This window comes from Eubalaena glacialis, chromosome 12 (assembly GCF_028564815.1).
Source record: "Eubalaena glacialis isolate mEubGla1 chromosome 12, mEubGla1.1.hap2.+ XY, whole genome shotgun sequence".
NCBI classification, from domain to species: domain Eukaryota; kingdom Metazoa; phylum Chordata; class Mammalia; order Artiodactyla; family Balaenidae; genus Eubalaena; species Eubalaena glacialis.
Genome location: NC_083727.1, coordinates 63,051,167 through 63,123,255, shown reverse-complemented (window position 1 = coordinate 63,123,255; position 72,089 = coordinate 63,051,167).

The window sequence follows — 72,089 nt, the reverse complement described above, 5'->3', positions numbered from 1 at the left end:
TAAGTAAGGGGAAGATGCTAGAAGAATCCATGGAGTAATGGATTCAAGTTTGCTACATCTGTGTTAATTTATATGCAGCTTAATATAGATATAGGTGATGACATACAGAAGTATAGATATATGTACATACACAGGCTTAGTATACACATCCATGTATTTTCTTGGTCTGTCAGCTGAGAGGGCTTAGAATCAACAACATGCTAGTAGCTATAATCACATCGCCCAGACCTTGGTGTTACCATTGTCCTATACAAAGAACCAGTTGCTCCTTAACAGAATGTCTGATTCTGGGCTGAGGGCAGAAAATAGATAAGATTAACCTGGGGCATTTTGTAGTGCCAGAAAGGAAGGAAATGCTTACCAAAACAAACAAGCAAATGAACAAATGCAGCAAAAACAAAACAAAAAGACACAGAAACCAACTAAAATGGCTCACAAAGGCCGAAGTTGGAACAATTTGAGCAACATAATACATAAAGTAATATTATATTTAATTCAAAGTATAATATATTTATGAGTTCTTGTTGATATAACTAAATGATAGAATAAACAGAGGAACATGGACAAATCTCCTGTGCAGAAGAATTCTAAATAATTTATGTAGGTATTTCAACCTCAGATAGGTAGTGAATAACTTCCCACTTATTAAGTGTGGGCTGCACACAGCGACTTCCTTTCATAGAGCACAGTATAGAAAGGGAGAGAAAAAAAGGAACTTTTCAGAGGAGAAATCTGACAATCACTATCTTAGGCAGGTGATGAAGGTCAACATCTAGTGACATGTCATGTTGATGGTATGTACTCTTGATATGATGTGATACTGGCACTTCCTCCCTATAATCCATGACCCAGTCTAATCATGAGAAAAATATTAGACAAATCCTAGTTGATGGACATCCTGCAAAATACCTGACCAGTATTCTTCAAAACTGTCAAGGTTATCAAAACTAAGGAAACTCTGAGAAACGGTCACAGCTAAGGAAACATGACATCTAAATGCAATGTGGAATCCTAGATGGAGTCCTGGAACAGAAAAAGGGCAATAAGTTAAAACTAAGGAAATGTGAGTAAACTGTGGCAAATGTAAGATCTTAATAATAGGGGAAACTGGATGTGAAGTATGGGGGAAATCTCTGTATGACCTCCAGTCTTTCTGTAATTCTAAAACTATTCTAAAATTTAAAAAAAATATTTTAGAAAGTACATGTCCTAAGTATATAGCTCAGTGAATTTAAACTTTTGTACATCCAGCTCCCCGATCACTATCAGTGCCACCAAAGCCCCTCATCCTCCCCAGACCCCCATCCTCAGGCACTACTACCCCTCCGCCAAGGGCGAGGACAATCCTGAGCTCTAAAACATAGATTTGTTGTGCTCGGCACTGAACTTAACATATAGATGGAATCACACAATGGGAAGAAGATTCTTTTTTAAAAGTCAAATTGGCTCAAGCCACTTGAGGCTCCTATAGGAATGTATTTCCCTTGATTATGTGCATTTATCGGTATAAAATTAAGGTGTTTGTCAGCAGTTGGGACAGCCTGGTATTTGACTTCAGATATAATTTAAGCTATTTGGAAATGAATTAATTAGGGAGAATGGAAGAATAAAATATATGAAATGTTGTCTTCTTTTCTTTGTAAGATTCCTTTTCCCTAAACTTTTTGATTATACAGAGCTTGCATTCTCTAAAATGTTTCAACTTTTTCTGGTTAACAGTTAATACAACAAATGTTGCTTACCAGGTTTTCAGATCATAACTAATGGCATTTGTATTTTCAATGATTCACTCCGTTCTTTCCATACAGTCTAAAATCTAGGAGTCTTACTCTCCTGTGGAATGACCCTATGAAGGTTCCTTCTTGATTTGTCGTAACTACTGGTTTGACAAATCTTTAGGACAGAGTGTTATTTAAATTTAGTCTTCATACAGCTTGTCATATAATTAATCATCGAACAAGATTTTAAAATGCAGATTCTAGGCCCACTCAACCCTACTGAATCAGACTCTTTGGCTTTAAAGACTCCAGGTCTGTAATTGTGTAATATCACCATGTGATTTTTTTGTCCACACAAGTTTGAGGACCACTTCCTTGGTGTCAGACATGGCATAACTTGGTGAATTTCTTCACAGTATTTTTTTTTGATGCTATTCACAACCATTTTAAATGAGTATGTATGTGTGTGCCTGGAATTTCAAAATGTATACACTGTAACTCAGATTCATAGACTCTGTCATTTTCTAGTACTCATTTCATCTTGCTGTTCAACACCTGCTGTTTAGCTTATCCATTGCTTCTGGTTTAAAATTGTGTTTTTCATCTGTACAAAGCCTCTTTTGGAAAACTACCCAATCTTTCCATGAGTTAATGTTAGGAAATTCTAGCATTTATCCACCTTGCCCTTTCTTTCGGAGAATCTTTCACGTCATTATGGTGCCATATTCCATGAAGGTCAATCACTGCCTCCTAGACATTTTTCTTAGCCATTTCTAAGTCACCACATGATCATGGCCAGTTTTTTCAGGGACCAAAATGAAGGAGAAGTTTTAAAATTTCTCTTTCTACATAAGAGAGCAAAGAATATCTACTGTGACTCTCTTCTCTTCCTCTCTCCCCTCCAAATACTAGAGTCCCTCACTTTAAAAATGAGTGGTAGAGATTCAGGCAGCTTTCATCTCATTAAATAAGACTATGTTGCTCTTTTTCCATTTTTGAAAAATCGTCCTGCCTGATAATAACTAATGCTTATTGAGTGCTTATTATGCTGAACTGTGTTCTAAGCATTTAATCTTTTTTCTTTTTTAGCATTTAACATTTACAACAATTTTAGGAGACTGGTCCTTGTATCATTTGCATTTTACTGAGGCACAGCGAGGTCAAGTAAGTTGCCCATGGTAGATAGCTAGTGGGCAGTCAGGCTGATATTCAAAGTGAGTCAGTCTGTCTCCAAAGCCCCATGCTTTTCCTACCATGCTAGACTTCTTCTCATTCATTCATTCAACAGAGATTTATTGAATACCACCTACTATGGTCAGGTCACTAGGGATATAGTAATGCATGCAGAAGACAAGATCCTAGCTCACGTGGACCTGGTCGGGGCAGAGAGAGACAAGGAAACCTGATAATAAACAAATGAACATATAATTTAATGTCAGCATGTAAAAGGTGCTATGAAAAAAGTGGTCAAGTCTGGTTTCTTTAGACGTGGTTGTCAGGGAAGAATTATCCTAAGGAGGTAACACTGAGTTGAAACTGAAGATGATAAGGACTCAGACATACAACAAGATAGAAGAGCACTCCAGATAGAGGGAAGTAGGGTGGAGACCCTTAAATGAGAAAGAGGTGGAATGTTAGAGAACAAAGGACTTGTGGCTAGCACAGTAAGCAAGACTGAGTATGGTATGAAAGTGGGATAGGCAAGTAAGGGTCAGAACACGCAGGGTTGTTTAGGTCAAGGTAAGGAGGTGGGTTTGTTCTAACATGCCCTGCTTTAAGCAGGGTGATGATATGATTTGATGTACATTTAGAAATATTTTGGTTGTTATGCATGGGAAATTAATTTTAAAAAAGTCAGGTGGGAACAGGGAGAACAACTATACCTTATAATCCTTTAAAATGAAAACTGCTAACTTTGTGGAAATTTAGGAAATGATCAACCAATAGATAAATAGGATGTTTTACGAGGAAGTGTCCCTCATTTCCGCAGAACATTATAAAATAAAGACAAAGGGAAATGATGGGACTGCTTTCTATTTTAACATAATATTTTTCATTTTATATTAATCTGATTATTTGCTAAGTTATTATTTTCCTGATGTCATATAGATACAGCCTCAGGTGATCCTCCCAAGATGCTTTGGGCTTCATAAGTCCATAAAATTCCTGAAAGTTACCCATAAATCTATGGCTATAATCTTCCAGAAGAGAGGCCTCCAAAAACTCAGATTGGCACAGTTTGCATCTCCTTCAAGAATTTAATTTTAAATAATCTGAATTTGATTTGTATCATTGACCAAATGTTTATGGGGCACATTTCACAAGGAAGATACTTATCTGGTTTTGCAGACAACATGCATATGTATTCCACTATGTCATCTACTTTTAAGGAATTTAAAAGTTATGTCTTCATTCAAGAAATGATTTAAAGCCTGTGATGTGGAAAACCCTGGGGTAGGCATCACGGCTATGAAGATGAATTGCACATAGTTTCCACTTTAAAGAATCTTACAGACAAGTACAGGGAGACATAATAAGAGCAACATAAAAGGTCTACTCTGATAGAGAAGAAAGAAGTGATTGTTTTCTATCGATTGTCAGGGAGAATGTCATACTCAAGGTATCCACCTGGAAACAGAGGCTGCAAGTAGGCAGAAATAATCCCAGGGAAGAGGAGTGGCAGATGAGGCAGAGTGAAATAGTTAAGGAGGAAAAGCTAAATCCAGACTACATTCTTGAATTGGTCACCACTGGTAAAAACTTGGCTTGATTCTACCTGGACCTTTTGTGGAGCCATGAAGGTTGTGCCCCAGAACTGCCTGCTTGAGGGACAAAAAAGATCAGAACTTAATAACAGCTATTCTCTCTCCACTGATCAATAGTTGTCTATTGGGACATTAACTCCCTAATGCTTCCAGATTACACATGAGTAAGCGGTCAGATTGGTTCCCATAGATGTCCTGTGTCAGAGAAGCTTGGGACAGAAAGTAAAAGATAACTGTTACAGCTAAGGGAAGGTACTATCAGGTCATACCTGTGTGAAGCTGGTTGCTAAGGCAATGACTGAAGTAAAAGGTAGGCTAAGAGAATGTAAGAGTATGGGAAAATGGAGCGAGATATTCTTAATACAGAAAACTTTAACATGAGGTAGCCTTTGAGCTAGAACTCAAAGATGTATCAGGATTTTATATACAAAGATTAAGAAGATGTAGTAAGATGAGGAAATTATTTAGAAATGTATTTCAGGCAGAGATAATCTGGTGAACAAATATACAGATTCGGAAGAGCAGAGAGTGTACTTATAAAGGGATTATGACAGATAAGAGTGGGTGTATCTCTTGGGTTGAAGAGCGAAAGATCTTCAGTAGTCGACCCTGGAATGGACCACCATTGTCCAGTGCATGAAGGTCATCGGCTTAGTCCAATCACATGTTAACCCCTGGGTCCAGGACAGGACTATGAAAGTCAGATGCATTATTATGGCAGAAGAGTAGTTCCCTGTAGGAAGGTGTTGTGGTTTACAATATAACCACAAATTATGTGATTCTCTTCCCTTCAAGAGGTAGAGCTTAATCCTGCCTTCCCTCTTAAGTGTGGGCTGGACTTAATAATCTGCTCCTGACAAATAGCATGTGGTGAAAGTGACAGAGCTATTGATAACTAATACAGAAATCATACTGAACAGACTGAAAAACATGTATGACCAGTATAGGTTATAAGGGCCAAATTTAGGGTGAAGGTGATGGATAAAGAAAATATAGACATATGAGAAACTAAGGAGACTAGATTTCTATAAGAACAGTATCAAAGAAATGTAGACAATTAATAGATGGACTTTAATAGAATCCTTCCGCACATCAAAAAACTGAGTGCTAAAATTTGTTTTTTTTTTTTTCATTGTATCATTAGTGTATCATCCCAGTCACATGTTCTCAAGAATAACTCATGTTACATAGAGACTCATTTCCAGATTTGGCCTGAGAAATGCATAGATAATAGGGAAGTGATAAGATGTGAGCCCTGCTTGCTTGGTTTTCTTAATTCAAAAGAAGTTAGTGGAAAGTCCAGAAGAAATTGGTAGATAGTAGATTCCAAGTTCAAATAAATTCCACCCTAATCCTACAATTTCCTTTTCCAATGTAATGAATCTAATATTGTGACATATTTTAAGGCATTTTTTTTTTCTTTTTCTGTAATGTGTTCAGGATTGTCTCGCTAGTCTGTCAGAAGCAAGGCATCTCTTTGGGTTTGTATGTGGAGACTAACAGTTGACATAGCAGGAATGCAAAGAGAATAAAAGAGTTAATGGCTGTACTCAGTTTATGATGTTTAAAATAGTATTTTGATGAAAAACAATTATCTAGATATCTAAGCTTTTTTTAAGAGAGATATGAATCTTCTAAATTCTTTTAGTACATGAAGAAATAAACATTATAGACTCCAGCCATAGATTTCCTTTCATATTGCAGAGAAGACATTCCATCTGCCTATGAGGATTAGGTCATAAGTCTTATTCTCCTAAGGTAGATAAGATAAAGTAGTTTCAGGGTCAAAACTTCTTTCTTCTATTCCCACTCAGTACCAAAACTTTAAGTTGAGGGTTTTCAGAAACATCCATACTTGTAGGTTAGAGCTGGGAAACACTGTGGCAAGTGGCATAATTCCATGGGAACTGTGTCATTGAGGCTGCAAACCCCTGGGAAAATTCTCTGGATCCAATGTGGTGTAAACGTGGGTCCGAGGTGGTATGGCCAGAGGCAGGTAGATACTCATGTTCATTCCTCTAGGCCTTTACTTGTCCGAGGCTCTGGGAGTCCCTGCATCCCCTGTGAGGGAGGCAGATGTGATAAGAGGGACAGTAGGTAGTTTGTAAAACCTGCAGGTCCATGATGGAGCTACTGCAGATAGGAACGTGAAGACCCAGGACAAATATCTGCAGCAGTGGCTGCCAGCACATGACACACAGGGAGCGTAATACTGTCAGTCATACCTCACCAGACCAGAGAGCTGACAAGTCCAAGGCCCTCCACAGCCAAGATCCTGGAGGACACAAAGGACTCCATGTGGGTCTCAGCCTGAATCTCTTTTGCTGACAAGAGATTGCCTAAGTCATTGCCCCCTCTCGAAAAGGAAGAGATAGAAATCTGAAAGAAAATACTTGTATTGCGAAGAGATGAATTACTTAAAGAGTGGTTTAACATTATTAACTCAAGTTAAGATGACTGAATTGGGTAAATTTAGTTTTCTTTCTTTCAGCTGCCTCTTGGGAGTAGAGGCCTCTGAGGGAAAACAGATCACAGAGAGAGAAATCAGGGTTGACATGGTCTTTATGCCTCTGAACTGCAATGGAAGTGAATATGTGTTTCTGCTGAATTTATCTACTTGTGAGTGTGATTAGGTACCAAACTCTTCTAATTCCAGGAACCCACAGATAAAAATCTGTTTATCTGTTTCAGTTACATTATTTTGTAATAGAGTGAGAATAGGCAACATGGGCACAATATAATTTTTGAACCTAGATCCTACTACTATCATTATGTAGACGTGACCTTGTGAGTTTTCAGACTTGCTGACTGTATTGTGATTTTCTATCATTTAGTGTGTCTATATTGCAGGAACAAAGAGGCTATCTCTCTTAATGGGAGATGTCTGTAATTTTTTTTTTCCAGCTTAAAGTATATTCTTATGAGTGAATAGCATTATTTACCACTCTCTGAATGCATATCCCTTAAGATAATTTATTTTTATGACAACAATTTCCATGCATTGAGGCATTTTGTATTTTCAGTTAGCTTGCATTTTCTGAGACATAGATAAATCAGCTTGAATCTTTTCCTTTAGGTCCGTTTTTTCTTAGTTTTTGTAATAGCTATTAAAGGATTCCTTAGAAACAAATTAACTTTCCTGAGGCTGTGTATGTTCAGCCTATTAAAATTTACATCAAAAGTTTATAATGAAAACCACTCAGATCATTCAAAGATGAGGCATTGTTATAGAATTAAAATAACCCCTTAGCTCCTACTATTGTTTATTATGTGAGCAGGGGCACTAGAGAGACAGGAAAAAAATAGGTGATTACGTCTATTAATGTCAGCTGCTTGATATTAGTTCCTCTCTCACTCATTTTTCAGTGAAATTAATCTACTTTCTTTTATTTACCAAATCTTTGAGGGAGCTTCCCTGGTGGCACGGTGGTTAAGAATCTGCCTGCCAATGTAGGGGACACAGGTTCGAGCCATGGTCCGGGAAGATCCCACATGCCGCGGAGCAACTAAGCCCGTGCGCCACAACTACTGAGCCTGCGCTCTAGAGCCCGCAAGCCACAACTACTGAGCCTGCGTGCTGCAACTACTGAAGCCTGCATGCCTAGAGCCTGTGCTCTGCAACAAGAGAAACCACCACAATGAGAATCCCTCGCACAGAAATGAAGAGTAGCCCCCACTCGCCGCAACTAGAGAAAGCCCGTGCGCAGCAACAAAGACCCGACACAGCCAAAAATAAATAAATAAATAAAATTTATAAAAAAAGAAAATCTTTGAAATTCGTAATGTTATTAGCATTGTTTCTTCTGAAGCACAAGAACATTCTATCCCTATTATTTTTCCAGCATTCCACCAAACACTGCTCTGAATACAATTTTCCTGTTTTCAACCTCCCATTCATGTCTTCCTATTTAACCTTCTCCACATCAGCATTACTTTCACCTCTTTTTTGTTCCCCGCATCACTCCTCTTCTCATTCATTTGCTTTACCACTAAGCTGGAGCTGCACTGCTTATTTTTTTGTAGTAAGAACACTTACCACCAGATCTACCCTCTTAACAAAATTTTAAGTGTACAATACACTGTTGTAACCATAGGCACAGTGTTGTACATCAGGTCTCTAGAGTAATCACCTTACAAAACTGAAACTCTGTACCCACTGAAAACAACTCCCAGTTTCCATCTCTCTCCAGCCACTGACACCACCATTCTACTCTCATCTACGTGTTTGACCATTTTAGATACCTCCTACAAGTTGCTAAGCGAAATAAGCCAGCCACAGAAGGACAAACTCTTTTCATTTTTTGAAAATGGCCTAGCAACCTACTGTACAATAAATGCTGAGACCAACTGGCATGAACTTACTCAATTTCTCCTTCCCACAACTTAAAAAAAACCAAAACAAAACCCTGCAAACTAAGTCTCCTTATCCCCTTTTCTTCCTAAGCCTTTTCCTTAAAATGCCCTTCACAGATTTTTCCATCAGCCATATCTATTTTGTCTTTGCATTAGCACCTTCTCCCACTCAACTTAGAATACTCTGACCACTGCACTCAAAAAGAAAAAAATAATCCTTTCAGTCTTGTAATACTCTCAAATGACTTCATACATGTCTTCTTCTCCCATTCAACCACTCAATCTAAACCCTTCACATTCAGTCTGCTATCTCTGTCACACTAATAAACAATTTTGTTTATGAATTCCATCGTTTATGTTTTAAAACCCCTTTCTTCTTGATTGCTCTAAAATTAATTGTAGATATGTTTCATTATGCTTTGCTTTAAATGTTTTTCTTTCTCCCCTGTTATGTCAAATTGTGTCCCCTCAAAATTCATATATTGAGCCCTAAACCCCAAGTACCTCAATATGTGGCTATATTTGGAGATAGGTACCATTAAAGAGGTGATTAAGTTAAAATGAGGCTATTAGGGTAGTCCTAATCCAATCCAACCAATGTCCTTATAAGAAGAAGATATGAGGATACACAAAGAGACCCTAGAGATTCTTGTGCACAGAGAAAAGACCCCGAGGGACACAGTGAAAAGGCAAACCAAGGCAAAGGCAAACCTGCAAACCAAGAGAGAAGCCTCAGAAGAATCCAAATCTGCTGACGTCATGATCTTGGACCTCCAGCCTCCAGAACAGTGAGAAAATAAGTTTCTGTTGTTTAAGCCACTCAGCCTATGTATTTTGTCATGGCATTCTAAGAATGCTGCATCCAATTGCAATGTGGAGGGGTTTCCCCACACCACCACCAACTGTCTGACACCAGCAGGGTGTACGACTCAACTCAATTCTGACACTCTCTACCCAGAGATAGCACCATATTCTACAGGTTAAGGGCTCAGGCCTACAAGATTGCCTTCCTCCTCACTTCAGATGCCAAAGGCAAACCCAGCTTGTTACTTCTGATGCACTTAGAGACTGGAGATTTCCGGGACCTCCTCCTGGTGTTTGATTAATCTGCTGGAGTGGCTCACAGAACTCAGAGAAACATTTTACTTACTAGGTCATCAGTTTATTATGAAGGGATATAACTCACGAACAGCCAGATGGAAGAGATGCAGAGGGCAACGTATGGGAAGAGGGCCTGAAGTTTCATACCCTCTCTGAGGGCGCCACTCTCTGAAGCTCCATGTGTTCACCAAGCAGGTAGCTCTCCAAAATCTCTCCTTTGGGATTTTATGAAGGTTCATTACATAGGCAATAGTCATGAAATCATTGGCCACTGATGATTAAACTCAATCTCCAGCAGCACCCCGCACCCCACCCCATCCCCAGGTCAGGGGGTGGAGCTGAAAGTTCCAAAGTTCCAATCCTGTAATCACTTGGTTGGTTCTCCTGGCAACCAACCCCCTTCCTTAGGTGTAGTCCAATAGTCACCTCATTAACATACCAAAAGACACCTTTATCTCTATCACCACTTAGGAAATTACAAGGGTTTTGGGGGCTCTGTGCCAGGAATGGGTCAAAGACCAAATACACATTTCTTACTATAAATCACAGTATCACATAGCCCTAGCAAGCTAATATACCCACTGAACCCTGGGAATCTCACTGCTCTCTTACCATTCTTGTTTTTTTTGCTGGCTCTTCATCCATTTCACTCAAATGAGATGTTAGATTTGCCTCACAATTTTATCCTAAACTTTGTATTTCCTTCAATGTTGACTTCTTCATTAATTACTTCCTAAGGTGTCTACAGGCACCTCCAAGCAGATATCTATATATTTAAATTATATATATAGATATAAAATCATGTTTCAGCTCACATGAAACATGTCTCTTTTTTCTGTGATCATCTGCACAGCTCCACCTCAGTGCTATACCAGCACTTCTGATTCGGCAAATACAAAATTAGACTTGTCTCCACATGTTCAAATTATTGCCTACTTTTTGCATCCCTGCATATTATATCCATGTCCCATGTCCTATTAATGATGTCACCATTTTCTTTCTTTTTAATCCTCGCCTCTCCAGTCTTTATTTATTCCTCTGTGGTATCTCTCAGTTCATTTCCTTCCTTTTCCATGTGCCATCACTGGAGTTTAGGTCATGGTTATTAATGGAAAACTTTGATCTCTCACTGAATTCAAGTCCTCTGTATTCTACTTCCAAGGAAAAGAAGCACTGATGGGGGTCCCAGTTGAGAACATTAATAGACCATGGTGCTAAAGGGTAGGAGCTTTTGTAGTGAGTATGAAAGTGATTCAGAGCTCTTGCTTTTATAAAATGTGTTTCTTCCCCTTTGTCTATGTGTGTGTGCATGTAAGGGTGTATCTTTTTTGTGTTTATTCTCTCTCCCCTCTTTTTCCTTATGTAAGAGGAGGGTCACATCCCCATTTTATTTTTGCAAAAGTTTATCCTTATCCCACATCCAACTTTAGAAAACAAAAAGGGAACAAGAAGGAAGAAGGAAGAAGGGAGAAGGGAGAAGGGAGAAGGGAGGGATGTGGGCTAGATTGCTTAGAGACTATCTACTATATAGTAAATTCTCTTCTGAATATTGAGGATGTTCAACAAAATACCTCTATATATTTCACCCTTGAAAAATTTCATCTGGTAATTTCTCAGTGAATAGTTCCTGGAAGCTGTCCTGTCCCAGTAATGGTCCTTTGCATATCCTCACGGAGTCTTATCACATGTGACAGTTTCATAAAGACTCAGTGGAACTCCCTCTGTAAATTCTGGCACTCCGTGTTGCTCCCTCTCCTACAGTTCTACACTGCAAATTCCAGCTACCTTAGCTTCCTCGATCTCTGCTTGCAAACTCATCAACTGAGCAAAAATGCCATCCTTACATAGATTCCCTCCCCCTGTTCCACAGTCTGGAACATGCATCCAGGCAGAAAACTGAGACAATTATAGGGCTCAGTAGGGTTTTCCCCTTCTTTAAGGGCAAACCATTCCACTCCGGCTATTGCCTAATATCTGAAAACAGTTGTCTCATGGAGGTTGTTCATACACATTTATCTAGTTCTTGACATCGGAAGGAAAGTCTGGTACCAGTTACTCCATCATGACCAGAAGTGGAATTTACTCAGATAAAATTGTTATTCCCATTTCACAGATGAAGAACCTGAGGCAAAGACAATTAAAATAATTTGCCCTAAATTACACAGATATTGAATGTAGAGCCAGAATTCAGTATTAATCTCTGTAACACAAGGCCGATTTACTAACCCTCCTGTCATGGACAAAAGAACGTTTAAGGCTTTACAAACTCCAAATATTAACTGTGGTGGTAGGAGTAGTAGTAGTACTAGGAGGAGGAGGAGTAGTAGCAGCAGCAGCAGCAGCAATAATAAGAAAAAGAAGAAGAATGGCAACATTTGGGGCTTCCCTGGTGGCACAGTGGTTGAGAATCTGCCTGCCAATGCAGGGGACACGGGTTCGAGCCCTGGTCTGGGAAGATCCCACATGCCGCGGAGCAGCTGGGCCCGTGAGCCACAACTACTGAGCCTGCGCGTCTGGAGCCTGTGCTCTGCAACAAGAGAGGCCGCGACAGTGAGAGGCCCGCACACTGCGATGAAGAGTGGCCCCCGCTTGCCGCAACTAGAGAAAGCCCTCACACAGAGGCAAAGACCCAACACAGCCAAACATAAATAATAAATAAATAATAAATAAATTTAAAAAAAAAGAATGGCAACATTTATATGTAAATAGTAATTTGTAACTTAAAAAGTAATTTCATATTCATTTCTCATTGACCCTTACAAGGTTTCCAAATTTCCGCACTTCTCCTTCATTATCACCTCCAGTGTTCTACCTGTGCTGGGGGAAAAAGCTGTAACTTTTGCTATGTTTCCAAGAGAAGGTGTGCATGCTGTCACTGATGTGACACTTAGTTCAAAGATTGTAGGATGGGAAGGGGATGATCTATCTTTGAAAAGGGAATTTTTACATTTTTAAAAACTACTCATGGCAGAAGAAAAGACTCCCATATTCCTCTGAGGAAGAAATAAACTAGATCAAAATGAACTGTCTAAGTTTATTTGATAGCTTCTGAAATTTGGTCAATGGCACAGTGGATTTTATAGACTCTTAGAATTTTATGTGTTTTTTTTTTAACATCTTTACTGGACTAAAATTGCTTTACATTGTTGTGTTAGTTGCTGCTGTATAACAAAGTGAATCAGCTATACATATACATATATCCCCATATCCCCTTCCTCTTGAGTCTCCTTCCCACCATCCCTATCCCAACCTACTAAGTGGTCACAAAGCACTGTGACTGGCTGCTTCCCACTAGCTATCTATTTTACATTTGGTAGTGTATATATATCAATGCCACTCTCTCACTTTGTCTCAGCTTACCCTTCCACCTCCCTGTGTCCTCAAGTCCATTCTGTACGACTGCGTCTTTATTCCTGTCCTGCCCCTAGGTTCTTCAGAACCATTTTTTTTTATTCCATATATATGTGTTAGCATATGGTATTTGTTTTTCTCTTTCTGACTTACTTCACTCTGTATGACAGACTCTAGGTCCATCCACCTGACTACAAATAACTCAATTTCGTTTCTTTCTTTGGCTGAGTAATATTCCATTGTATATATGTGCCACATCTTCTTTATCCATTCATTTGTCAATGGACACTTAGGTTGCTTCCATGTCCTGGCTATTGTAAATAGTGCTGCAATAAACACTGTGATACATGACTGTTTTTGAATTATGGTTTTCTCAGGGAATATGCTCAGTAGTGGGATTGCTGGGTTGTATGGTAATTCTATTTTTAGTTTTTTAAGAAACCTCCATACTGTTCTCCATAGTGGCTGTATCAATTTACATTCCCACCAACAGTGAGAGAGGATTCCCTTTTCTCCACACCCTCTCCAGCATTTATTGTTTGTAGAAATTTTGATGATGGCCATTCTGACTGGTGTGAGGTGATACCTCATTGTAGTTTTGATTTGAATTTCTCTAATGATTAGTGATGTTGAGCATCCTTTCATGTGTTTGTTGGCAATCTGTATATCTTCTTTGAAGAAATGTCTATTTAGGTCTTCTGTCCATTTTTGGATTGGGTTGTTTGTTATTTTGATATCGAGCTGCATGAGTTGCTTGTAAACTTTGGAGATTAATCCTTTGTCAGTTGCTTCGTTTGCAAATATTTTTTCCCATTCTGAGGGTTGTCTTTTCGTCTTGTTTATGGTTTCCTTTGTTGTGCAAAAGCTTTTGAGTTTCATTAGGTCTCATTTCTTTATTTTTATTTTTATTTCTATTTCTCTAGGAGGTGGGTCTAAAAGGATCTTGTTGTGATTTATGTCATAGAGTATTCTGCCTATGTTTCCCTCTAAGAGTTTTATAGTGTCTGGCCTTACATTAAGGTCTTTAATCCATTTTGAGTTTATTTTTGTGTATGGTGTTAGGGAGTGTTCTAATTTCATTCTTTTACATGTAGTTGTCCAGTATCCCAGCACCATTTATTGAAGAGGCTGTCTTTTCTCCATTGTATATTCTTGCCTTCTTTAACAAAGATAGGGTGACCATATGTGTGTGGTTTTATCTCTGGGCTTTCTATCCTGTTCCATTGATCTATATTTCTGTTTTTATGCCAGTACCATACTGTCTTGATTACTGTAGCTCTGTAGTATAGTCTGAAGTCATGGAGCCTGATTCCTCCAGTTCCATTTTTCTTTCTCAAGATTGCTTTGGCTATTAGGGGTCTTTTGTGTCTCCAGACAAATTGTGAAATTTTTTGTTCTAGTTCTGTGAAAATTGTCATTGGTAGCTTGATAGGGACTGCACTGAATCTGTAGATTGCTTTGGGTAGTATAGTCATTTTCACAATGTTGATTCTTCCAATCCAAGAACATGGTATATCTCTCCATCTCTCTGTATCACCTTTAATTTCTTTCACCAGTGTCTTATAGTTTTCTGCATACAGGTCTTTTGTCTCCTTAGGTAGGTTTATTCTTAGGTATTTTATTCTTTTTGTTGTAATGGTAAATGGGAGTGTTTCCTTAAATTCACTTTCAGATTTTTCATCATTAGTGTATAGGAATGCAAGAGATTTCTATGCATTAATTTTGTATCCTACTACTTTACCAAATTCATTGATTAGCTCTAGTAGTTTTCTGGTCGCATCTTTAGGATTCTCTATGTATAGTATCATGTCATCTGTAAACAGTGACAGTTTTACTTCTTCTTTTCCTATTTGGATTCCTTTTATTTCTTTTTCTTCTCTGATTGCTGTGACTAAAACTTCCAAAACTATGTTGAATAATAGTGGTGAGAGTGGACAACCTTGTCTTGTTCCTGATCTTAGTGGAAATGGTTTCAGTTTTTCACCTTTGAGAACGATGCTGGCTGTGGGTTTGTCATATATGGCCTTTATTATGTTGAAGTAAGTTCCCTCTATGCCTATTTTCTGGAGGGTTTTTATCATAAATGGGTGTTGAATTTTGTCAAAGGTTTTTCTGCATCTATTGAGATGATCATATGGCTTTTATCCTTCGGTTTGTTAATATGGTGTATCACATTGATTGATGTGCATATATTGAAGAATACTTGCATTCCTGGGATAAACCTCACTTGATCATGGTGTATGATCCCTTTAATGTGCTGTTGGATTCTGTTTGCTAGTATTTTGTTGAGGATCTTTGCATCTATGTTCATCAGTGATATTGGCCTATAGTTTTCTTTTTTTATGACATATTTGTCTGGTTTTGGTATCAGGGTGATGGTGGCCTCGTAGAATGAGTTTGGGAGTGTTCCTCCCTCTGCTGTATTTTGGAAGAGTTTGAGAAGGATAGGTGTTAGCTCTTCTCTAGATGTTTGGTAGAATTCACCTGTGAAGCCATCTGGTCCTGGACTTTTGTTTGTTGGAAGATTTTCAATCACAGTTTGAATTTCAGTGCTTGTGATTGGTCTTTTTATATTTTCTATTTCTTCCTGATTCAGTCTCAGAAGGTTGTGCTCTTCTAAGAATTTGTCCATTTCTTCCAGGTTGCCTATTTTATTGGCATATAGTTGCTTGTAGTAATCACTCATGATCCTTTGTATTTCTGCAGTGGCAGTTGTTACTTCTCCTATTTCATTTCTAATTCTATTGATTTGAGTCTTCTCCCTTTTTTTTCTTGATGAGTCTGGCTAATGGTTTATCAATTGTGTTTATCTTCTCAAAGAACCAGATTTTAGTTTTACTGCTCTTTGGTATCGTTTCGTTCATTTCCTTTTCATTTATTTCTGATCTGATCTTTATGATTTCTTTCCTTCTGCTAACTTTGGGGGTTTTTTATTCTTCTTTCTCTAATTGCTTTAGGTGTAAGTTTAGGTTGTTTATTTGAGATGTTTCTTGTTTCTTAAGGTAGGATTGTATTGCTATAAACTTCCCTCCTAGAACTGCTTTTGCTGCATCCCATAGGTTTTGGGTCGTCGTATTTTCATTGTCATTTGTTTCTAGGTATTTTTGACTTCCTCTTTGATTTCTTCAGTGATCTCTTGGTTATTAAGTAGTGTACTGTTTAGCCTCCATGTGTTTGTATTTTTTACAGGTTTTTTCCTGTAACTGATATCTAGTCTCATAGCATTATGGTCAGAAAAGATACTTGATACGATTTCAATTTTCTTAAATTTACCAAGAGTTGATTTATGACCCAAGATATGATCTATCCTGGAGAATGTTCCATGAGCACTTGAGAAGAAAGTGTATTCTGTTGTTTTTGGATGGAATGTCCTATAAATATCATTTAAGCCCATCTTGTTTAATGCATCATTTAAAGCTTGTGCTTCCTTATTTATTTTCATTTTGGATGATCTGTCCATTGGTGAAAGTGGGGTGTTAAAGTCCCCCAGTATGATTGTGTTGCTGTCAATTTCCCCTTTTATGGCTGTTAGTATTTGCCTTATATATTGAGGTGCTCCTATGTTGGGTGCATAAATATTTACAATTGTTATATCTTCTTCTTGGAATGATCCCTTGGTCATTATGTAGTGACCTTCTTTCTCTTGCAATAGTCTTTGTTTAAAGTCTATTTTGTCTGATATGAGAACTGCTACTCCAGCTTTGATTTCCATTTGCATGGAATATCTTTTTCCATCCTCTCACTTTCAGTCTCTATGTGTCCCTAGGTCTGAAGTGGGTCTCTTGTAGACAGCATATATACAGGTCTTGTCTTTGTATCCACTCGGCCAGTCTATGTCTTTTTGTTGGAACTTTTAATCCATTAATTTTTGGGGGGGGCCCTTCCTCTGCATGTAGGTCACCCTCTCGCATCTGTTCTTCACCCAGACAGGAGGGGGTTAAAAGAGTGGCTGATTAGGGGGCTCTGGCTCACTCAGGCTGGGGGGGAAGGAGGGGTAAGGAATGTGGGGCAAGCCTGCGGCGGCAGAGGCCAGCATGACGTTGCAACAGCCTGAGATGTGCTGTGTGTTCTCCTGGGGAAGTTGTCCCTGGATGACGGAACCCTGGCAGTGGCGGGCTGTACAGGCTCCTGGGAGGGGAGGTGTGGATACTGACCTGTGCTTGCACACAGGCTTCTTGGTGGCTGCAGTAGCAGCCTTAGCATTTCATGCTGGTCTCTGGTGTCTGCGTTGATAGCAGCGGCTGGCGCCTATCTCTGAAGCTTGTTTAGGCGGTGCTCTGAATCCCCTCTCCTCATGCACCCCAAAACAGTGGTCTTTTACCTCTTATGCAGTTCCAGACTCTTTCCTGGACTCCCTCCCGGCTAGCTGTGGCGCACTAGCCCCCTTCAGGCTGTGTTCACGCAGTCAACCCCAGTCCTCTCCCTGGGGTCTGACCTCCGAAGCCTGAGCCTCAGCTTCCAGCCCCCACCCGCCCCAGCAGGTGAGCAGACAAGCCTCTTGGGCTGGTGAGTGCTGGTCGGCGCCGATCCTCTGTGCGGGAATCTCTCCGCTCTGCCCTCTGCACCCCTGGGGCTGTGCTCTCCTCCGTGGCTCCGAAGCTTCCCTCCTGTCACCCCCGTCTCCACCAGGGAAGGGGCTTCCTAGTGTGTGGAAACTTTTCCTCCTTCACAGCTCTCTCCCAGGAGTCCAAGTCCCATCCCTATTCTTTTGTCTCTGTTTCTTCTTTTTTCTTTTGCCCTACCCAGGTACGTGGGGAGTTTCTTGCCTTTTGGGAGGTCTGAGGTCTTCTACCAGCGTTCAGTAGGTGTTCTGTTGGAGTTGTTCCACATGTAGATGTATTTGTAATGTATTTGTGGGGAGAAAGGTGATCTCCGCGTCTTACTCCTCCGCCATCTTGTAGGTCCTCCCCCCGAATTTTATGTTTTGAATGTTTGTTCATTGTGATTTTCTCCTAATTGTTTCAATAATCACATTTTGAATTCAAACAAAAGCTAAAAATTAAATGAACTGGGAAAATATCTAAGGCTTTGGATCTGAGATTATGCACACAGAATCAGACATGTTGAGTTTCCCAGATCCAGAAATGTAGATTAAAACGGTACTAACAAAAGGATGAGCTGGTATGAAAATCATGGTGACATTATGTGTCTTAAATTAAGGTATTTAAAATTTTCTCAATCATGTACATTGTATTGTCTAAATGTATCCATATTTAAATCATTACTTTGAGGTTACAGTTACTAAAGGAGAAAAAAAATCAATATTAAAATACGAGTAACACAAGTAGAAAAGTAAAATATTACCATTCTAGCTGAATAGAAGATGATTATTTTAAAATGCAGGTCTTTGAAGGGAGGAGGTATATTAAACAATCTGTTCTAATCACAAAAGAGCACAGTGATTGCTCTTGTTTTTCTGTTGTTGCTGAACTTGAGTTTATAATACTATTTAGTCCCTTAAAATCAACCTTATTTATCTGCCTCTTCCTTTTTGAATTCAACCCTATTTTAAAAGAAATTTCGTGGCCTGCAGAAAAGAAGAGAAATAAAGCCTCCATTTTGACTTCTTATGAGAAAGTCTCATTTTGAATCAAATACTCATCCCCAAAATGTGGGACACTGTGAATCCTCTACATTGTATGACGTATTTTCATGAATAAAAAGCTCATTGATTATTCTAGAAGGAGCCATTTTATTGCTTACTTTAAGGTGTCCATGTCCTCAAAGGAAGATTGAGCACTTGTTTCTAATGAGAAGACATAGGATAACAAGAAAGGTGCAAGTTTGGGAGTCACAGCCATGGATGCAAATTCTAACTTCGTCACTTACTAGCTTCATGATCTGACCATAGTATACTTATTTATTAAAAATTACATTAAAATCTAGGGCATAGGATTGTAGAAGGGTGAAAATAATAACCACCTAGTACGAGATCAGTTTTCATCTCTCATGCTTCTCTAATTAGGGCCACACTTCACCCATCAGATGTTGTTGCATTTTCAGACCATAAATTGACACATCAGCTGAACTGAGCTCACCATAGGGCAGATGCACATGTCACAGAGAAAGAGAGGGACTGTCTTCAATTTAACAATGTGAGATAGGAAAAGCATTATGGTTACAGGGTAGGCACTGTTGTTTTCTTCCAATATGATCATAAACCTTTGGAGGGCTCTTCTGTCCTTTCCTTTTCCTCTTCTAGGCCGCACTTCTTCCTCTTTCCAGTATGTTCCTGAGTTCATCTTTGTTTAAAAGCAGCACTGTCCAAATTGAGGCATTATATATAACCAATTGGCATGTGATTTGCATATCTCTTTATGCACTGGAGGAATGTGGTCAAAACATCTGTGACTATTTCAGTGTGTAAAAAACCTCGACGTATATATCTATGCAAGGTGCAACCACTGTGAATAACAGGGCAAGTCTGGCTGCCAGTCACTGGAGTACATCTTTTCATGCACTATCAAAGGCCAATATGTAAAGAACATTTGAAAAAGAAAAATAGTGCCCATTTCACCCTAGATTGCTAAAAAGAACACCACAGACTGTGGTACATGGAAATTTCCATTGCATGGTGCTGATTTTTCTCTCTTGCATTAATTTCAGTTCAAACTGCCTGGACTGCTTCAGTAAAGAAAAACAATGGCAATTCATATCCTTTCCAGAGCATAAAGATTGCTGCACTCTTGAGCACATAATTTTAAAACAAAGAATATGCTGTATAAAGTGGCATTCTGAAACAAAATAAAGTTGTCCTTCTATGATGAATCAGTTTAATATTTCTTAAAAACATGATCCTAGATCCAATATTCTCTAATATTGGAGAATGTAATGTGTTTTTCTTAATACTTTGCCCAGTTTAACGGTTTATTTAATATCATTTCTGATGTTCATATTATTGATATATATTTTAACCACATATGGAAGAATAATATTTAAACATAAAGGCTGAATTATCATTATTATTTTTGTACAATGTCAAGGTAATAAGTCAAGCAATGGTGCCTTTATTCTGGCTAATTCTAGTGATATATGATGAAATTACTCCACTGGCACAGGGTGTAGCTACATTAATTGATGATTAATTTTATTCTGTTTTCTTATAAATATTTGAGAATTTAAAATCCATTTTGAAACAAAATTCTGATGAAAATAACCATAATCAAATAGATTTATGTTTTGTTCTCTGCATATAATTAGGTCCTCAAATATTCTGTTTTTCTAATCTAACATCTATTCCATAAGTCTATCTGAATAAGAAGAATTATCTATTATGGTGTAATAAGTAGCAAGTATATATCATTTCCTTGAAGACTTAATAAATAATTGGGCTTCATGATATTGAAAGAGCTATAATCAATGTTGGAAGAAATTCCAACAATACTGTTATTGTTGGAAGAAATTCAATCTGCTCTTTGCTAACCAAAGGCATTTATATATTAAAATTGTTGTAGAAATAAGGCGGACATAGAAATTATAATTTAAAAATTAGTACATAAACCTTCATCCATCCTCTCATTTATATGTGTAAATGAGTTCCTTCCTATGAAATGCCAGAAGTCTTCTCTACAATCCATTTAAGGGAATGATGCGACCTAGAACATAAGTTCCAAATGAAAGTACCCTAAACTTTCTTAGTTCTTCCTACTTGCTTCCTATCTATAGACCTCTAATGAGAAGGATATTCAATACCCTAGAAATCACAGGTGGCTGTAAAAATATATGATTCCAATAGTTTTAGAGTAGAAATGTAAGATTTTTTTGAAAAGAGAGATTAAGCTTATGCCTTTTTCCGCTTATTTATGTGAAACTGTTGAAACAACATATAGTAATTAAGTGGTAAATATTACACAAAATTTTACATTAATTCATTAATTTGCTCAATAAATATTTTTTGAGAAATCACTGCCTACTCTGCATTGCTTCAGGACCTACAACTGTGAATATGAAACTGTAGTTCCTACCCTCAAACAGTCTGCATGTCAGTGCTAGGGGCAGTCAAATACAACAATCATTACAACACAGGGAGTACTCAGTGCTATGATAGAACTAAGAAAAAAGTGATCCAGAAACACATCACGGGATCCAGGAGACAGGGCATAAAAGTAAGGGAGGTGGGTGTCAAATGGAGTCATAAAATCAAAAAGCTATGAACACTGCAAAAGAGTCAATGGATAGTTAAAAACAATTAATATAATTTCCAATAATGATTATTTTGGATAAGAAATAAAACAGTGTTAAGTGATAAACACAGATTGAAGAGTAGAGTTGGAAGCTATTTTAGGCCAGAGAATTTGTGAGGTCACCCTTTGAGGTGGGATCTAAATAATGAGAAGAAACTATAAGATATGTAGGAAAGGCATACCATGTAGAGGTAACAGCTAGTACAAACGTCCTAAGGTAGGAAAAAGCTTGAGATGTTCAAAAACCAAGATAAGGACTGTAGAACACTGTGTCTGCAGCAACGTAAGCTCAGAGGATCTTCTACAACTTAAACTCATAGACACAGGCAGAGGCTGAAGTGCTGATTTGGCCTTGTAGGCAATGGAAGAATTCTACTCTAATTATAAGGGAGAATTTTAAGCGGGAGAGTGAATGTCATTTCAATTGTTCACTTCTGCACCATGGTACTTAGAAGTAGGCCAGCCACAAAATAGCTGCTCAGTACATATTTACTCAGTCAATAAATGACTGCTAGGGCAATGTTGGAAGAAAGATGATTGAAGTATCATGAAAACAGGACTGAGAGTCGTCACTTATATCTTCTATGTGTCATGCTGTCATTATTACATGATGAAAAAGAAATGACATTTTAAAAAGAAAAATCATGACTCTCAAGTTGGTCAGAACAATCCAATTTCTTTTCTACAATCATAGTTTAATAGCTCATGGTCTCTGTCTTTACATGTAAATACTAGTGGTAGCCTTGGGATTGCTCCAAAGGAGTATTTTCTTCAAAGGATGATACATCTAAAAAATTCAGATTCTTGGAATGGGTGAGACTCTGAATATAATGGATAGTTATTAAATTTTCATTTTTGAAGAAATGGAAAGAGCACAAGGATAAGGCTGGTTCATCACATTAATGCTCCACTAATCTTAGGAGAGCACCTCAAACAACAAAAAGCATTCAGAACACCCAAATCTTCTGAAACTTTCTAATCCCTGCATGCAGTGCTGTTCAAAATTGGATTTCTTTGGAATTGTTCCATTGTATTTATGTCAAAACAGGTAATATTTTTCTGGTCCACTAAACTAAACCTTACTTCCACTTTGATGGATATAAAATAGCTCCCTTTTATCTGGGAAGGATATAGCCCAGAGTTCTTATGATTTGCCCTCAGAGAAGCTTATTTTGTTCATGTTGTGGAACAAATACATTGAATCTGCAAGGTTTTGACATAAAAATCTCCTGTAGACTCCCTTCTTACCCAGACTAAATGGGATTATTGAATTAAATATTAATAAGTGCAATTACCTGCAGTGACAACAATGAACAATGGGGAATAAGAGCAAGGAAGGGAATATAAGCAGTGAGAAATATCCATGAAGAGATTTTGCTTAAAGACTACTTTTAGAGCAGTTTTAGGTTCACAGCAAAGCATTTTTTTTTGTTGTTCTTTTGTTTTTTTAGAAAAGAATATATACAAAAGATGCAAGAAGGGGTTATGTAGGCAAGATTAAAACCAAGAAAGAGGCAAAATATGGAAGAATATGCCAATAATAGTGGTAAATATTTATTGAGTCTCTGCTCTGTTTCAGATGCTATTTTAAGTACTTTATATGCATTCTTTAACTTAACCTGCACAATAACCCTATGGTAGCTATTGTTATTTTTCTCATTGTACAGATGAGGAAGCCAAGGACAAAGAGGTTAAGTACCTGCCTTACAATCTACCAGTTAGCAGGTGGAGGAGTCAGATTTGAATGAGCACAGGCAGTCTTGCTCCACAACCCTACAGGGCAACATGAGAGGTACTGCTTGGATCCCCCTTCAAGAAAGAGTTTGCTATCTGGCTGCAAGAAATGCAGTTGACTGACAATGTCTAATTACAATGTCTGAATGTGTAAACAAAGACTACACTCTTCCTGGGCTTTCTGCAGATTCCTGCCTGATGAGTGGGGCAGAGGGACTAGGGTTCAGTATTTCTGCCCATTGTGAGTCTCCTCTAGTGGGTAATTATGCTCTAAAACCCCTTTGGCCAGATAAACATTTGACAGATCTCTCTCTCAGTGTAAGACTCTCTTTTCTGTTCTCAGAAGACAGATCTGGATTGCAGTCTGAAGGCTTTTGCCCTCCTTGATAAAAATTTTACGCTCCTAACTCTAGCTCAGAGCCTGCTTCCCAGAGTCACAAATTATACACAATCACTCTTACCCACTCTGTGATAATGACCATCTGAAAACAAAGTACTGTGACTCAATGAAATTAACAATCATACATATGCCAAACACTCTGCTAAATGTTTTATATTTACATCTCATGGCCTTTAAGTCCCTATCACAAATCTTGTGTGATACATAATTTTTTCAGAATTAGGAATAAAGAAAAGAAAGCTTCTAGACTTTAAGAAACTTGCCCAAATCAATGAATGAAACAAAATTAGAATTTGCATTCATGTCTCCTTGCCTCCAACAAACCATCCTATTTCAGTAGAAAACAATGCATAGCCTTCTAAAGTTATTTGTAAAGAGGTAAGAAGAATAGACATACTGCTTAGTTAAAATGGTATTATTACAAATGAAAGGAAGAAGAATAACCAAATATTCTTCAGATTGCATTTTTTTCAGGCAAAGAAAAGTACCTTTGAACTAAAACAGCTAGAACAATATAAAAAAGATATTGCTGCTTGAGACAGTATATAAATTGTCTGAGGCAGTCCTTAGTTAAATTAATCCAAGTCTCGAGACTCTGAAGATTTATATTCTAGGAAGCTGTAGAAACGTACAAATGTGATCTCAGAGTCACTGCCAGAAATATTTTATTTTAATTATGCAGGAAAGGAGAAGTGTGGGACACCCATAAAAGAACAAATGTTTCCATTTTCAAAAAGAGGAAATGTGTGGCTACATTAGATACTGATTTCTGGATTAAAAAAAAAATCTGGAATGGTTATCAGTTAGATTTAATTTGTATTTTTTATTTGTATAAAGTCCAAATAAATGATTAAGAAAAATACATGAAGACTATAAAATGTACAGAGACTAGAAATGTGCTATTACATATGTATACGTTAAGAGAGAAATTTGTTTTTCCTCACAAATTGTTTTATAATTTTGCAAAATCTGCAGAGTGAATGGTAGCTTAGAGTCATTACAGTCTGGATATCAGCAAGAAATCACACAGGCAGGACCTTTTGTTACTATTTTCTATTATTACTTCCCTGGGTCCTTGGTGACAAACCAGGAGTTTAGGTACTGTCTTAGTCTATTCAGCTGCTATAATATACCACAGACTGGGTGGCTTATAAACAACAGAAATTTATTTCTCACAGTTCTGAAGGCTGGAAATCTGAGATCAAGGCATCAGCATGATCATGTTTTGGTGATGGCCCTCTCCCTGGTTCATAGCCAGTGCCTTCTTGCCGTGGCTTGGGATCTCTCTTTAATGAGAACACTAATCCCATTCATGAAAGCTCTGCCCCCATGACTTAAGGACCTCCCAAAGGCCCCACCTCCTGATATAATCATCTTTGAGGTTTTCAACATATGAATTTTAGGGGGACACAAATATTCAGACCATAGCAAGGGTCCTTAGGAGACTGGTAGTGGGGCTTCCATTAACTCAAGCACAAAATTCAGACACCCAATGTTATGGGAAAGAGAAAAGGAGCAATATTTTTGTTGAAATGACAAGTTTTCAAAATAATTAGGTGATTCAGATTTTTCTCTTCTTTTCTTTGTTTTTTAAAAATAAGAATCTCTAAGGATAAATTGGGAGTTTGGGATTGACATGTACACACTTCTATATTAAAAAAAAAAATAAAAATAAGAATCTCTAAGGAAATAAGACTCTGAATTTCTGGGTTTAAATTCTAGGCTGTCTCTCTAACTAGTAGTGTGACAAGTCACTTCATTTTTCTTCATTTCATTACAACTTTTTTATATGTAAAATAAATATATTTTAAGGTTACTTGGGAAAGGAAACTTCTCTGCATATGTAGGAGGTCTATTGATGAGTATATTACAATTATAGTGAGGAGAGACAGCGATGGGCAGAAGCACATCATTTAGTTAAAATCTATTTTTTTATGTTTGTCATCTGCACATGGCAAGAAAGCTCAATAAAAATCAGCAGATCACCAAGGAGGTATCATCACAAAGTACAATGAGGGGGGACAGCGACAGAAACCATTTTATTATACCGCTTCTCACTGAGTTGAATAACTAAATAAATAAGAATAAGTAAGTTAATAAAATATTTTTAACTATTTCAACAACTCTAAAAGAAGAAAAAGCCATTTAAAATGTGAATGTTCATAGTGGGCACTAATTGCACATCATGTCATTTTTTTAAAATGGTTTTCAACTTTAAAATTTGCCTAGAATTTATGATAAAGGTGATGTTACAGTGAAATAAAGATAAACTTTTCAACAGATGGAGCTGGAGTCAATTGGATATCTGTAAGAAAAGTAAATGTGTCTGGACACTTACCACAGAAAAATAATCAGTCCAAAAATGCAGATCCAAAAGTTAAAGTGATGGAGGAGATCAACATGGCAGAATAGGAAAACACAGAGTTCACCTACTCCCATGAATACATCAAAAATACATCTACACGTGGAAGAGTTCTCACTGAAACAAACTGGAGATAGTAGAAAGACTCTTATACAAACAAGGTTGTAAGAAAGATCCACATGGAGTTGGGCAGGAAGGGAATAGAAACAAGCAGGTCAGGAACTTGGAGGGGCACAGAAGAGGAGGGAGATTACACAGGCTCAGAGATCCTCCTTGGGAAGCTAGCAGTTCAAACCACATATTAGGGGCCCTAGGCCTGGGGTCCAACACCTGGAAGACAAGTCCTGTTAGTTGGTTTGAAAAACAGTGGGACTAACAACTGGGCTATAAGAAACCTAGACTTTGCTAAAGAAGAGCAAACATACATACTTGCTTACTCCTGAAGAAAGGCAGAGGAAGCAGATTAAAACTGCCCAGGGACTCTGGCTGGTTTCTCACAACAACCCAAGCTCATGTCTCAGCCCGCGCTGAGCACCCACCCCAGACCCTCTTGATCCTCACTGCAGCTCCACACTAGGGCGAAGGCTGCTGGTACTGAGGATAGTGTGCAGTTGTGGGGACCAGAGCTAGCTAGATTCTAGCATGACCCCTGAACAGGGTGAGGGCAGCCATTACTTGTGTTCATGGGGGTGGCAGATCAGAAGCAGCCCAGAAAACTGACTGGTATGCCAGGACTTCCCCAGCATGTGCACCTCCCCCTACCAGGTGCCTGCTCCAGGCCCTCTTGTGCTGCTCCCCTCAGGTGAGAAAGTGTGAACGCTGAGAACAGGGAGAGAACACACTTAGAGGGAATGGACCCAGCTCAGACCTGACCCTCAGGGCTTCTGCTCCAGCAACTTGGGACCTGACTCCATCCCCAACAGAGTGGTGTTGGCTACTGAGCAGAGAGGAAGACCCAGGTCACACCTGGCTCTGGCACTAAATCTTTCATCTCTAGCCCCACCTCCCACCAAGGTGATAGCTGCCAGCACACCCTGGGGGAAGATGTGATGCTCACTTCAGATACAGCCATTCCACAAAAGCCACTGGACACATGCAGATTGTATATGGACGCTCCCACACAAGGACACCCCTTCAAGATGGATAGGTAATTGTTTCACTTAATTTCAAAGAGACAGAGAAAGTTAAGCAAATGAGAAAACAGAAAAATATGTTTCAAGTGAAAGAACAAGAAACAAAAAAAAAAAAAAAAAAGAAAAAAACTAAAAAACTGAGATAAATAATTTACCAGATAAGGAGTTCAAAGCATTAGTAGTAAGAATGCTAACTGAACAAGGGAAAAGACTAGATGAACACAGTGAGTATTTTAAGAAACTAGAAAATATAAAAAAGAACCAGTCAGAACTGAAGAAAACAATAACTGAAATAAAAAACAAACTAGAAGCAATTAACAAGCAACGAGGTGATACAGAAGAGCACATAAGTAATCTGGAAGATGAAATAATAGAATTCAGCCAATCAGAACAGCAAAAAGAAAAACAAATTTAAAAATGAGAACAGTTTAAGGGACCTCTGGAGTAACATCAAGTATACTAACATTTGCATTATAGGGATCCCAGAAAGAGAAGAGAGAGATAAAGTGATCAAAAATCTATTTAATAAAATTATGGCTGAAAATTTCCTGAACCTGAAGAAGGAAACAGATATCCAGGTACAGGATGCACAGAGAGCCCCATAAAAGATGAACTCAAATAGATCCATATTAAGACATGTTGTAATTAAAATGGCAAAAGTTAAAGAGAGAATTCTAAAGGCAGCAACAGAAAAAGAAAGAACCACATAACCTTCAGAAATCTGCAGGCCAGAAGGGAGTGGCATGATATATTTAAAGTGCTAAAAGGGAAAAACCTATAAAATAGGATACTTTACCCAGCAAGATTATCATTCAGAATTGAAGGAAAGGTAAATGACTTCTCAAACAAAAACTTAAGAGTTCATCAATACTAAACAGCCCCTAAAAAAGTTAAAGGGTTTTCTCTAAGTGGAAAGGAAAAGAATACAATAAGAAGTAAGAATCTATGGGAATGGAAAAATCCCACTAATAAAGGCAAATATGTAGTGAAGGCTGTGGATCAACCACTTAAATAAGCAAGAATGAAGATTAAAAGACAAAACATTGTAAATCAATAATAATTACAATAAACAGTTAAGGGATAAACATGAAGGTGTAAAATGCGACATCAAAAACACAAATGTGGGGCAGTGAAGTAAAAACTGTAGACCTTTTAGAATGTGTTTGAACTTAAATGACTACCTTTTAAAAACAAGTAGATATAGTCACAGGGCAACATATATGAATCACATTGTAACCACATATCAAAAATCTACAATAGATACACAAAGACAAGAGAAAAGGATCACAAGCTTACCACTAAAGAAAAGCATCAAACCACAAGGAAAGAATCTAAAAGAAGAAGAAAAGAACAGAGAACTACAAAAACAGCCTGAAAACAAGTAACAAAATGGCAGAAAGTCTGTACCTACCAATAATTTCTTTAAATGTCAATGTACTAAATGCCCCAATCAAAAGACGTCAGGTGGCTGACTGGATTAAAAAAAAGCAAGACCCATCTATTTTTCTGCTTACAAAAGACTCATTTCAGAGTTAAAACACACCAGAATGAAAGTGAGGGGATGGAAAAAGATGTTTCATGCAAATAGAAATGACCAGAAATCTGCGGTAGCAATGCTCATATCAGACAAAACAGACTTTAAAACAAAGTCTATAAAGAAAGACAAAGAAGGGCATTCTATAATGATAAAGAGACCAATACGAAAAGAGGATATAAAATTCATTAACACATATGCACCTAATATAGGAGCACTTAAATATATAAAGCAAATATTATCAGACATAGAGGGAGAAATTGAAAATAAATTACAATAATAGGAGACTTTAACACACATTTACATCAATGGACAGATCATCTAGACAAAAAAATCAATAAGGAAACAGTAGTCTTAAATAACATATTAGACCAGTTGGACTTCACTGATAAATATAGGACATTTCACCCTAAAACAGCAGAATACACATTCTTTTCAAGTGCACATGTATCATTCTCCAGGATAGATCACATGCTAGGCCACAAAACAAGTTTCAATAAATTTAAGGGGATAGAAATTCTAACAAGCATTTTTACAACCACAAAAGCTGAAACTAGAAATCAATTACAAGATGAAAAATGGGAAAAACACAAACACATGGAGATTAAACAACATGCTATTTTTAAAAAAAGTGTCAATGGATAAATCAAAGAAGAAATTAGAAAATACCTCAAGACAAATGAAAATGAAAACACAACTTCTAAAATCTGTGTGACAGCAAAAGCAGTTCTAAGCGGGAAGTTTATAGTGATACAGGCCTACCTCAAGAAAAGAAAAAAAAAAATCTCAAACAAACAACCTAACCCTTCATCTAAAGGAATTAGGAAGGAAAAGAAGAATGAACAAAGCCCAAAATCAGCAGAAAGAAGGAAATGATAAAGATCAGAGAGAAACTAAATAAAATACATATCAAAAAATTATAGAACAGATCAATGAAACCAAGAGATGTTTTTTTTGAAAAGATAAACAAAATTGATAAGACTTTAGCCAGACTCATCAAGAAAAAAAGAGAGGACCCAAATAAACAAAATAAGAAATTAAAGAGGAGAAATAACAACCAATATCACAGAGATACAAAATATCATAGGAGAATACTTCAAAGAGTTATATGTCAATAATTTGGACAACCTGGAAGAAATAGACAAATTTCTAGAAACATACAATCTTCCAAGATTGAATCAGGAAGAAATAGACCATCTGAACAGACAAATCATTTGAATCAGTAATCAAAAAATTCCCAGCAAACAACAGTCCAGGATCAGACAGCTTAACAGGAGTATTCCATCAAGCATATACAAGAGTTAATACCTATACTTATCAAACTATTCCAAAAATTGAAGAGAACAGAACACTCACACATTCAGCTTATGAAGCTACCATTACCCTGATACCAAAACCAGACAAAAACACTACAAAAAAAGAAAATTACAAGCCAATATCTCTGATGAATATAAATGCAACAAAATAATAGCAAACTGAGTTCAACAATATATAAAAAGTATCATAAACCATGATTGAGTGGGATGTATTCCAGGGATGCAAGCATAGTTCAATATTCACAAATCAATCACTACATGAACGAAAGGAAGGATAAAAAATCATATGATCATTTCAATAGACATGGAAAAAGCATCTAACAAAATTCAACACCATTCGTGATTAAAAAAACTCTCAAAGTTGGTATAGAGAGAACACATTGCAATGTAATAAAGACCATCTATGACAAACCCACAACTAACATCATTCTCAATGATGAAAAGCTGAAAGGTTTTCCTCTAAAATCAGGAAAAAGACAAGGATGCCCAGTCTCACCACTTCTATTTAATACAATATTGGTAGTCCTAGCCTAGTGATCAGACAAGAAAAAGAAATAAAAGGCATCCAAATTGGAAGGGAAGAATAAAACTGTCACTATTTGCAGATGATATGTTACTATACATAGAAAATCCTAAAGTTTCCACCAAAACACTATTGAAATTAATAAATGAATTCAGTAAAGTTGCTGGATACAAGATTAATATGCAGAAATCTGTTGCTTTTCTATACATTAATAATGAAGTATCAGAAAGACAAAGATAACAATCCCATTTAAAAATCACATCAAAAAGAATAAAGTACCTAGGGATAAAATTAACCAGGGACTTCCCTGGTGGTGCAGTGGTTAAGAATCCACCTGCCAATGCAGGGGACACAGGTTCAATCCCTGTTCAGGGAAGATCCTACATGCCATGGAGAAACTAAGCCCATGCGCCACAACTACTGAGCCTGCGCTCTAGAGCCTGTGAGCCACAACTACTGAGCCCATGCACCACAACTATTGAAGCCTACATGCCTAGAGCCTGTGCTCTGCAACAAGAGAAGCCACTGCAATGAGAAGCCTGAGCACCGCAATGAAGAGTAGCCCCCACTCGCCTCAACTAGAGAAAGCCCATGTGCAGCAACAAAGATCCAACACAGCCAAGTAAATAAATTAATTATTTAAATTAAATTAACCAAGGAGATGAAAGACATACACTCTGAAAACTATAAAACATTAATGAGGGACACTGAAGATGACAACGAACTAGAAAGATATCCTGTTAACAGGGATTGGAAGAATTAATATTCTTAAAATATACATATTACCCAAAGCAATCTATAGATTTATTGCAATTCCTATTAAAATATCCATGACATTTTTCACAGAACTACAAGTAATGCTAAAATTTATGTGGATCCACAGAAGACCCTGAATAGCCAAAGCAACTTTACAAAACAAAATGAAGCTGGAGGTATCATGCTCCCTGCTTTCAGACAACACTACAAAGCTACATTAATCAAAACAGAATGGTACTGGCACAAAAACAGACACATAGATCAGCAGAACAGAATAGAGAGCCCAGAAATAAACCCACACTCTTATGGTCAATTTATCTTCAACAAAGGAGGTAAGAAAATACAATGAAGAAAAGAGAATCTCTTCAATAAATGGTGCTGGAAAAACTAAACAGCTACATGTAAAATAATTAAATTAGAATATTTTATCACATGATATACAAAAATAAACTCTAAAAAAAAGACCAAATGTAAGCCCCAAAACCATAAAACTCCTAGAAGAAAACATAGGCAAAACACTCTTTGACATAAATTGTAGCAATTTGGATCTGTCTCCTAAGGCAAAGGATACAAAAGCAAAAATAAACAAATGGGATCTAATTAAACTTAAAAGCTTTTGTACAGCAAAGGAAACCATCTAAAAAATGAAAAATAAACCTACTGAATGGGAGAAAGTATTTACAAACAATATATTCAATAAGGGGTTATTATCCAAAATATATATTAAATAGCTCATACAACTCACTATAAAAATATCCTATCATAAAATGGGCAGAAGACATGAATAGACATTTTTACAAAGAAGATAGATGGCCTACAGGCACATGAAAAAATGCTCAACATCGCTAATCTTCAGAAAAGTGCAAATCAAAACCACAGTAAGATATTACCTCACAACTGTCAGAATGGTTATCATTAAAAAGACCACAAATAAGACATGATGGTGAGAAGATGGAGAAAAGGAAACCCTAGTACACTGTTGGTGGGAATGTAAATTGGTGCAGTCACTATGGAAAACAGTATGGCGAGTCCTCAAAAAACTAAAAATCGAACCACTATATAATCTAGTAATTCCACTGCTGGATACATAGCCAAAGAATACGAAAACACCAGTTTGAAAAGACACATGCACTCCAATGTTCACAGCAGAATTATTTATAATAGTTAAGATATGGAAGCAACTTAAGTGACCATCAACAGATGAATGAGTAAAGAAGCTCTGCTGTGTGTGTGTAATATCCCACACACACAATAGGATATTACTCAGCCATAAAAAAGAATGAAATTTTACCATGTGCAACAACATGGATGGACCTGGAGGGTATCATGCTTAGTGAAATAAGTCACACAAAGACAATATACTATACATTATCTATGTGGAATCTAAAAAATTAAACAAACAAATGAATATAACAAAACAGAAGCAGACTCACTATAGCGAATAAACTAGTGGTTACCAGTGGAGAGAGGGAAGGGGGAAGGGCATGACAGGTGTAGGGATTAAGAGATACAAACTACTACATATAAAATAAATAAGCTATAAGTATATATTATACACACAGGGAATATAGCCAATATTTTATAACATTTACATGGAGTAGAATCTATAAAAATACTGAATCACTACATTGTACAGCTGAAACTAATACAAAATTTAAATCAACTCTACTTCAATTTAAAAAATATAAAAGTTAAAGGTAAAATAATAAAGTTTTAAAAAAAGACATCTTCATGAACTTAGAGTACACAGAGATTTGTTAAATTGGACCCCAAGGCAGAAAATCTTGATAACCTGTATTATATTAAGAATTTCAGTTATCAAAAAACACATTTAGGAGCATGATAAACAATTTACAAATAAGGGAACATTTTCCCAAAACATACATTCAACAAAAGACTGTATAAAGAACACCTATTAATCAATAAGAAAAAGGCAGACAATCCAATAGAAAAATTGGCAAAAGACATTAATAGACACTTAATGAAAGAGGATATTCAAATGGTTAATATGTATGTCGAATGGTACCCAACTTTGTTAATTATCAGGCAAATTCTAATTAGACCACAATGGAAAACCATTACGTACCCACCAGCATGGCTAAAATGAAGAAGACAAAAGTAGTAAGTAATGTCAAAAATATGGAATAACCAGAAACCCAAGACACAAATTGTGGGAGAGTAAATTTGTAAAAAAACTTTGGAAACTAATTTGGTCATACTACTAAAACTAAACATATATATGCTATAATTTACCATTTGTACCTTTAGAATATATCCAACAGAAATAAGTAAATATATTCCCCCCAAACATCTAATCTAATTACCATAGCAAAAAATATTTATATGCCCCAAATTGAAAACTACTCAATTGTACAACAATAGCAGAATAGATAAATTGTATAAACACTATACAGCACTGAGAATGAATGAATTACAACTACATACAACAATATGGATGAAGCTCACAAAAATAATGTTTAGAAAAAGAAGCCAGATGCCAAAGAACATATACTTAGGATTCTACTTACATAAAGTACATAAACAGACAAAACTGGGCTGCTGTTAGCACCTACAACACTTCTGTACAAACAGTCAAAAGACACCACTTCCTCTAGGCTGATGAGGGCATATGGCTTGGTTGGTGGACAGGGTTGAATTTCATGTCCTGACAAAGTTCCTCACTGGCAATCCTTGAGGTTCTGCAACCTCCTCCAAGGTCCTACCCATTAGAAACTACTCTGTGAGAAGGAATACTGTTTCCTTTGCCCTATAAATATCATTAATCTCTTCTCTACTCTTTCACACTATCTTCTTAAAACCAAAAAGATACTTCACATTGGCAGATAAAATAATCGATAACAATCAATGAGAACTTTTGATGGCACAGTGCAACCGGAGAGTTGTCATCCCCCAATGCAGGATGTTATAGGTGGAGGAGGAGGGGATAAATCATGAGAACCCTGAATCTTAGGAGCCAAGAAAGCAGATGACCATAAAGAATAGGAAGCAAAAATAATTACAAAACAGGTGAATGCATCACTGAAATTTAGGATTCAAATATTTACATCAACCTCCTCTCCAACTGATCTATGAGGAAGATTCAGCAACCAACCCAGAGGAGAAAAGAAGCAGAAGAAAGACTACTTACTCTGTGTGGTGACAATTACTGAGTATAAACAAATCTCACCCCATTTAACAATGAGTAAATACAAAGGAAAGAGCAAAAAATAATAAGTGACTGCTTTTTTTTTTTTTCCAAGAGCACAGGACCACAATTTCTTAGACAAAACTAAATGTTAAATTATCCCTGCATGCTTGATCCAGTATCAATTCCCCAAGGGTGCTTTTCACGGTGGCAACAGGAAAACGGTAAAAGTATTTCAGACAGCATTTTGGTTAAGAAAAGTGCAAAAATAAAAATAGCGTTATATGGCAGGATCTTGCCAAGAGTGTGGCAAATCAGAATTCTCCTGCTCTTCTGTGCTTTGGCATCACTTCTGCCTGCCAGTCTTCTCCCCAGAAGAGGTGAGATGGCTCAATGAAATTTCACACATTTATATCATCCAGGTTAAGGTACAGAACACCACACGCTTTTTCGAGAAACTACGTGGCATTTATTTTGCCAAAGGGAATGGACAGTGGTCTATGTTACACACTTGATCCCTCTCTACGTTTTCAGGTGTAGCAGAATCCCCACAGGGAACAATGGAAAATTCAAATTAAGGTAAATGAAAGAGGGCTTAATAAAGGGACTATGTATTCAAGTGTGGGTAGGGTTTAGGAAACCCAGGAGGGACGGTGTAGTCCCTGGGGATGGGGAACGTTGAGGGCCAGTCCTGTGTTGGCACTGGATGAGCAGAGTCAATGCCTGGGAGTAAGTCTGCAGAGGTGGGACCATCTGTGCTACACATTCATTCCTGGTAAGAGGGAAGACCTCCTGACAATTGAGGACAAGAGGTTTATGGTTATGGAAACAAAGTTTCCTTATTGCTAATGAGTAGATGAAATGATGCTGTTTATAGTGGATTTGCACATGAAATTATGTTCTTTTTATGGCTCACACAGGTGGTTTGTTAAAAGTATAACTAAACAATTCAATTTAGTATTTAGAAGGGAGACATAGGAGAGAGAGTTCCCCTCAAACATTGCCTGAGAAATGCACTGTTTTCCATTGGGATCCCCTGCTGTTGTCAGAGTCCTGTTGATTGGGACATGGGTGTGGGGGGATGGGGACTGGATTGGGGGGATGGGGATGTGGGTGTGGGGGCGACTGGGGACATGGGTGATAAGTGACTGCTTTTATCTAAAGCAGATTTTAAGAATATACAGCCTCTATAAAAGAGGAACAGAATAGATGAAGAAAAAAATAGATGAAAATGGATAAGAAGAGTGTGTACAAGGAAATTAAGTGCAACAAGATCCCTGTTAATGATAGCAAGAGTAAAATTAATCCCATACAACTCTGGATCAATTCAGTTGACCAGTTTTTCATGTATGTAGAGAAAAAGAGCAAAATAATGAGTGTGATAAGAGAAGTTGATACAATTGGAGGACAGAAAACAGTGAGATAGATGTTGTAGTCAATTTTCTTATTGTTTACAACCATATGCTTCCTGCCCTGTAAGAAGATGGTACATTTCTATCCAATTCAATATGGCTTGCAGTGTCTCCCTGCAGGGAGAGTATGCTTCTCTACTTTTAGATCTGGTCATGGATTGCTTAGGCCAAGAAAACATGATGGAGGTAGTAGCATTTCAATTCCAAGAATAATTTTTAGGAAGCATTGCTTGTTTCTACAATCTCCTGTGTTTTTCCCTCTGCCACAAGACTGGCAAACTCCTAAATGGAGCTGCTCTGTCAGCTTTGATCACAGAATAAAAAATTAGTAAAGAGTAACAAAAGTGACATATAACATAAGCTAGATATAAATACCTGTTGATCCTTATTGTATAAGTTACTGAGGCTGGGGGCCTTTTTTAAAAAAAAACATGTTAAAACTGATACAAAAATAAACATCATTTTGGAAGTAAGATCTGGAGTAATTTCAACAGGAAAAATAGACAAGTATATAATAAAACATTTCCTCAAGAAAGAACTGGGAATGCAAGTTTGAAAGATTCAAACTTTCTAGATAAAATCAATTAATGGAAACACTTGCTATTAGAGACCTGAGGAGAATTTTTTAAATGCATAGATAGAAGAATTTTACATACATCCAAGCAGAAAAACAGATAGCTTACCTAAAAGAATAAAATCAGAATTGGTATTAACCTCTCTTCCACAAGACCATGTGCAAGAAAAGCGTAATCCATTGGGATTTTGAGGAAATTAGGTGGTGACATAATATTATTCATGGGTATGTTGCTGTTGATAAGTGAGTCTACAGAAAGGTGCTAACATATTAATGGCACTTCACAAGCTTTTTTATTGCAAATGTCAAAAACACTACATGAACTAGAAAGAATGACATTCATTGGTTCTCAGAATTCTGTTGATCAACCCAGTTTTAGAAAGGGCACAACAGTGGGGCTCAGAAACAAATGGAACCCAGGAATAGAACCCTACAGGGCTCTCATTTCTCTCTGCCTCTCTCTGTGTGTCACCTCCTTTTCCATGTGAAAGAAGTTGTGTCTCATTATGAATAAAAAATTCACAGCTTTGAAAGCCTGGTAAAAACTCCTAAAACCAATTTTAAAAAAAAAGAGAAAGAGGTAAAATTTAATTTGTTTTAAATCGTTACAAAACAAAATTTAACATTTAAAACATTTCCATTGGAGAGGCTCTCCAATGGTAAAATAATAGAATAATATCTGAATTAAGAATTTCAATCATATCCTTAGTGGTAGGGACAAAGGTTAGAGACAGGGACTGGTAATAAAAATTTACTAAACTCCTTGAATGAACAGGACAAAACACAGGACAGAGAGAGGCGGAAAAAAAACCACCATAATCCATACAAAATAAGTTTGGGAAATTTTACCTTTTATTATTTTATTACTAAATGACAAATAAAAATAACCTGAGAATTTCATTCAAGAAAGAGAACAGTAACTTAAACTAAAAAATTGGAAATGAAGATTTAGTATGATATAATCAGGAATAAATAAGATAGGAAAAATAAAATATTATAATTGACAAATAAATCAAAAATCCGATTTCTTGAAAAAGATGATGTTGAGAAACCACTGGGAAAATAGACAAGTGAAAAATAAAATGCACTGAATATGAAAACAAGATAATCAGAGATGGCAAAGATTTAAAAATTGAGAAGAACGCTCACTATTTTGTAAATATATAAATTTTTCTAAGAAATACTTTGCTAGGAAAATATAAAATATGAAGACAGATTCAAACAAATGTAGAGAACCTCAAAGAGACCAACAGTGATGGAAGAAATGAAAAAAAATTGTCAAACCCCACACCCACACAAAGCTAATCCTATACTCTTCCAAATACACAAAAGGTGGAGCTCATTTTTATGTAGGCAGTATAATCAAAATGAAACATAAAAAAAAGAAAATCCTTATATAATTCCTCAAAATAAATTCTAGGACTATCGATTTAAATCTACATTATAACAATTAAGAAAACACAAGAGAATAGATGAATAGTCATTAAAGATTAAGGTGAAGTGTACTTTGTAAGCTAGACCTAATCAGATGAAAATATTAAGAAAGTATTTTACTGATTTTATTACATAAACATGAAAAAGAATTAGCAAGACTACAAAGTAACCAGGAAACACTTTGTAAAATATTTTTAGAGAAAATGTTGTTTGCTTAGTATCTAAATTATTCTGGTAGTTTAATCAGAAAACATGAATACCGAATTTTAAATGAAAAATTAGATTAGGATATAAATGGGAAACTCACAACAGAAAAATTACCAATAACCAATGAAAAGTTGTTGGCAAAAGCTGGCAAAAGATCTAATATCTAGGATGGGAGAAAGCCCTTATAATGTACTTTCTCACACACTCTTGTATAAAGAGTATAAATTTGTAAAATTTTTCTAGAAGGAAATTTCATAATATGTGTAGAAATCCATAAGATCCTGAAAAGCATTTACCCTAGCAATAAAATTTTAGGAATTTATCCGAAGAATATGAGCTGAGATGGACATTAAGCTTTATATATATGTGTTTTTACAAAAAATATTGTTTAAAATAATAGTGAAATTGGAACAAATCAAAATGTCCATTAATAGGAGTCTAGTCAAAATTATGAGATACCACATGATAGAATATATTTAGCCAGTAGTATCAATAATAAAAATGTTTATTCACCTGAAAACTCTGTATTTTTAAATTTTCATGTTTCCAAAACAGAGTATCTTTCTCTAAATAAAACATTGAAAATTTATTTATAGTAAAGAAAAAAAAAACCACTATTAACATTTGATAAAATACTAGGAATAAACCTAAGGAGGCAAAAGACCTATACTTTGAAAACTATAAGATGCTGATGAAAGACATCAAAGATGACACAAACAGATGAAGAGATATACCATGTTCATGGATTGGAAGAATCAATATTGTCAAAATGACTATACTCCCCAAGGTAATCTAAAGATTCAATTCAATCCCTATCAAATTAGCAGTGGCATTTTTTGCAGATATAGAACAAAAAAAAATCTCAAAATTTGTATGGAGACACAAAAGACCCCGAATCGACAAAGAATCTTGAGACAAACGAAGGTGGAGGAATCAGGCTCTCTGACTTCAGACTATACTATAAAGCTACATTAATCAAGACAGTATGGTACTGGCACAAAAACAGAAATATAGATCAATGGAACAGGATAGAAAGCCCAGAGATAAACCCACGCACATATGGTCACCTTATCTTTGATAAAGGAGGCAAGAATATACAATGGAGTAAAGACAGCCTCTTCAATAAGTGGTGCTGGGATAACTGGACAGCCACATGTAAAAGAATGAAATTAAAACATTCTTTGGGCTTCCCTGGTGGCGCAGTGGTTGAGAATCTGCCTGCCAATGCAGGGGACATGGGTTCAAGCCCCGGTCTGGGAAGATCCCACATGCCACAGAGCAACTAGGCCCGTGAGCCACAATTACTGAGCCTGCGCATCTGGAGCCTGTGCTCCGGAACAAGAGAGGCCACGATAATGAGAGGCCCGCGCACCGCGATGAAGAATGGCCCCCACTTGCTGCTAGAGAAAGCCCTCGCACAGAAACGAAGACCCAACACAGCCATAAATAAATAAATAAATAAACAAACAAATAAATAAATAGGAAATGGATAAATGCAGAGAAAAATCATTAAAACCGAAAGCAGTTTAAAAAAAAAAAATCTTTAACACCATATACAAAAATAAACTCAAAATGGATTAAAGACCTAAATGTAAGACTGGATACTACAAAACTCTTAGAGAAAAACATAGGTAGAACACTCTTTGACATAAATTGCAGCAATATGTTTTTGGATCTATCTCCTAGAATAACGAAAATAAAAACAAAAATAAACAAATGGGACCTAATTAAACTTAAAAGCTTTTGCACAGCAAAGGAAACCATAAAAAAATGAAGACAACCCACAGAATGGGAGAAAATATTTGCAAATGATGTAACTGACAAGGGATTAAGCTCCAAAAATATACAAACAGCTCATGCAACTCAATATTAAAAAAAACCAAATTCAATCAAAAAATGGGCAGAAGATCTAAATAGACATTTCTCCACAGAAGACATACAGGTGGCCAAAAAGCACATGAAAAGATACTCAACACTGCTAAATATTAGTGAAATGCAAATCAAAACTACAGTGAGCTATCACCTCACACCAAAAAGTCTATAAACAATAAATGCTGGAGAGGGTGTGGAGAAAAGGGAAACCTCCTATACTGTTGGTGGGAATGTAAATTGGTACAGCCACTGTGGAAAACAATATGGAGGTTCCTTAAAAAAATAAAAATAGAGCTATCATATGATCCAGCAATCCCACTCCTGGGCATATATCCAGAGGAAACCATAATTCGATAAGATACATGCACCCCAATGTTAATTGCAGCACTATTTACAATAACCAAGACATGGAAGCAACCTAAATGTCCATCAACAGAGGAATGGATAAAGAAGATGTGGTACATATATACAATGGAATATTACTCAGCCATAAAAAAGAATGAAATAATGCCATTTGCAGCAACATGGATGGATGTAGAGATCATTGTATTAAATGAAGTAAGTCAGAGAAAGACAAATATCATATGATATCACTTACATGTGGAACCTAAAAAAAATGATACAAATGAACTTATTTACAAAAGAGAAATAGACTCACAGACTTTGAAAATAAACTTATGGTTACCAAAGAGGAAAGGTGGGGGGAGAATAAATTAGGAGGTTGGATTAACATATACATTCTACTATATATGAAATAGATAACCAACAAGGACCTTCAGTAAAGCACAGGGAACTCTACTCACTACTCTGTAATAACCTAGGGGTAAAGAATCTGAAAAAGAATAGATATATATATATATGTATAATTAAATCACTTTGCTGTACACCTGAAAGTAACACAACATTGTAAATCAACTATGCTCCAATATAAAATAAAAATTAAAGAAAAACATTTGATATGTAACCTCTGATTTTTATGTGAATATTTACATAACATTAGATGATAATTGTTATTCCACAAAGACTATTGTAAGCAAAGGATTAGCTTAAAAAATATATTTGCATATATAGAGATGTAGCCTAGATGATATACTTTAACACTAGGTATCCCCCTGTGTTAAGTGGGAATAATGAAAGTACCACAAGGCAGGTAGGTATTAGGAAGAAATCTACTTTTCTTCCACCTTTGAAATATATTAATGAACTCATATATACACATCTCAGAGTAAAAGCAAACCTAATAAAAGTATAAAAAAAGAAATCTTACCAGTATTCTTTATATGCCATGGAATTAAAGCCCAAGATACATAAAAGAAAAATATTATGTTAAATTCCATCTTCTTGCCTAAGGGGAGGACCAGATTGTGTTTTATTCTATCCCCAAGACTGAGGAAGCAGCAAAGTTTCCAACCTAAACCCAAATTAACAGCCTGTGGTTTCTGAGATAAATTATCCCCAAAGGGCACCAGATATCCCAAACCAGGAAACCAGGGGCACTCTTAGGCTGTAGGTAATATAAAGTTATATCTATGCAAATATGTGGTCATTTGTGAGAAGGAAGCACCACAAACCCCTTTTCCCAGGGGCACTTAGTCCTGGAAACACAGGGCTGTGAGGAGCCTGGGGGAAACTGAGGCACAAGCTGTTTCTAGCAGCCGTATTTTAACAAGCTGTTCTAACCACACAAAACTCCACATTATTTCTAAGAGCAGACATACAAGTCCTGGCCTGGCCCACATCCAATTTGGGTAACTGCATTCTGTCATCTTTCAGGTCTCCCTGGCACATTCAATTAGCCATAATTTATATTCTTCCCAGTTTACAATTGAAACTGCCTTGTATTGCAGCTGTGGTGTTAGAGAGAGATGGCAGCTAAATTAACAGGCAACTGGTACATTATTGCTGCTTTTCAGTTCTCTTTTGCCTTACATTTCTATGGAGTGTTAAAGGTCAGGGAATGTTAGTTCCATTTTATAAGAAAGAACACTGAAGCTCCAAAGTAACCTAATATTTACATCTATAATGAGTTGGATTACAAATTAAAAAATAAATTCCCACTTGGTAAATGCCTTAACCTTAGAACTGAAATAAAGGAAATAACATATCTTTTCTAAAAGAGAACAAATCACTTCAGTGTAAATAGAGGTATAACGTGCTTCTTTCTTCTGCTTCTTTCTTAAAAATATTTATTAAGTTTTCACTTGTACTGAGTACTGTTCCAGGTGTTGAAGTCCAGAGGTAAACAGTGGATGGCATTTCTCAGATCCTTAAAATGCACCGATCCCTGTTTAACTCATTTGATATTCACAAGAGCTTTATGAGGTATATATTAATGTTACTCCTATCTTACAGGTGAGAAACTGAGGCAAAGCAAGCGTTAATAACTTTCCAGAGGATAGCAGTTACAATCAAAGCTTCAAACCTCAGCCATTTGATGCCAATAACTGTGCTCTCCATCACTATAATCATCTCTCCCATGCACAGAACAGTCCTGGGCTTTAGTATTACATAGGGGAAGATGAACAATAAACAAACAAGCAAGAGAACTCTCTGTGAGAGATCAAATACAAGTGCTGTGAAGAGAATTAAAATATTCTGTCTAGGTAGAGTAATGAGTTATTACTTTAGGTTAGCTGGTAAGAAGGCTTTTCTATTTAAGCTGGGAGATCTGTAACATAAAAAGGAGCCAGCTATGCTAATATGAAGGAAACAGTATTTGAAATAGAAGAGCTGGTGCCAGGACCCTAAGATGGGAACAGACTTGGCATGTTTGAGGAATCAGAATCATCCCAGAATGGCTGGAGCACAAAGGTTAGAGGAGAGAGGGTAAATTTTGGTTGGAGACAGACAAGCACATGATTACCAAGGACTTAGTGTAAATGTGTTTAGCTTTTGTTTTATGTGTAATGGGGGCCTTTGGAAGGTTTTAAATAGATAAATGACATTCTGTTTTAAAAGATTACTCTGAAGGGAGGATCTGTTTAAGGGATGGGCAAGAGTGGAAGAAAAGATAAACGATTCAAGGCCACAGGTAAGAGATGACTGTTACTTTGACTAGGGTGCATTTGGAGATTAGGGGAAAAAAAAAAAGAGGATGGATTTAGAATATGTTTTTCTTGATTTTGCTGATGAATACTGAGGGGAGCAGGTAAGGAAAACAGAAGAATCAAATTAAAAAAAAATTATCTTTATTTAGGTAAACCTAAGTCTCCATTTCATCAAAGGACTTTAATTGTTTCTTCTGAGAATTCTTAGTTGGACCAAAAAGACGATTAAATGAGACTTAAATTTTACTTCCTTAATTTCATTAACCAAGTCAGTAGACCTTTATATTTAATTCTTTGTATTTATTTTAAGAAATGACTTAAGGTACCTATGAGCACTATTAGCCTCGTTTAAATTATTTACCAATTTGTCTAAAATTTATGATTTTACAAACCTGCCTAGAAATCTGTTCATTTAAGATCATTACCTATTATCCTCACAAAGTGTTACTCAGAAGAGGGTCTTGAACATGTTATTTTGGTGAACAACACACAAAGTTAAATACAAATAAGATACCACTTACAGCAACTGAATAGAACATCAAATTATCATGCTGAGTTTCTTTCTTTTTTATATTAAGGTATGAGAGGATCCATCATGGCCCTTAAATTGTGTCAATTGCGTGAATAAAAGATGTCTAACATATTTTAAAGTGGATATATTTGACAGAAAACTGTTTAAATAAGGATTTTGGAAAAATTGAAAGTATTTCCCATAAATATTTACTTAGTGGGACCTGAGATAACATTAATACATTCGATTACTAAAACTTAAATTTTGGAGAGATTGTATGTTTTCTTTCTTTTTCTAATATACAAAGTGTCCTCATAGGTTTGAGGTGGTACTTTGACAGACTTTCTGTCTGCAGGCCCTTTTCCTGTACAGTTTCACAGATAAAAAACCTGATCTCAAATGGTCTTGATTAATGTTGGGTGGTGAAGAAATTAGAGGGAGGAAGGAAACATGGGTGTACAATGGTAGAACATTTGTAGTATGAGATAGCTATAGATGATCTATGGTTAACCTCACATTTTTTGTCACTCTTTCCTGGGCTCCAAACTTATTAGAAGAGTGTTTCCACCTAGATACTCTGCAGGATGACCCAGCCTGGCTAAAGCTGCAAACAATTTAGCTCTTGCATTTCCTAGCCCAGTTAATAAAATTGTCATTCACTGAGTTCTCCACGCTCCTATGTTTAGAGCTGTTCTTAGCAATTTTATAACTCTACACTCAATCTTTTACCAAGTCTGATTAAGTTTACCTATCAGATATCTCTCCAGTTTCTCCCCTACCCTCCTTTACTATCACCACCTGCCTTAAGTTCTTCCTTCCTCCCATTGCAGTCGTTCTCTAACCCTCTCCTTCTGGCCCTACCTCACTCTAACCTACCATCTTTGTTGATACCAGTTATCTTTCAAAAACAAATTTGATTATGTTTTTAAAATATTGACCTTTCTCCTTATCACTCTCAAATTAAATGCACACATCTTCATGTGGTAACATCCCTTTACTAAATGGCCTTACTCAATTTTACCACCATGTTCCATCTTTCAATATTTCCTGGCAGAATCCTAACCATCTCCCAAAGAATTCGTCTATACCAAACCTCTTTCACATTCCTGGACTTTTTAATATCTTGACTCAGTTTGCTTGAATAACTTCTGCTCTCTTCTCGCTTGAATATATTTATCACAAAGCTGCATTTTCACTTTTTTCCTATATGAGAATCTTCTCTTTAAGGGTCTTAAAAGTATAAGCAAAGATTATAAAGAAAAAACTCAGGTAGGAATCACAGCTCATCCAGATCTCCCTCTCTCAGGAGGTTTTGTTTTGTTTTTGTTTTTCCCTTTCAATTCACGCCTAACATTTCTCAGATTTCTGGTTGGAGTAGCAGCTCATAGCACTATGAACTCTGATTTCTCCATATCTTTTATAACAAGTTCAATTTTTTAAAGAAATTTTATTAGGGCATTAAGATTGTAATTTCTGACTCAGTAAATCTGGGTTTAGGGAAATACATGTTTTTTCTTTGCTATTAGAGTTGAGAACAAAAGTGCAAAAGCATAAAAATTTAGGCATAGAAACTGGAACCCTTGCTTTGCTCTCATTAAATCATAGTCACTAATGTTCATGGCTTGACCAAAGCCTCTTTCCACTCCTTTGAAGCCTCTTTGTCCCAAATGTTGTCTAGGAGCTCTCATTTCTAAGGCACAGCTCTTCCACCCCCATTCCTTTTTTATCCTAAGGTTTCTTTACAATCCCAAATCCTTCATTGTTTTTTTTCCTCCCCTCTAGGGACAAGTTTAAAGCATGAAACTTCTGGAGAGGAATGAGTCCTAAATGGATGTTCACATTCCTTAATATGAGTACACCAGACACTATAGACAGTCTGGTATTGTCTCCTTCTGCTTGATGAAAGGTAAAGATTATTTCTTATTATGTTTCATTGAAATTTGGGTATCAGAATTTATGATAAACACTAAGGATATTGCAGTATCTAAATGATAGGACAAATGCAGATAGATGACAGATTGTTTTTCAGTCTAATGGCCTAAAATATACAGAGCACAAGCTTTTAACTTTTAGTGTAATTAATTGCTTCAGTTGTATAATTGCTTGTCATCTCAGTTTTTTTGTCCTAGTATGGATATTTTTTTCTTTCTCTGCAATCTTTCACTTGAGGGAGATTAGAATCCAACAAACATATTGCAAACAATACACTAAAATTATGTGGGTATGGAATCATAACATATATACGGAAACTCCTTTTGAAAACTATACAATACTGTTATCATTTAATCTAGACCTTTTATTTTTACTCATGAAGGAATCAAATCTGGGAGATTAAATGACTTTCTGAAGAGTACACAAAGACCTGTTCTCTTAGTTCCTAGGAATCTTGACTCTGAGTCCAGTGCCCTTTCCATCATATCCAACACCTTTAGTATTCTTTAAAGTCTTAGTAAAAATCTTCTGTGTTTCCATAGGTTCTTTTTTCTTCTGCAAGCATCTCCCAAACCCCTCTCCTTGAACTTACCTAGAGTATGGAAAAGTTCACTTGAGGTGACATACTGGGAATGACCTAGAACAGATCTCATCCTCTAAATCTGACTTGCCTTTGGAACTATTAGTTCTTCTCAGGGTTTGATGGGTACTGACATATAAAAGCTAAGCAAGAAGGGAGACGAGACCTGAGATGCTAGTAGTTACACAGGGCTGTGAATATACGAAGATTTGTTTCTTTTTCATTTTTCCTAAAGAATGTCATGTTCCTAGAAGAAGGGTCAGGTCCTGAAGGGACTATCAATGCCATCCCAACCAAGGTCTTTTCAGATACGATGACTCTCCTCTGCACAAGTTTGGGCTGTCCAATTACTCTTCAGTGTGCTGTCCATGGTGCTGAGGAACCAGCGCTAAATATAGCCCTGCTACAAATTCCTGTCCCTTCTGGCGAAATGGTTAGGCAGAGCAGCACCTAACTCTGTGTTTCAGAGCTTTGCAGTTACCTAGAGGCAGCTATGAAAGGCCTGCAACCATTTCAAAAATGTAACAGCTCAAAAAGGCAGCTTTGAGAACAATCTTGTTTATGACCACAACTGAAGTTAAAATGAAAAATTCATATCACCAGGAGAAACAGATTTAAATTTATTTGTAACTATTCTGCTTTTCCTAAAATAATACTCCTTATATGTTTTTAAAAATTAAAGCAAGAGCTTTGGTTGTTGTGCCGCTAGTTACATTTTCCTCCAAAAGTTAAAGTAGTGTAGTGTGATATAGTGTAATTGTCAACCAAAAGAATAAAATTTTCCAGAGAAAATTAGGTACAATTCACCCTGTGGATATAGGAACACTAGATAGGCATTACAATTCAGCTTTAAATGATCAAGCAGGAGCAGTCAAAGAAAGATGAAGTACCTTTCATGTTATTATAAATTGCATGGTATGAATTATTGTGTATTTACAAGACACCCTCTACCTACCACCCCTACATGTAAAAATATCTCCTCATTCAGCTGCCACACACACTAAAATGAATATTCATAGGAGATATACTGCTGCACTTAATTATCCCAAATGGCCTTGGATGCTTCCCTGTCCATTTTTCTGGGGTGGGGACCCTGTATTCTATAGAATTGGAGGCATTCTCTGTGATGCACATAGTATCAGGAGTTCAAACTGCAGTTGTGTCCTCTCATCCCTCTCATAGAGACATTGATAACATTTTTATTGCCATTCAAGCCTCCTGACCTTGGTCTCTGCTAGTGGCATGCGATGTCCCCCCAAAAGTCTCTGCAATGTGAAGTTATGTGCCTAGTGGAGATTTGACTCTCCATCTCATATTTTTTTTGCAATTGCTTTTCACTTTACTCAGGGTGGGAGATTGTCCTAATATGATTTCCTAACAGGTAGTTCTAAGATAAACCTTTGAGTACTCCAACCATGCTATTATCATAATCATCATGCCCAATCTCTTCCTCTGCATTTTGAACTGTCCGGAACATGAAGGCAAATAAGTGGGAGAATGTAGGGCCACCAAAAGCCCTAACAATCATAAATGTTACTGCAAACTAGGTGCTCAAAGGCCCTACCTAACTGTACTACTTGTCAACTATTGAACTTCTTCTCTGTGAACACTTCTTTCTACACCTTTCTCCACTTCCTGATGCTTTGGGCATTGCTGATACTCCCTAGGAGGTGGGTCTATCTTTACTATAGGGACTGTTGATGACATTACTTTTCTCATCAGTCTCATCATCCTTGTTATTTCTCAACTCTCACCATCCCTGTTGCTGAGCATTTCCCTATTAGAGTTACGAACATTTTATTAGGCACTAGTGACCTCCTCATTACTTAATCCTGTTTAACTTCCTTTCTTCAGAAAGCACTCTCTCACTTTGGCTCTATGACACCACACCACACTACTCTTTTCTTCCACTGCTACACATATCCTTGAAGGTTAGCGTTTCTTAGCCTTCTGTACCAGGCTTTCTTCTCTTATCACTCTACATTGCCTAAGTGGTTTTGTCTATTCTCAGATCTTCAGTTATCCCTTGTGTACTAATGACTTACTCCTACCATTTTCCAAAACTCTTATCCCAAATAGCCAACTACCTTTTCAACATTTCTACCTAAGTATCTTGCTGGATCCTCTAATCAACATATCCAAAATTGAACCTATCACCTCACCCTGAACACACACACACACACCTCTTTACTGTCATCTTTATGTTTACTCTCAAAGAGTAAAACCAACATCCATGGTTATCCACATCAAACTTCTGGCAGCCTTCTTTTACCACATTTCCCCACCGATACTCATATATAGAAGCTCATTATTTTTGTCCATTCTAGCTTCTAAATAACTATGGGAATTTTCACTCCTCTTCACCTTCAACCACAAACTCAGAGCAGCCACCATTAGCTCTTATCTGAATTGCTGCAACAGCTTTGCTTTCATCGATGCCCAGTGCTACCTTCCCTCATCTATTCTTCACAAAGAAGCCATCATAATTTTAAAGCATATTTTATTATATTGATTCTTTTACTTAAGGCCTTGAGTGGTTTTTCATTGTCATTAGGATGAAAACCAAGTCTGCCAGTTCTGACCCTTGACTATATCTCCAACCTTTCTCCTGACTCTTGCTACCTCCCTTTGTTCCACGTTCCAATCATATTGGCTCTTTAAAAATTTATTGAATAGGCCATATTCTCTCTGGACTTCTGATCTTCACCTGCTCTCCTTCCTATTCTTCTCTTTATGTAGCTAACTTGTATTTATCATTCAGCTTTCAGTTTAAAAGTCATTTTCTCTGAGAAAGCATTAGCATAGCTCCCTCATTCTCTCCACATACTCAGATGCTTTGCTCTCCTTACTTCTGGTGCATTCCTATATCATTTAGTTATGATCACTCTTTTCCTTTATCTTATCTCCAATGTCTAGCACAGTGCTTGGCACGGATGGGCAATTACTGCCCATTGGAAGAACAAAAGAATGAATAAAAGTACAAAGTGTTTTTTTCCCCATTGAGTTAATGTATATTGTTCTTCCGTCTATAACATAATGCTGCCCTACATGCTGAATATATACTCATGTATATGTTTATCATCTGCACAAAAGCAGATGAGGAAAGAACTGAAGGTATGTTTGGGAGAAACAGGGGATGGAGAGTGGTTTCCAGCCAGCTGAAGTTCTTCAAGGCTTCAAGGCAATTAAAATTGAGAAAATTCAATAAGTAGCTTTGGATTTTTTTTTAATCATGAAAAAAAGCTGTTTATTTAGTTTGAACTTCTGATTTTTGCCTTTCAGCATTTTGGGAATACTTATTTGAGAGAAGTTAAGGAATTAAAAAGACCAGACCTCTGCAGATTTCATATGAATCCTTGCTAAAAAAATTAAAATCAAAGAAAACTTTCATGTTTTTTTAAAATTAATCTCAATAGAAAAGAGATAAGTTATAAAGGACATCTTGGGGGTACTCCAAACACAAAATTATTTCTATCTGGGTTTAGAATCAATAGTACGACATTTTATAGAGATCAGAAAACTTATGTTGCTAATTATAATGTACTTACATAAAGATTAAAGAGACTTTGCATTACTTTTACACATATCTGCAAGAAAGGATCTGGAGAGTTTGGGAGATAAACAAGGGAGTAGGAATTTTAACAACAAATCTATCTATAGAATTGTTAGTATGTAAATTATCTAAATTTTTTTGCTTGACTTTTATTGTACATGTGTAATACATACTATCTATATAATATATATATTCAAATTTTTGTGCACTGGTTGACATGATAAACACATGATATATAACAATAAGTTATCATGTCAACTTATAACAATAAGTTGACATGATAAACACATGGTCTTTAGTTCTACTAGGTTGTAATGTTGTTTCCCTAGCTGACAATAAGAAGGCAAGAATTTTTTTTCCAAGCAGAAACCATACATATAAAAAGCATTTTAAGAAAGACTCCTTGTGTGTGTCTGCCTGCCTCCATCTCTTTCTCTCTCTCTTTCTCTCTCTCTCTCGTTGTCTGTGTGTAAAGTCTATGACAGTTTAGCTCACATCCGGTGTGGAGATCCTACATAGAACTAAATAGAGTTAGCTTAGTTTAGGGATCAAGATATCATTTGTCTCATGGTTTCCCTACAATGCCCTAATGCTATCCAGAGCTCTGCTCCTTCTCAAGTCCCATCAAATAAGCTATATTTACAGGCATTTATATATACTGAAAACTTCACATAAGGTTTTTGGAAGATGGTGAATTTACACGGGGTTCCAGCTTTTCACCACTTTGCTTCCTTCCCTTCACCTTTCCCCAAACCCCTGTTTTTCCCTAGTGAAGGTAAGTTCTACCATCTCTTTTGTTTCTTGCTTTGTGCTAATCTACATCCTCCCTTGCTTCTCAGGGTCTTCTCTCCTCCCTCCCCCATAAGAAGCTTATCAAGAAAGTTCCCAAAACAAAAACTATTCTCTCACTAAAAGCATTGTTCTTAGCTTCCTAAAAATAGCAAAACCAATAAAAACGTATCTTTTTAACTAATGACAAGTTTATTAGTTTATACTTTCTGCCATTTTAAATAATGTAATAAAGTTATGCTGATTTGTAATAATAACAATTTGTGGGGAAAAAAGCAGTACTAACTGTCTTTCAATGGTAATGGAAACAATATAATTAACCAATCTAAAATTTCAAAATCTAAAATAAACTGTTAATTTTGCATTTTACAGTGGGGAACTATACTTTGATATACAGTTGTTAGCATCTTATTTTTTAAAGAATGTTAGTTGATAAATGAACATTTGGATGGCTGATCAAATTTGTGCGTGATTGGCATGCATATTGTGTGAAAATTACAATTACTTAAGAGTAATTACTCTAAGTAATACTTCATTGACTATTTAAGGATCTACTTATGCCTAAATATCTAATAGTTTCCCTTTTATTACTTTAAAAATGAATACTACTTTACCTTATTAGAGTAGTAATTCAGAATTATCATCACTTTACTGAATAAATTAGATAAGCTTGAGATAAAAACAAACTACTGAATTCATGCTTCATAACAACTAGGGAAGAAAATCCTCATGAATACAACACAGATTATGGAAACAAATTAAGGGCAGAAAATTTAGTTCTAATATTTGAATTGAGTAAGTATTGATCACAACATTTGAATTTATTTCAATTCTGCCTTATTTGAAAAAGATTATTAATTTATATAGGATCCTTTTCATTTTTAATGTCCCCCCCCTTTTTTTTTTTTACTACCATCTCTTCTCTAGTAAAAGGGAAAATTAAAGAAGAAATCTGACAAAATCAGAATATGTTATGTTACATTTTGGCAACTTAAAATGTCAGCTATTGACCTTTGACACTCTTCTGACCTAGCTGTTGTGAGAGTCTTTTATATGAGAGGGCTGGTAAATCATCATTTCAATCAATAAATCTTCATGGAGGCTGTGTTCTTGCCCAAGAGTTGATAAGCCCAGCTACTGTCCTTTAGATCCTAACAAGCTGTTCAGGTCTGCAAGACAATGCTATTCTTTTAGGACTTCCTAGCATAAAGCAAATGACATAAAATTACTACCATTAAATTGAATTAAAAGGTGACGCTATTACTCCTAGTCATAAAAATAATCTTGGAACAATTTGGAGTAAATTAAACCTCAAATTATTGCTCCTATGTGCTTTGAGTCCCAGTGTGAGGCTTATGTTGGTAGAGATGAAAGAATCTCACCTTGTGAGTCACTTAGAATGGCCAGGAAAGATGGCAGATGCTGTAAGAATGATCAGAGGTATATACCTAAAACAAATTGATGAGACTACTTACATTATTCAGTAAATATTTAATGACAAGATCTTGACCTGTATTATTTAATATGTTTTTTTCAATTTCACAGGCACCACTTGTTCTTCATGGAGTTATAAGAGGTATATTAAAGAACCAAAGATCATAGACCATTTACTCAGACTTCTTTCCAGATTCCATTCATTCTGTTTTTTATGGCCCAGTGATGAAAAATTAAATACTGACTTTTTTGACATTTAAGGATGAAAGCAAAAAATATGTATATAAATGATGGCAATATCAGAATCACTTCAAATTGTTTGATTCAGTAAAGATTCTTACATATATGCAAAACAGTTGCATGCAACTTAGATTCTCTGTGTTAAAATATATCTGTTTTTTATATGTTCTACCCATAAACTGAATCTGTTTTCTTCACTGGGAGACCTGAGTTATAGAGAAATATTAATGTAAACTAAAATCCACTTAAAAATATATGCATTCTGTATGAATGGGAATAAACAGATTTTTTTTTCTCCCTCACAACTCATGGTGATTTTGTCCTTTGATAGTTTACTATAAGAGCAACCAAGATTAGTAAGGATCCATATTAGTTGAGTAGTAATTCTTCCTTTTTCTTTGTACCTGACTATGGTTTATAAGGAGAGGTTGATGAAGCAAAAATGTGGATTGGTCATTCATCTCTTCCCATGTTTATTTCTCATTGGTTGCTCTAGTCTCTTTCATGAGAAACCACCCACTGGTTGGTTTAAAGTAAAAAATTAACTAAATCTATCTAGTTTAAAACCTGGACTAATCATACTGTTAAACTACCCTTCAGATAATCTCTCAGGTTACTTCTCTGCTTCCTCACCTAGTAGCAGGGTGGGCTTTGCGTTTGTGGGGACAAAGCCTCTGGCCTCATGCCAGCCCTGAGCTGTGCATTGGCTGGCATCTGCTGATTATGGGGTAAATCCTATGTCTGTCTTTACATGTCCATAGCCTCTAATACTTAAGCTCATGTCTATTAACCTTTGTTCTACTCTCAGATCTAGAAACAGTCTTAGAGGGAGTCTGATGAGCCTGACCTACCTAAGGATTTGTTTGCGAATTAACCAGAGATCTGCATGTGACTATCATTGATCTTAATCAGAGTGGTCTTCTCTGTTTGCTCCTTGCACTTCCACAGAGATTCTAGCAAGCCTTTCATTTGTTTCTACTTCTGTAATAAGGGAAATAAGTATTCCTCTGGAGAAATAAAACACAATTGCTTTCCCCTGCTGGACAGTACAGTACCACCAAGGTTACTTTAATGTGTCTGTTGCCAGATCATTGATCCTAGGCTCCTCAGAGTTCCAAATGAGTAGTGTCCTAACTATTGTGTTTCATCCTAACATAAATGACACTTTCTAAAAAAACACCCAGAAGAAAAAAATCAGGACACCATCTGTAGTCATGTCCATAACCTCTGCTTCTAATCCACTCCTCCTCTAAGTTCCCCAGATTCAGAGAAAAACCTGGCTTCCCTGTTCGTTTTTTCTATTTGGATTTGTATGGTTTAACCCACATATCCTAGCTCTTGATATGCTAAAGAGAGAGATAAAGAAATTTGACAATCTTTACCTCATGACAATATCCTAGCTCTCAAGGGTTATTGACTTGCTTCCAAATAATATTTTTAGATGTCAGAAATTGAATCATTTTCTTTGATTCCTTCTGTGAAAAGTCCTAATCTTTTTCAGGCAGAAGGACAGAGTTGGGCAAAGAGATGTCATACAAAGAAAAGTTTCAAAAGTTAAATGGAAAAGCACATAAATAACCTTAGACTATCACACTTATTATAGACTTTTCTCTATGCTTCTAAAATTAGACAATGGATAAAAAAATGTATGTAAAATTCAAAGGACAACATCCTTTTAGGAATATATTCCAGAGTCAGAAAACGTATATAGACACTGATAAAGTTTAAAGCATAAAAAATTAAACATATTTCTATGGTAAAAATAATGGTCAAAAATTAACAGCTTTTTGGAGAAAATACTCAATATAGTTATGAAATCATTGATACCCAAAACTTTTTTTTGATATAATTTTTTTAACATCTTTATTGGAGTATAATTTCTTTACAATGCTGTATTAGTTTCTGCTGTATAACAAAGTGAATCAGCTATATGTATACATATATCCCCATATCCCCTCCCTCTTGTGTCTCCCTCCCACCTTCAATATCCCACCCCTCTAGGTGGTCACAAAGCATGGAACTGATCTCCCTGTGCTATGCAGCTGCTTCCCACTATCTATTTCACATTGGGTAGTGTATATATGTCAAAGCCACTCTCTCACTTCGTCCCAGCTTACCCTTCCCCCTCCCTGTGTCCTCAAGTCCATTCTCTATGTCTGCATCTTTATTCCTGTCCTGCCCCTAGGTTCATCAGAACCATTTTTTTTTTTTCAGATTCCATATGCATGTGTTAGCATATGGTATGTGTTTTCTCTTTCTGACTTACTTCACTCTGTATGACAGACTCTAGGTCCATCCACCTCACTACAGATAACTCAATTTCGTTTCTTTTTATGGCTGAGTAATATTCCATTGTATATATGTGCCACATCTTCTGTATCCATTCATCTGTCGATGGACACTTAGGTTGCTTCCATGTCCTGGTTATTGTAAACAGTGCTGCAATGAACATTGTGGTACATGACTCTTTTTGAATTATGGTTTTCTCAGGGTATATGCCCAGTAGTGGGATTGCTGGGTTGAGTTACACATAACTCTTAAAAACTCTTACATATAAATAAGAAAAACACAGGTATCCTACCCATAAATAAGCAGTTTGTAAAAGTAAAAATGCAAATGGTCAGTAAACATTAAAATAAATGTTCAGGAGACTTCTGGTTTCTAGTTCTACATATAAGAAGCTTGGAAACTGCCAGTCCATCTGAACAGTAGGTAAAAAGCTGAACAGACTAAAAAATCAACAGTTTTTCTTGGGTCCGTAAGAAAGGGGATGACACAGGGCAAACTGCTACCCCAAAATTGGAGAGATATACAGACAAATATGGGGAGTCACAGTTTACCAGAAGAGAAACCACTGTGGAAACCAGAGCCCAGGTAGGAAAACCTGAACTGTAATTGACAAATTGCTGAAGGCTCAGTGAGGACAACTCTGAGAGTCAAAAATTCCCAGTAGACTCACTTATACTGGAACCACAACAATTGAGTGAGATTTACCTTCAGGAGCCCAACCTGGTTTCCACAGAAAATATTGGACAAAAATCCCCTCATGCTTCCAGGAGGGGCAGTAGAAAAGGGACTACTTTGAAATATACCAGAGCACTCTATTTTTCTTAAGAAGGCCTGCACTCAGAGGAAACGAGATAACCAGAGCCTAACCTCCTGGAGTTTTATCAGAATCTAACTAACCTGAGGTAAGGTAATACCCAACTCCAGCTTGCTCTAGCCATCCTGTTCCACCTAAGGGGAGGGAAGAAAAAACCTGAGAAACACTTGTGAAGTTCATGGTACAGAGGCACAGGCTCACTGAAATACAGAACTAATCATAAGACTATAGCTTCCCCTCCTCCCACACCTCACCACCACATTACTAAAGGCCTATTTACAGAAGTTCATTTTACTCAGTACATCATGTCCAGCTGTGAAGAAAAAATTACAAAGCATACCAAAAGGAAAAAAAAAAAACACACTTTGAAGAGACACAGCAAGCATCAGAACCAGACATGGCAGAGATGTTGGAATAATCAGATCAATAATTTAAAACACCTATGATTAACATGCTAAGGGCACTAATGGATAAAGTAGACAGCATGAAAGAATAAATGGCAAATGTAAACACAGAGACGGAAGTGCTAAGAAAGATCCAAAAAGAAATGCTAGCGATAAAAACACTGTAACAGAAATGAAAAATATTTTTCATGAGTTTATTAGTAGACCAGACACAGCTGAGGAAAGAATCCCTGAACTATAGGATATGCCAATAAAATCTTCAAAAGCTGAAAAAGAAGAGAAAAAAGACTGAAAAAAAAAAAAAAACCAGAATATCCAAGGACTGTGGGACAACTACAAAAAGTGTAACATATGCATAATGAGAATACAAAGGAAAAGAAATACAGTAAGAGAAGAATATTTGAAACAGTAACCACTGAAAATTTCCTCAAATTAATATCAACAGATCCAGGAAGGCAAAAGAGTACCAACTAGGATAAATGCCTAAAATACTACACCTAAGCTTATCATTTCCAAACTATAGAAAATCAAGGATAAAGAAAAGAATTCTGAAAAACCCAGAGATTAAAAACACCTTACCTATAGAGACATAAATATAAGAATTACATCCAACTTCTCCTAAGAAAGCAAACAAACAAGAAGAGCATGGAGTGAAATATTTAAAGTATTGAGAAGAAAAAACCCTACCAACCTAGAATTTTATACCTTGTGAAATTACCTTTCAAAACTGAAGGAGAAATAAAGGCTTTCTTGGACAAAAAGTGAGGAAATCTGTTGTCAGTAGGTCTGCCTTGCAAGATATAGCTAAACAGTTTCTTTAAAGGGAAGGAAGGTAATATAGGTCAAAAACTCAGATCTACATGAAGAAAGAGAATTAAAGAAGGAATAAGTAAAGGTATAACAAAAACTTTTATTTTTCTCATTCTAATTGATCTAACAGATGACAGTTTGTTCAAAATAATTATAGCAACAATGTATTTGAATTTATACACACACACACTTTTATGTATGCTTACATATAAGTGAAATAAATGACAGCAATAATAAAAGGCCCAGGGGAAAGGAATCAGGATTATTTGATTATTATAAGGAACTCACACTACCTGTGAGTGGTATAGTGTTATTTGAAAGAAGACTTGGATTAGCTGTAAATGTATATTGTAAACTGAGGCAATCATTTAAAAATTTAAAGAAAAAGAATAACTAATATGCTAAGAGAGGAGAAATAAATGGAATTTTATAAATGCTCAGTTAAAAACACAAAAGGCAGAAAAAAAAGACAAGACTAGGAAAAAAGAACAAAGGCAACAAATAAAGAGTAAAACATGTGGTAGATATTAATCCAACTATATCAATAATCACTTTGAATGTCAGTGGCCTAAATGGACCCATTAAAAGACAGAAGAAAAATGGTACAAATGAACCAGTTTTCAAGGCAGAAATTGAGACACAGATGTAGAGAACAAACATATGGACACCAAGGAGGGAAAGTGGTGGTGGTGGTGGGATGAACTGGGAGACTGGGATTGACATATATACACTAATATGTATAAAATGGATAACTAATAAGAACCTGCTGTATAAAAACTAAATAAAATTAAATTAAAAAAAAACCCAAACATACCTTAAAAGCAATTCATACCTTCTCCCACCCACCCACCCACCCACCAAAACAAACAAACAAACAAAAAAGACAGAAGTTGTAAGAATGGATTTTTAAAAAAGACCCAAATATGGTATGTCTACAAAAAACCTACTTTGATTTTAAACACATATAGATTAAAAGTAGATGTATGTAGAAAAGGATACCATGCTAACACTAATCCAAAAAAGTAGGATTAGATATAGTAATTTTGGACAGAGCAGACAGTCTCAGGAACAGAGAGGGCCACTACCTAATGATAAAAGGGTCAATTTTCAAAGAAGACATTACAATACTTAACATGTATGCACCTGACTAAAAAAAGGTCAAACTATGTGAGGCAAAAACTAACAGAATTGCAAAGATTAAATAGATGAATCCACAATCATACCTGGAGTCTTCAACACCCGTTTATCAGAAATGGACAGATCCAACAAGGAGAAAGTCAGAGGAGATATAGTTTAACTCACCAACACCATCAATCAACTGGTTATAACTTACATTGACTTCATTCAGCATTAGCAGAATACACATTCTTCTCAAGCTCACATGGAATATTCACCAGGAGAGACTATGATACAGACCCAGAACTGCCAAAGCAATCCTGAGGAAAAATAACAAAGCTGGAGGCATAAACTTCCCAGATGTCAGGTAATACTACAAAGCTACAGTAATCAAAAGAGCATGGTATTGGCACAAAAAAGACATATGGATCAATGGAACAGAATAGAGAACCCAGAAATCATCCCACACCCCTACAGTCAATTAATCTTTGACAAATGAGGCAAGAATATACAATGGAGAAAAGACAGTTTTTCAGCAAGTGATGCTGGGAAAGCTGGACAGCCTCATGTAAATCAATGAAGTTAGAACAGTCCCTCAAACCATATACAAAAATAAACTCAAAATCGTTTAAAGACCAAAATATAAGACATGACACCATAAAACTCCTAAAAGAGAACATAAGCAAAACATTCTTGGACATAAATCATAGCAATATTATCTTAGATCAGTTTCCCAAGGCAAAAGAAATAAAAGCAAAAATAAACAAATGGGACCTAATCAAACTTAAAAGATTTTGAACAGTAAAGGAAACCACCAACAAATGAAATGACAACCTACAGACTGGGAGAAAATATTTGTAAATGAGGCAAATGACAAACGGTAATTTCCAAAATATACAAAGAGCTCATGCAACTCAATATCAAAAAAACAACCCAATCAAAAAATGCACAGAAGACCTAAGTAAACATTTCTTCAAAGAAGACAGATGGCCAAAAGGAACATGAAAAGATGCTCAACATCCCTAATTATTAGAGAAGTGCAAATCAAAATCAAAATGAGGTATCATCTCATGCCGGTCAGAATGGCCATCACCATAAAGTCTACAAATAATAAATCCTGAAGAGGGTGTGGAGAAAAGGGAACCCTCCTACACAGCTGGTGGGAATGCAAATTGGTGCAGCCACTGTGGAGGTCCCTTAAAAAACTAAAAATAGAGCTCTCATATGATCCAGCAATCCCACTCCTGGGCATATATCCAGAAAATACAAAAAGTCTATCTCGAAAAGATACATGCACTCCAATGTTCATTGCAGCACTATTTTTAATAGCCAAGACATGGGAGCAACCCAAATGGCCATCAACAGATGATTGATTTACAAATATGTGGTGTACACACACACACACACACACACACACACTGGAATATTTCTCAGCTATAAAAAATGAAATATTGCCATTTGCAGCAACATGGATGGACCTAGAGAATATCATACTAAGTGCAGTAAGTCAGAGAGAGACAAATATCATATGATATCAATTATATATGGAATCTAAAAAATAATACAAATGAATTTTTTACAAAACAGAAACAGACTCATGGACATAAAAAACAAACTTATGGTTAGCAAAGGGGAAAGTAGGAAAGGGATAAATAGGACTTAAATAGGATAAATAGGGATTAACACATACACTGTATTATATATAAAATGGATAAATGACAAGGGTTTACTGTATAACACAGGAAACAATGTTCAATATCTTGTAATAATCTATAATGTAAACTAATCTGAAATATATATATATATCTGAATCACTTTGCTGTATACCTAAAAGTAATGTGATACTGTAAATCAACTATACTTCAATAAAAGAATAAAAATTAATTTCCAGTCTCTTTTCGAAGATAGAAGCAGAGGGAATACTTCCAAACTCAATTTATGAGGCCAGTATTATCCTAATACCAAAACCAGACAAAGACATTACAAGAAAAACTACAGATAAATATCTCTCATGAACATAGATGTAAGAATTCTCAACAAAATATTAGGAAGTCAAGTCCAACAAGGTAAAAAAGGATTATACGCCATAACCAAATGAGATTTATCCCAAGTCTGCAAGGTTGGTTCAACATTCAGAAATCAATGTAATCCATCACATCAACAGGCTAAAAAAGAAAAATCTCATGAGCCTATCAATAGATTCAGAAAAAAACATTTGACAAAATCCAAGACTCACTCATGTTAAAAATTCTCGGTTATTTTGGAATAAATAACTTCTTCAACTTGATAGAAAATATCTACAAAAAAATCTACAGCCAACATTATACTTAATGGTGAACTACGTGAAGCCTTACCACTAAGATCAGGTACAAAGTTAAGAATGTTCCCTTTCACTATCCCTTTTCAACATTTTACTGCCAGTTTAGCTAATGCAATAAGAAAAGGAAATAAAAGTATACAAATTGGGGTGGAAGAAATAAAACTGTCTTTGTTTACAGATGATATAATTGTCTATGTAGAAATCTGAAAGAATCAACAACAAAAAATGTCTAGAGTAAGTGATTATAGCAAGGTTGCAGGATACAAAGTTAATATACAAAAGTCAATCACTTTCCTATATATTAGCAATGAACAAGTGGAATTTGAAATTAAACACACAATACCATAATATTAGCACTAGTAATTTTATTTGGTGAATCAATTATGAATTATGTAAAACCAACCATCTAAATAAGTTTCTTAAAATAATGAATATAATTAAAGTAATTAAAATAAACCCAAATCCTTATAGTGGTCAACTTATTTCACGCTGATAAAATTACTAGTATGTAATGAATTTTTTTTCCTTTTTTTTAAAGAAAAAAATGTATACTGAATCAGAGGTTTCTGTGCAGCATTTTGATTCTACATAGTTTTCAAGGTCATGTAGGACCTTAAGGGACATCTTAACATGTTCTCTCTGGATCATTCTTTTTGAGTAGCTTGAACGTCGATTAACATGTGTACTAAGGAAAAGAACTGCACTAAAATTTAAGTCTAAACAGGTGTTGCAAGAGGACACTTTTTAATTAGGTTGTATTATTTTGTCTGTATGATTTATTATTGGTTTTGTTCAGTTGTTGTACAGCATCAATGTCAATGTGTTTGATTTCTGATTTTACTTTACAAACTAGGAAAAGCATTTGCCAGCAGACAAGAGTTCTGTTACATAGCTACAGGCAGGGTTCCTAAAAAACAGCATCCCCTTTATACTCACACACACAAAAAATTTTAATGTTTATTACTGAATAGAATGAAATACAGTTTAAAACTAGGATCCAAATGTCAGTCATGGAAGCAGACTGGTCCATGAAAGGAATCATAATTGAGGGTTTCAGACGGGGAGGAAAAGAACACCCCCCCCCCCGGGGAACATGATAAAATTAGATCTGATTTGTGTGCACTGTTGATCCACATATTGAGGTCAGGAGGAAAAGTGGCTGAACTGCACCATTTAGGAACTGCTATTCCTTGTCTCGGAAGTAATCTGAAACACTGCAGCAAAGTTTTCATAGCATAATTTAATTGGGTTATCTTGAGTACAACCTTCTAAGGGAAAAGAAGAGCACTGGAAATTCATTGGAGGTCTAATTAGCTGTAACTTTTATTTTGCTGTATGATTATCATTGTAGCATATATTCTCATAGCTCTCAATATGTAGAAATAGTTCTTCTGTTTTGTATTGTCTCCACAATACCTTCTCTTCCATGAGAACATTCTATGTTGTCAAAAGTAAGAAAAAGTTATCAGGGAAGATAGGATGGGTGAATTTACTTCTTTCTAGGTGACTTAAAAAAATATGTTGAGAGTGTATGTGTGCGTTGAAGGTATGTTTGCCTTATTGTAATACTAAACCATGTAATAGTATATTACTAGTGTTTTGTGATATTGAGATCTGACAGCATATCAAGATGTTTAGGTGAAAAAGCAAAGTAAAACAAGACAAAATACAATCAAAACACAAGAAATAAAGCTCTTTGGAAACAAAACCAAAAATTACTGTTTTCTTTTTTTTGGTCTTTCATGGGTTTTTTTCCCCCATTATCAGAGGCAAATATAAGGTTTGTTTCTTTTCATAATTTCTGTCATGAAAGCCTTCTGTGGTTATCAGTGGGAGAAAACTGAAGTCTTGGATAAAGCAGTTTAAGTCGTTAAGCACAAAGAATACTTATATATTTTTCACTTATATTCAATCACTCTTATCCGTGCATCAAACCCTCTGCTGGGATATGGAGAAGTGGGTTTTACTATTCAAACCTGACCTTGATCTTTCAAAGTACTATTTCAACAGCTAGATACAAAAGTCTTTAGGGAGTGAACACAGGGATTTGATCATTTCCATGAGATATCACATTTGCATTGAGATAAACACAGTGGTTGGCCAATAGTCCTCACGTATACAATGGCATATTTTGAATGTCCCAATAAACTTGTGTTCTGATACCTGGCCTTGGAAAGAGCTATGATTCATACTGACAATATTTAGCTTCCATGAGGTTACCTGGGCCTGAAATTTGAAAGGCATCTCTGCTCCTTCTTCCTTACCCCCTACTGAATAACAATGCTCATCAGTTCTGTTTTCAAATCCCTTGAGGAAGACTAATTTTACCCAGTAAAAGCCTTTCTATCACTTAGGATATCTCTTGCCTAGATTGCTCCTTCAGCCTCTTAAAATGTCCCTGTGCCTCCAGCTTTTCTCCCTCCAATCCAGCTTTGGCATTGTAACCAGTGTGATCTTCCTAAAATATAAATGTGATTGCTTGCTTACCTGACTCCAAACCCTGCTAATTTCTTTTGAGGAAAACTCCAAACTATTTTAAAGTCTTTCATGGTCTGCACCCTATATATCTTTCTAGTTACACTCATATAATGCTCCTTCCGTTTCATTCTATGCTCCTGCTTTCAGAATATCTTGTTCACAGACCATACCATTCTATTGCTATTTTCAACCCTATGACTTTGTACTTGCTTTAACTACCACCTCCTGCCCAGAATTTAACCCTCACTTCATTGCCTGCTTCATTCCACCTCAACTTTAAGAATAGGCTTAGATGGCATTTCCCCCAAGAAGCCCCAAGAGATCTCTTGTCATGGTTGGAGCATTGGAGTATTTGCACAATTCTGCTGAAGAACTGTGCACTATGAGTTAGAATTGTTTGCCCCTTTATAGGTTTAAAATGCCAAAAGGGCAAGTGCTCTTATTCATCAGAGTATCTAGCTCTGTTCCCTGTCTTGAAGAGATGAAGAAACATGGGTATTCTGTTAAACTCTTCCCTTCACATGCAGGTGGAGGATCCTAGAAAGTTGTTATCCTTTCCAGTGGAAGAAAGAATCCTTGTCACATCTTGGACCACTGACTTTCCCATCAAGTAGTTACAGGAGTCAGACTCAGAGGCCATATTCACTTCACATGCACCAGGACAGCTGCATTGGTAGTTAAAATAATGATGCGAGTGGCTAAAGAGTTACAGTCCTGAGCATACTGAGACCATTTCAGCTATTCTAAGCAAGTGGAACGTTTCTTAGGCCCCTTCGCTAGGTATCCCCAGATGTAAAAACTAAAGGGAAAATCCATAGAAGATCGGGGACAGGGATATTCTCACATCCTGCACCAGCCCTATAGCCAGAGTCTGTTCTGTACTTTGAATATCACACTTGAATGTAGCGATATGGATTTAAATACCAAGAGAATGACAATTTTTAGTGGCTAGTCTAAACAGTCCTGGTTTACCCTATGCTCTTAAGCTATCTCATACATGCAACCTTTCATGTAAAATCTCTTAAGTTTAAGAATATTTCCCACAACTTGAAGGGAGAAATTATCTAGAATCACTAAGCATACTTCATGCTACGTTTAGTATATAGTGTAGACCATGTATAAATATAAAATGTAATTTTAATGGTAATATAAAATTTTCAAGATACAGAAATAAAAAAGATTAAAAAGCACGCATAATCTTATCCCTCTCACACAAAGATCTTTACAAAGTAAAATTTAGATTATATTTTAAATATGTATTTTACATTTTTTTACATTTTTGCATTTTTTTATATTTTACATTTTTTGATCTACATTTTTGACACTGTAGATCAGTTATCTCCTATTGTAAAGAAAGTACTTGTCAGGTCAAGTTTGAAGCACTAAAAATTACAAACAACTGTACTCATCTTTCCTGGGTCCTGGATAAGCAACAGGATACACAAACATAACCCTTTGGAAAGACTTTTAAAGATAATACACTATTCAGGCAAAGGCCAGTGATCAAATTCCTATGAGATATCAAACAAAAAAATTTTCATATTACTACTGTAAATTCTTTTTTAATTACCAGTAATCTTGCAGTATTTTCCATCAGTAAATGCTTAAAGATAATTGGAAGCAATTTATTTATAGTATAATTTAAAATGGAGGGACACATAAAATGGCATGCAGCTACATGAAAATCATCCTAACAGACTGACTAGGAAACCTTAATTGCAATGTGCAGACAAGATTGGTTCCCAAGGCCCACTTACCCTTGATATTTAGCACTGTTTATGACAATAAGAAGGTCTTTTATAATAAATGGAGCAAAAGAGATTTTTTCCAATGGGTGCAGATAAATGGAAAACTCCTCTTTAACATATCACTATTTGGAGTACATAAAAGAAAATGAATATTAGAAGACCATGATTTCTAGACCATATAAAAGATAATTGAAGCATTAAAATAACTACATAGTATACCAAACCACAGGACTTGTGAATCACAAAATATTATCATGAGATCTTAGAATGTAAAATAATTTTCCTTAATGAGTGAAACTGCATTCATATACACCCTGGGGATTTCTATACTAGTTCTTTAAGGTAACTAGGTATTAATATTTAGAATAGAATTTTTCTTTGGTTAAAGGGGACCAGATTTAATAATATTTATATAATAAGAAAGGAGCTAAGAATATACAACTGGGAAAGGAGAGTTTTTCTAATAAATGATATTGGAAAAACTGGATATTCACATGCAAAAGAATGAAACTAGACAACTATCTTATACCATACACAGAAATTAACTAACATGTATTAAAGACTTAAATTTAAGACTTGACATTGTAAAACCCCTAGAAGAACCCATAGGCAGTAAGCTCCTTGACATCAGTCTTGGCAATGGTTTTTCTGGATTTGGCATGAAAAGCAAAGCCAACAAAAGCAAAATTAAACAAAGTAGGACTACATCAAACTAAAAATAAATCTTCTTTACAGCAAAGGAAAGCATCAATAAAATGAAAAGGCAACCTACAGAATGAAAGAAAAGCCTATATGAACTATGAGATACCATTAAGAGACACAATTATGTCTTACTGAAATTCCAGAAGAAGAAGAGAGGAAGAAAAGGGTCAGAGAGCTTATTTAAAGAAATCATGAATGAGAATTTCATAAACTGGGGGAGAAATTTAGATAACCAAGTTCATGAAGCTCAGAGGTCTGCAGTGTTTCAACTCAAAAAGATCTTCTCTAGGACACATTATAATAAAACTGTCTAAAATCAAAAACAAAGAGTAAATTTAAAAACAGTAAGAGAAAATAAATTCTCACATACAACGAAAGCTACATAAGACTATCAGCAGAATTCTCAGCAGAAAGTTGTCAAACCAGGAGAAAGGGGAATGATATATTCAAAGTACAGTAAGAAAAAACTGCCAATGAAGAATACTTTACCCAGAAAAATTGTCCTTCAGAAACAGAGAGACAAAGATTTTCTCAGACCAAAAAAAAAAAAAAAAAAGTTTTGGGAGTTTATCACTGCTAGTCCTGCTTTACAAAAATTGCTAAAAGGACTTCTTTAAGTTAAAATGAAAGAAGACTAATATGAAGACACATCAAAATATAAAACTCACTATAAAGCTAAGAATATGGACAAATTCAGAACACTCTAATACTGTAATGGTGCTTCGTAAATCACTTTTAACTCTGGTGTAAAAGTTAAAAGACAAATATTAAAATAACTATAACTATAATAATGTGTTTAATGGGTACATCATATATAAAAGATATAAATTGTGACATCAATAACACAAAATGTGGGAGGAGGAGAAGTTAAATATAGAGTTTCTGTACACATAGGTAAATACAGTAGGTAGTGGATAAATCACTTATAAAGCTAGTATGAAGGATAAAAGACAAAAGTAGTGAAAATAACTATTATAAGAATAATTAGGATTAAAAAGATTAAAAAGATGTAAAATTAAAAAGGATTAAAAAGATGTAAAATGTGACATCAAGAATATAAAACATGGGGGTAATAATGATGTTGGGCTTTAAATGGGATCAAACTTAAGTTGTTATTGACTTAAAATATACTGTTATATATAAAAGTTGTTATATGTAAGCCTCATGGTAATCACAAAGGAAAACCTATAGTAAATACAAAATAAGGAGAAAGTAATATAAGCCTATTCCTAAAGTCATCAAACCACAAAGGAAGAGAGCAAGAGAAAAATGAAGGAAAAAAGAAGAACTACAAAAAAATCAAGAAAACAATTAACAAAATGGCAATAAGCACATACCTATTAGTGATTGCTTTAAATGAAAATGGACAAAATTCTCCAACCAAAAGAAATAGAGTGGATGAATGGATGGAAAAAAAAAAAAATGACCCATCCATATGCTGCCTACAAGAGATTCACTTTAGACATAAGGACACACACGGACTGAAATTGAAGGAATGGGAAAAGATATTCCATGTAAATGGAAATCAAAAGAAAGCTAGACTAGCTCTACTTATATCATACAAAATAGACTTTGAAACAAAGACTTTAATAAGAGACAAAGAAGGGCATTACATAATGATAAAGGGGTCAATCTAACAAGAAGATTTAACATTTGTAAATATTTATACATGCAACATAGGAGCACCTAAATATATAAAGCAAATATTAACAGATCCAAAGGGAGAAATAGCAATACCATAATAGTAGTGGACTTTAATACCCCACTTACATCAATGAATAGCTCATTCAGGCAGAAAATCAATAAGGAAACATTGACCTGAAATGATATATTAGACCAGATGGACTTATCACATATTTATAGAACATTCCATCCCAAAGCAACAAAATACACATTCTTCTCCAATACACATGGAGGGTTTTCCAAGACAGATCATATGCTAGGTCACAAAACAAGTCAATAAATTTAAGAGGACTGAAATCATATCAAGCATCATTTCCAACCACATGGTATGAAACTAGAAATTAATTACATGAGGAAAACTTAAAAAGTAATAAATAGGTGGAGATTAAACACGATGCTATTTAATGATCAATGGATCAAAGAAGAAATCAAAAGAAAATTTAAAAATACACAGTGAGACAAATGAGAATGGAGATGTAATATAGCAAAATTTATGGGACACAGCAAAAGCTGTTCTGAGAGGGAAGTTCATAGCAAAAAATGCCTACCTCAGGAAATCAGAAAATGTTAAAATAAAAACCTTTATACCACAAGAAACTAGAAAAAGAAGGACAAATGAAGCACAAAACTAATGGAAGGAAATAACAAAGATTAGAGCAGAAGTAAATAAAACAGAGACTAAAAAAGGCAATAGAAAAGATCAGTGAAACTAAGATCTGGTTCTTTGAAAAGATAAACAAATTTGACAAACCTTTAGCTAGACTCATGAAGAAAAAAAGAGAGAGAACTCAAAATTAGAGGTGAAAATGTTACAACCAATACCACAGAAATACAGAGAATCATAAGAATCTACTATGAATAATTGTACACAAATTGGACAACCTTGATAAATGGATGAATCATAGAAACATACAACCTTCAGACTGAATCATGAAGAAATACTAAATCTGAACAGACCGATTACTATTAAGATGATTGAATCAGTAATCAAAAACCTCCAACAAACAAAAGTTCAGGACCAGATGACTTCATCAGTGAATTCTACCAAGAATTCAAAAAATTAACACCAATGCTTCTCAAACTCCTCGAAAAAACATAAGAGGAGGAATACCTCCAAACTCATTTTACAAGACCAGTATTAACCCGATACCAAAACCAGATAAGGAAGCCACAAGAAAATGACAGACCAATATCCTTGATGAACATAGATACAAACTTCAACAAAATATTAGCAAATTGAATATAACAATACATTAAAATGTTTATATATCATAACCAAGTGGGTTTTATTTCAGGGATGCAAGGATCGTTCAACTTCCACAAATCAATCAATGTGATACACCACATTTTAAAAATGAAGGATAGATTCCATATATATGTGTTAGCATATGGTATTTGTTTTTCTCTTTCTGACTTACTTCACTCTGTATGACAGACCCTAGGTCCATCCACCTCACTACAAATAACTCAATTTTGTCTCTTTTTATAGCTGAGTAATATTCCATTGTATATATGTGCCACATCTTCTTTATCCATGCATCTGTCGATGGATACTTAGGTCGCGTCCATGTCCTGGCTATTGTAAATAGAGCTTCAATAAACATTGTGGTACATGACTCTTTTTGAATTATGGTTTTCTCAGGGTATATGCCCAGTAGTGGGATTGCTGGGTCGTATGGTAGTTCTATTTTTAGTTTTTTAAGGAACCTCCATACTGTTCTCCATAGTGGCTGTATCAATTTACATTCCCACTAGCAGTGCAAGAGGGTTCCCTTTTCTCCACACCCTCTGCAGCATTTATTGATGGCCATTCTGACTGGTGTGAGGTGATACCTCATTGTAGTTTTGATTTGCATTTCTCTAATGATTAGTGATGTTGGACTTGAGGACACAGGGAGGGGGAAGGGTAAGCTGGGATGAAGTGAGAAAGTGGCATGGACATATATACACTACAAAATGTAAAATAGATAGCTAGTGGGAAGCAGCCACATAGCACAGGGAGACCAGCTCAGTGCTTTGTGACCACCTTGAGGGGGGGATATGGAGGGTGGGAGGTAGACACAAGAGGGAGGAGATATGGGGATATATGTATATGTATAGCTGATTCACTTTGTTATGCAGCAGAAACTAACACACCATTGTAAAGCTATTATACTCCAATAAAGATGTTAAGAAAGAAATTAAAAAATAAAAATTGAAGGATAAAAATTATATGATCATCTCAGTAGATGCAAACAAAAGCATTTGAGAAAATTCGATATCCATTATGATGAAAAACTGTCAATAAAGTGGGTGTAGAGGGAATGTACCTCAACATAAGAAAGGCTATATATGACAAGCCCACAGCTAACATCATACTCAATAATAAAAACCTGAAAGCTTTTCCTTTAAGATCAGGCACAAGACAAGGATGCCCACTCTCACAACTTTTATTCAACACAGTATTGAAAGTCCTAGCCAGAGCATATAGGCAAGAAAAACAAATAAAAGGCATCCAAATTGGAAATGAAGAAGTGAAACTGTCACTACTTGCAGATGACATAATATTATGCATAGAAAACCCTAAAGACTCTATCAAAAGACTTTCAGTACCAATAAATATATTCAGTAAAGTTGCAGGTTACAAAATCAATACGTGAAAATCGGATGTATTTCTATACGCTAATAATAAACTATCAGAAAGAGAAATGAAGAAAACAATCTCATTTACAATTACATCAAAAAGAATAAAATACCTAGAAATAAATTTAAGCAAAGAGGTGAAAGACCTGTGTACTAAAAACTATAAAATATTAATGAAAGAAATTGAAGATGCAAATAAATTGAAAGATATTCTGTGCTCATGGATTATACTAATTAATATTGTTAAAATGACCATATCACTCAAAGCAATATACAGATTTGATGCAATCCCTATCAAAATTCCAATGGCATTTTTCACAGAAATAGAATAAACAGCTATAAAATTCTAGTGGAATGTTAAAATATTACAAATAGCCAAAGCAACCTTGAGAACACACACACACACACACACACACACGAAGTTGGAGACAGGACACTACCTGATTTCAAAATATACTACAAAGCTATATTAATCAAAACACGTGTACATCTTTGGTGGGAATGTAAACTGGTAATAGCAACTATGGAAAACAGTTTGGAAGTTCCTCAATAAGTTAAAAATAGGGTTACCATAGGATCCAGCAATTCTACTTCTTGGTATTTATCCAAAGGAAATGAAATCATTATCTTGAAGAGATATTAGCACTCCCATGTTCACTGCAGTCTATTTTCAATAGCCAAATTATGGAAACAACCTAAGTGTCCATTGACCAATGAATGGATAAATAAAATGTGACATATTAAATAAAATGTGATATATATGTATGCATACATAAACAGTAAAATATTATTCTGCCATGAAATCCTGCCACTTGCAACAACACACATAAACCTAGAGGACATTATGCAAGTGAAATAAGCCAGAAAGAGGGAGACTAATACTGCATAATATCACCTATATTTAGAATATATTAAAAAAAATTCAAACTCATAAAAGTAGAGATTAGAATGGTCTTTACCCATGGTCTCAATATATGCTAAGAGAGTAGATTTCAGGTGCGCTCAGCTCACAATCAAAATGGTAACTTTCTGAGGTGTTACATAGTTTGACTGTAGTAATCATTTCACTGTGTATATATCAAATGATCATGTTGTACACCTTCAGTATAGACAATTTTGTTCCAAAAATAAGATAAATTTTCTCTCTCCTAGGCAGAGACATTTTTCTACATAATTCTGAGTTTTAAATATATTTCTTCTATTAACTTTTAATTTCATATAATGTTGCTCTACCACGTGTTTGCACTGTGAATTGTTTTGTATAAAATATTGGAAGGAGAATAGCTTGGTAGTGCAAGACAGATGCCAGAAAGAGCACTGATGTTCACATACTACTAGAAAAATTTTAATCATCCCTATAATATTCTTGTACTCTCCTTGGTTTTTCCTGTTCCCTAAACACATTCCCTTACTTTCAATCATCATTGAAAGGCTTTTAGAGTATGACTAACCTTAGGATTTTCCAACTTTTAGGGGACAGAGAACACATTTTTAACAGGTTATATCCATTTCATGACTGGTACCCAGATTATATAAACTGAAGCATGGTAGTTGTTTGCTTGTTGTTTTCTTCTTTTAATGTGGCACCACTGACATAAGAGTAGAGAGATATTTTCAATAAAATGTCAGGTTAAATGGTGGTCTTAGTTTTCAGTAATGTGCATTTTTTAAATTCTTTTTTCTGTCTACAGGTATTTTAGAGAAAAGCCTGGTGTGATTGCATGTGCCTGAAAGGTATATGACATTTTAGCAATACATATTTACACCTTTGAAATAAATTTTAAAAAGTAACATTGAAAAGGAAAGTAACATTGAACTTCATATATCAAAAAAGTGTGATAATATAAAATCCATCTTCAGTGCCTGGCATTGAATGAATGAATAATAAATTTATCTTTTATTTTTAAAGTTATTTGTAAAGCCTGTTCAAAATATTGGCATGCAACCCAGAATATTAAGACTACAATTTTAAATGTAACATGACAATATTCACTGCTATTTTGTAATTTGTTCCTATCAATAACTTAATTTTTGATTACACAGTTTATCAATATGAAATTTTCTGGTTATAAGTTCTGAGGGGATGGGAGAAAATTGGGATCTATAATTTTTAATTAATATAACGTTATCACTAAACTATTTTAATTACCAAAAGTGATTACACAAAGATTTTTAAAGCAATATGGCAATATTGATGTTCATCATTCTCTTGTTAAGATCCATGTGCTTAACAGAGAAAGCAGACAACAGGGGGGTATGTGTATATAATTGTATAAATAGTGTGGTCACTTGCACCCTGCATGTGGTCACATTCATTAGAAATTACCTATCCTGTAATTTTGTTATTATCTTTGGCTCTAATAAAGGAACCATACCATTGGTGCAGGTAATTATTTTTTTTTCCCCACGATCTGATGTGCCTAGCAGCAACTTTCTGCTAGGAGTAGAACTTGCAGTTAAATATATATACTCTGATATACTTCGTAATTAGTTTCTCAGAAACAAGAGCAATGTTTTGAAAAGCACATGCAGTTCTGGATGAGAAAAATTTTAAACGATTTTCATTGTTGGTTCCTTTATTTTCTTGTTCCTGCTTATGCTGTTTTCCAAATGATTCATTTTGTAATCACTGGGTTTTACTTGATAAATGAAAATTATTGCAAGCAATGTCCATTATGTGATGAAATTTGATGTGCTAACAATACACTGAATGAATTTATATTTTTCTCTTTCATATTCCATGGAACATACACACACATGTGCACACACACATACACGGAAGCAAAACTGCTAATTTCAAATTTTACACTGTTGCTCTGATTCATCATTTCCAGCTTTTAAATTTTCACTCTTAGAAAGAAAAGTATCCCTTCCCCATTTGAAACTAAGTTCTAAAGTATAATTTATGAAAATTCTTTTATTTTAGGATTTATACTTAATAACACATTATTAGAAAAAAAAAACAGAAACAAGTTTCCTAGGTTGTAGTTGAAGGGGCTGTATTAGTTTCCTAGGGCTGCTATAACAAAGTATCAAAAACTAAGTAACTTAAAACAACAGAAATTTGTTGTTTCACAGTTCTGGAGCTAGAAGTCTGAAATCAAGATGTTAGCAGGGCCATTGCTCCTTCTGAAACCTGTAGGG